The sequence below is a fragment of the Hibiscus syriacus genome, unplaced genomic scaffold, assembly GCF_006381635.1.
Source record: "Hibiscus syriacus cultivar Baekdansim isolate YM2019G1 unplaced genomic scaffold, ASM638163v2 tig00110223_pilon, whole genome shotgun sequence".
Lineage (NCBI taxonomy): Eukaryota > Viridiplantae > Streptophyta > Magnoliopsida > Malvales > Malvaceae > Hibiscus > Hibiscus syriacus.
The window spans coordinates 1,451,437-1,523,525 of record NW_024062636.1 but is presented as its reverse complement, the minus strand read 5'-3'; the positions used below and the strand labels follow the sequence as shown (position 1 = coordinate 1,523,525).

The window sequence follows — 72,089 nt, the reverse complement described above, 5'->3', positions numbered from 1 at the left end:
AGTGTAAGTTTTATACAAGATAATAAAGTTTGAAAACTTGTCTCATTATCTGAAGGTGCAAAATTGATCGGTTGCAAATGGATTTTTAAAACCAAGATGGATACAAATGATGATGTTGATATGCATAAGGCATATCTTGTACCTAAAGGATATACTCAGAAATAATACATTAATTTTGTAGAGATGTTTTCTTTGGTTTTATTGAAACACTCTTTCAAGATAATCATGATACTTGTTGTTCATGTTTAATCTTGAATTACATAAGTTGGATTTTAAAATTATATTTCTCAATGGTAACATTGATGATATGTTTTATATGGTGCAATTAGAAAATTGTGTCTGATGATACAAAGTTAATTATATGCAACTTAAGAAAATCTATTTATAATTTTAAGTATGAGTCTCATTAATTGTATAACAATTTTCACCAAGTGATTATCTCATTTGGTTTTGAGATGAATTTGATTGATAATTGTATATACTACAAGTTCAGTGAGAGTAAACCAAATGATACGCCTTATTGTTAAAGGAAATAAGTTTAGTTTTGATCAGTGCCCTAAAGATTATTTTAAAACTAAGAAAATGCAAAACAAAAGGATCTTTATGCTTCAAAATAAATAAAGAATTTAATGTATACACATGTTTATGCGCATTGAGACATATCGTATGATTTTTAGGATATTAAGTAGGTATTTAAGCAATTTTGGTATGGATAATTGGATAACAACCAAATTGATTCATATGATACATTTAAGAACAAACTTTTTTTATCTTCACATATCGGAGGTCTAGTAAGTAAGAGATCATCAGGTTTAAGAAACTCTGACTTATTCTAATGTAGATGGAAAATTTTGTCACATGAACTACTAATTATGGACTGATAAGAAACACCACTTGAGTTATTTTGTGACAACTAAGTTGTTTTCCTTTATTCCATATACAACAAAACACCTCAAATTCTAAGAACATGGACATTATATTTATGAATGTTAAAGAAAATTTATATTGATTATGTTTTTATAGAGCATATTGATATAAACTCATAATTACGCGTTTACTAAGGAATTGTCACCCAAGGTCTTTCATGAGCACACTACTCATGTAAGTGTAATATCACTTGAGGATATTCAGTTTTAGTGGGAGTTTGCTCGTTTGTTATAAACACAATTTCAGTTACTTCAATTTAAGGATATTTATTTTACTGTTATTTTCTACAGAAATAAATTTTGTTTTGGCTTATTCACACAATAGTTTTGATAAAATTTGATATCACTAATATTTAAAAGACGACCAGTTGGAAATAGACATGTGCAGTTCACATTACATGTAATTTCCATGCTACGCTCTATAATTGATTTATGCTATTTGATTGTTGTTGAACTATATTTTGATATAACAATTTATGGCAAAATGTTTTTGGACTTGAATTGAATTTATTCAAAGTTTCAAAAATAATTCAAAGTCCATTTAATTTGGAATTGAGCATAAAAATGTTTTTATGAATAATACTGTATTGTATAGATAGTACTGATATTGTATGAATAGTACCGATACTGTGTGAATAGTAATGAACAGTACCGATGCTAAAAAATTTTAGAATGCAAAATGGGTATCGATACTGCTACAATAGTATCGATACTACTACAGTAATTTCAAGCCCAACGGTCATAAAATTCAAATATTACAAAGGTAGTACCGATACTCATTGAAGGAGTACCGATATTACTTGTTCTGGACAATTTTATTTTGCAGAAAATGAATCCCCAATGGCTATATACGACTTCAAACTCATTCCAACTTATAAATACATGTTCAAAACACTTGAAGAATAAAGAGAACACCTATCCAAGTTTTCAAACACAAGAGAAGAGTTTGTCAATCTTATTTTTTCTATTCTCTTGTAAATATTGTGTTCTTGTGAGCTTAAATTTTGTAACTTTGAGAGGTTTTCTTGTTTATTTCTTTTATCCTTTTTTAAAAGGAAAGGTTCTAGTTGAGCCCTTGAAAAGCTAGGGATAAGGTTCTAGTTTAGCCCGTGAAAAACTAGGGAGTTGTAAAGGTTATCTCTTTGTCCTGTAAAAAGAAAGAACAAATTAGTGAATTTGTTGGAAAATCCTTGGTGGGGAGCTAAGGTAGTGGATGTAGACTTGGTTGAGAAGTCAAACCACTATAAATCGTTGTGCAATTTTCTATCTTTCAATCTCCTTACTCCCTAAACACAAAAACCGACTCTACCCCTCTTGGTGAACCCCTTCGATTGTCGATTCGAGCTTTCGCAAAATCTCAACAATTGTCTTTGTACACGTGACTATTAATGGGTCGAGTCATGATTGATATGACAAAGGGAACTTTAATCCTATATTGATAAAGTTTATGGATAAGTTTGTTATAGAATACTTATTGCATGATAACAAAATTTTGAGCTCATAAGGTTATACATTTATCATGAAACATATGTTGCCCGAGTGGGAGATTGTTGGATTAAAATTCATATTACGAGCACATATTTTTCATGTATATTGTTATCATAAAATATGACATAAATTAAGTGACCAATTATGTAATAAAGTCATAAGGTGCTAGAAGTATCATGGAAATAAAAGTGTAGATACTATTAAAGTTGTATTTATTATTTGATGAAAGGCAGAGTTATAAGTATATACAATAACAAATTCTTAAATCAGTTATATAAAAGGGGTTTTAGTCCCAAGAAATAGGTTATCTCTTATTTTTCTTATCCCGTCAGAGAGTTTATACTCAAGAGAACTCTATCTTCTTGGAAGATCATAACCAAAGAAAGATTCAAGGATTTCAACCTATCAATTAATCCAGGTACGCTTCTGCATTTAGTATTTTACTTTTGATGATTTCACATAATTAGTTCTAACATCTCAGAGATAAAATTTATGATAATACTTCAACATGTATTTGGTCTTGCAGAGTTATACTCTTTGTTCTTATGGCTGGTTATTTGCCTTTCAATGAGCCAAGCCTTTTGTTTTTACGGCTGATTTTAGTTGTCCTTCGTGGTTTTCATTTGGTGCAAGGAAATTGATCAATTTCAAACACTCTTACATGTATAATAGTTCCTATTTATCTTTGACTATCGGCATTCAGTAGTGGACGATGTCGATCACCAAATCTCAACATTTTAATATCAAATTCACTAATTTCTTCCTCTTCAGTTTTAGAATAACCATTTCTCTTCTCAGAACTTGCCTAAGAGAATTTCACATTCTCATTCGTTTCCTTATAGTTTGAGATTGATTGATATAGTGTTGGTGTGATAGTTTATGGTACTGATGTGATCATCCATATGTAAATAACGACGAGGTAAATAAGCTTAATTGATTTTTTTGACTGAGTTCAAGAACTTTGATTTTTTATAAAATCTAATTTTTATAAAAAGTTTGAGAATTTATTTAATATCTACATAAACAATAAGACTTCAAAAAAAAATATCAAAATATAAAAAATTACTCGAAATTTACATAATGTTATTACCTCTACGTTTGACTAAATAGTCATTTTAACTCTTTTTTTGGAACATTTTGGTCGACAACTTTTCATTTTTAGAAGGGGAAAAACCTCTATTTAGATGGAAAATGTTAGTTAGTAAGCTATTAATGTCTAAGATAAAGATTTTTTACCTTAAGCTGAAATGTTATGCGCCAAAATGTTAAAAAAATAAGGTCCAAAATGACTATTCAACTAACGTTAGGGGACTTTCCACCCTTAAAGGAAACAATTGGCTAAAATGCTTCAAATGAGTAGGGATCAAAGTGACTATTTAGTCAAACGTTATAGACAATTTGTGACATTATGCTTTAATTTTTTTAATAATTTATCATTTTATAAATTTTATTTGTTATTTTACTTATTTTTTTAAAAACATTTACGGTATTTTTTATTTAAATATATTTATAATATATTAAAAAATTGAACACTTTTTTTTGAAAAAGTCTTCAATTATCTTTCATTAATTTCTTTAATGAAATAATAATTCATTAATTTTGTTAAAAAAAGAAAATATCCAAAAATAAAATAAAGGTAAAAACATGATTAGGATATTTTCTATAGCCATTGACATAAGAAATTAACTACTTAAGATCATACAATGAACATACAAGAAAAATATAAACTCATCCAAAAACTTGAACATAGTATAGATACAAACAGATCTGATTGTATCGATAAATGAACCACAACCATATCGATCTTATCGATAATATCATACATATCATATCAAATTTATATTTTTTTTATTAATCTAAGGTAAGAATAAGGTAGTATTTGTTCAACAATAACTCTCAACCATTCGATATTAAATGTTCATACCTCTGACATTCATCTCTAACCCGAAACCTCAAAAAATAACAATAATTTCTTTACTACTAAAGTTGTTTGATTCGTGCAAATTTTTATATGTAAGAAATAATGACTTTTTAATATAAAATTAGTAATTTATGAATCATTATGACAAAAAAAACTATATTTTTAAATAAAACATATTACCTCAGTCCCAGTTGAGGTGTCTACTATTGACTTTTTTGGTCAATTTTTGAACTTTGAATTTTTATTTTTTTAAATATATTATTGATAAAAATATAAAAAATTATATTTTAAAAACCTTCAATTAAGTAGTTTTGAAATATATATTTTATATAATTGAATTGTTTAAAATATTTAAAATAAGTGTAATAAAAAATTTTAAAAAAATTAATATTTAAAAAGTCAAAAAAGAGACAATTTTAGTATGAGGGAGTGAATATAATTTAAGAGCCAATTAGTGAATAAAAGCTTAGTGGCAGTAATAGTAATGCATATTAGAAAAATTGAACAGAGTTAATCAACCATTGATTAATTAATTAATTTGTTAGTATTAGAAAACTGAATGGTCGGCAGATTAATTAAAAAAACATTAAACTTGTCAAACCACTACCCAAAGCACATGAACGGTTTAATCCCAACTTTTAAAAATTCCTCGCCAAGTGTCCCGGACACGTGTCGACATTCCCGAAGTTTACACGTGCGCAGACCAATCACGTCAAAGAAACTGATCGGCCTGACTCTGATCCACTAGTTCAGATATAGTGATATCTACCGGTTTTAGCACAGCCGTTGTTTTGTTCTCCTCGCCACGTTTCATCCCTACCAATACCACCACCTTCCTTTTACCTCTTAACCTTTTTAAAAATAAGACTAATTAAATTATAATTTTATTCCCATTCAGAAGAGAGAAGAAAGAAATTCATTTATGAAAATAAAAACGAAGTCGAGTGCTTACTTTGTTCAATTCTTGTCCAGAATCTCTTAGAAATCTCATCTCTTGAATTAGGGGTTTTGTTTACTTCTGAATAGCTGCGTGCTGTGGATTTCGGAGCCTTCGTTCTACGTTTGTTGGCAAAACTAAACTCCTTTTTCGTTTTCCTTGGAGTATTTGATTTTCAGGTGAAATTTGTCAGTTCTAGATCAGACTTCGTTTGAAGATCGTTTCTGCTTTGTTTTTTCTTTGAAACTTATGGTTTTGATTGGTTTGGTTTGATTTGGATTTCTTGCAGATATATTTGTGTGGTTTGCATACAAAATGCAGGAAATGAATCGGAATTTTATATATTTTTTAACTAAAAGTCTAAAAGTTAAATTAAAACTTATTGTGCATACAATATTTATTACTTTTATGTTATTAAGATTTGTTTTTTTTCTCAATTCTTCGGCGGATTGGTTGTTGGGGAACAAAATGGTTGCTACGATAGATTTGCGCATAAGAAATAATGAATTTGAAGTGCTAGGTTAATATATATTATTTGCTATAAGAGTTGCAGATTGAAGTAATTTTCTTTTTGTTTGGTTAGTATTCATAGCTTTCAGATTTTGAACTTGATTATGATTCCAAATTTTGAGCTGGTATAATCTGCTGAGGGGTTTTCCTGATCTGTTATAATTATTCTGTTTGTGTCAGAAAGCTAAACCAGACATACATGTCTGCCATAAACATGACAGCGGGTCAACAGATTGGATTTGTTTTTAGCGGTGGATAAGGATCTTGAAGAAATGTCTGATTTGTGCAGGTTTGATGTAGGTTTCTTAATTTTATTTTAAAAAAAAGTTTGTTCGACTTACTTTCATGATCTAGTTGTATGGTACCACTGTGTCAATAAAGCTTTTTTGTGGTATGCAATCATTTCAGCTTCTTGATTCAACTTGAGATTTTTGTTTTACTTCCAGTTGCTCAGTAGAAGTGATTTCACATGTCAATAGAGCTTATAACTTTAGTGTGGAATAGTACCCCTATTGTTATTATAGTAGTGGAGTAATTTGAAAATCGAGGGTGTGATGGATTTATCATGGAAGAGAAAGAATCTTAAGTGTTTTGAAGCTTTTTGGCCCCTTTATTTGAGGGTTTGCTGTTGCCTTTTGACTTTGTTTATGAAATGGGATTTTAGGGTTTATTTTGCTCACTGTCTTATTGGAGCAGGCTAGATTTAAGTCCTAGTTTGATATTTGATTTGTCAATAACGGAATTGGATATTTTCTGTGTTTATATGATAAGCTCATCAACAAATTTCACCCCTAAATGGTTTTATCTGTTTAATTTACGGTGCTTATCAATGATTGAACCCATGCTTGTTAGCTGGAGATTAATATAATTGTTCGAATAACAATACCTTTATGCGAATTTCATCTTGTCAGAGTGTTGTTATAGGTAAGATTTTATTCACTTCAAGGATGAGATTTTCTAATATTCATTTGTTGTATAATACCAATTTTTGGTGCAATAAAGCCATTATCTAGTTCAATGGCTAAAACCTATGGTTCTAGACAGGGGCTCGAGCAGAATGTAACTGTTTTACCAAAAAATACTTAGGAATAGGATAAATCTGATTGGCTCATAATTGGATGCCTTCACATTGCATTTTCAGACTCTCCTGGAGACTCATTGGTGACTTTAATGTTTTTGGTGCCTTACCATTTTAAGGAATATTTGCTCCACAGGGTGCATATATATAATTTCAAAATTATTGAATTTCATATTCTTCATTTTAATTTCCTTTGGTGAAGAATTACGGAATGACTAAACTTGAGCAATTCATGTTACAGTTTGTAGATAATGTTTGGGAGAAATTTGTTGTTAGTGATGATCATATAGTGCCGTGTACTGTTAATGAGTATGGTGCTCAATTCAAAGCTCATGGTGATAGTCGAAAAAAACCACAACATGAAGTGATTGAAGCTACTAGGAGTTCTGTGGATATGACTAAATATAGTATTTTGGGGGAGAAGGAAAAAGGTTTACATACTTTGACCAAAAGCAGGATGTTAGAGAAGGGTCTGTGGTCTCACAGTCCTGATGGTACGCTTTCCACTTCAGGTAATAATGAATCACTCAAAGAAGTAACAAGCCTGGCTTCTGATGATCCATGTATGTCCAACCATGGTCTAAAAACTGGAAGTGATTCAGTTGGCAGTGAGTTTTGTGCTGATGATTCTATCTTGGTTGACAAGTGTGCTACAGAGGACAATGATGCTTACTGTTTTCCACTAAATCTCATAACGGAAGCTGATGACGATCTCGGTTTTTTTAATAATCACCATGAAGACAAAGAAAACAGTGATCTTTTATATTATGGCTGGGAAGATATAGACAATTTTGATGAGGTTGACAGGATGTTCAGGTAGTTTATATAATCCCATTATTAATTATTTTTTACATGTTATGCCTTGCTATGTAGAATCCGACATGTAGCTTGAGTAGGACCTCTCCATACATCTTTGTGTGAATGTATTTAGGTTTTCAGAGTACTATTGATACTTATCCTTCCTTATTTTCTGGCAGAAGTTGTGACTCAACATTTGGGTTGGGGAGTCTCAGTAATGAAGATGATTTGTGCTGGTTTTCATCTTCACAAGTGACTGAAGGATCTCACGATGCATTTAAGGCTGATGCTAAACTGAATAGTATACCACAGCATTGTGCAAGTTCTAGACTAGACTGTGCAGTTTCTTCAACTGTTGAGTCCAGCGAGAAAAGTGTACATTCAAGTGACAATGCAGGTTCCCGTAGTATAAACGGTGATAATGCTGGTCTTTCTCACATGTCATATTTAAATGTATCCAATGAAGAATCTGAAAGTAAGGATGGGTTGACACTAATTGAGCAGGTTAGTAAAATGTTCCTTGTTTCTTAAAGTTACCTCTATATTTGATTATATATGATTTCACATTTTGTTTTAGATATCTAAATTTTGACACCTAGAACTTTTCTTTCTCCAAAAACTTTATACACACTTCTTTTTTAATATAAATGCCATGCTACAACTAATTCAGATGAAAAGTGGATTGTGGACTTTGAAGGTAAATGCCAGCTTATTATTACTATGATTTACATCCTCTTTCTAGTGCTTGTTCATAGTTGACTTAGATCTCCAATTTAGAGTTAGATAATGATCAACATGCTCCACTCATTAGCTGATTTCTGAAGAAAGTTTCCTCTCTGAAGTTTTCATTGACATATTGTTCCAAAGTTGAATGCATTGCCGAATTACAGATCAGTCCACCAAAAAAACAGTCGAAGCAACTGAGTGCATCAGGAGAAAGAAAAGATCATCATCTGGAAAATGATGGTTCCTTTTACCAATATGGTAACATCAAGCAGTCTGCAGATGTGAAGCACACATTTAATGAGTCATCCTGTCAATTCTTTTCTCCGTCAAGCCTTCAGCCACACAAACAAAACTTTGGACCTGATTCTCTGAGTTACGTACATACAAATGTTCCTCAAATGCATCTCAACTACATCAGTTCTTTAGATCAAATTTTAGAATGTCCAACTCTATTGAGTACCAAATCTGAAAATAATGGAAACCCTTCTTCAACAAATGAGTCATCTTATGCTTCAGATCAGGTGCAGTCAATAGAGAGCTCTAGTGGGCCTTCATTTGGGGCTTCTTCCACTATAATTAATGAGAAGAGGGGAAATCTACATTACCAGCAAGATACACAAGCCCCACGTAAAAGGAATGTAAAACATGCAAAAGTGGGCAGTAAGATGGCATTTTATGATCCAGTTACTGTTCAAAAGCAGTTCCACCAATCTGAACAATATGGCCATAGTGAAGTTCCGGGAGTTAGTGTACGAAAGCCGGCAGAATTAGATTCTTCAAATGATCAGCCGGGCTCTTGTATGAGTTATGTGTTGGATGAAGTCTCACTAGAAGCATCTGGTTTTTGGCAGCTTCAACAGGTCGTGGACAAGGTATAATAGATGGAAGGATTTTGTGATATACATGTTCATTTTGGTAATCAATAAACATGTCAATTGATCAAATTAAAATGCTTGCATTTTCAGTTGGATATCAGGACAAAATTGTGCATACGGGATAGTCTGTATCGATTGGCTATGAGTGCTGAACAAAGGCATAATTGCACAAATACAGAAGGTGACATCAAAGATGAAATGGATATAGCTGGTTCTTTTGTGAGAACAAACAAGTACGTGTTTGTTTCTTGAACGTGAATTTCTTTGTACATTTTACATTGCACGTCTGTTCAACTTTGACCATTGAATAGTGATACATAGGGTACATAATGAATTAATGATGGGGTAGAAATACTTGAACCATTCAATTTTTGGTTTCCTAGATTTTAGGGACTATCCAGCTAGCTTGTGTCAGTTCGTGTATTATTAAGGCACTCATAATTTTGAATTTTGAACTATAGACCTATATACTTTGACTCGGGTGTGATTGTTGGACCGACTATATACTTAATTTTTTCTAGACTTTCTCATGTGTTTGGATGATCATGTCTGGATAGGTACTTGATACAAGTATTTCAATAATGAAGTCTGATTGAATTATTATAGACATCTAGGTTAAAAATGCGGCCATGCTATTTATGAGCTTACCTATTAGAACAGAATTTAACATCAGTTTGCAATATCGAGTATGTTGATTAAGCTCTACCTGCTACCTACAATGCTCCTTTCTGCTACTAGTTTCGTGAAGAAAGAAATTAATAGAGGCGAACACAGCAGTGACCCTTTCGGGTGTTGTATACTATTAGACCTTGATTTACATCTTGAATGTGATGCTGGCTGTTCTAAACTATATACTTGTTACATCTCGTGTGTCGTGCGCATTTCTGTTTCTTTTGTTTATTCAATCCAATATTCCAATCGGTTGTTTTTCTTGTAATTCTAAATATTGAGTTTTGTTCAGGTGCACTGGATTAATGGATATGGAAACTGGCACAAACCCTATAGATAGATCCATGGCACACCTACTATTTCACAGGCCTTCAGGGTCTACTAACATTGATACCAAGTCTCGCGGCATGGTAAGCATTCCTTCATCGCTTGTCGTTCTTTACGTTAATGTTGAAGAAAATTCATGTTTCATAAGCCTCAAAGCCTTATTGAATGGCAGATTCATGGCTGAAAATGCAGTGGGGGAAGAAGAATCTGTTGCTGGTTCATATAGAAAATACCGGCAACAAGTTAACTATGACTTTGTTAACTCCCTTGTAAAACATGTAAGTTATGATGGTGTAAGATGATTGTCGTTAGACCTCAAAATCAAAGCAGTTTTCTCTCTCTTATATACAATGTATTGTAGTATGTGTTGTAAATATCTGTCCCTAATACATTAGAGTGATGGTAATGGATTTTCCTTTTCATGGTATACTAAAATTTATAATATTTTATTAAAGTCGAAAACATATTTTTAATTTATCAAACGATCTCAATAATATATCTCAATAATAAATAAAAGGGAGTAATATGATGTTTTGGATTTAAACAGTTGTACTGTAAGATGTACGTGCATTATTAACAGTTAATTTTTTTTTGATAAATCATCCAATATTATTTAAAAAATAATTTAAAATTTAAATTTTTTATATATTACAATTTTTATGGTACATTAAATGTATATTGGCTTATTAGAGGGTTTTAAAGTTGTATTTAGATTTTTTAAAACTTAAAATTTTATATACAACAATATTTATAGTCAATACTGATAGTATTTTATTTTTAATTATTTATTAAAATAAATAATTGTATTGAAATATTTAATTTGATCAAAATATTTTATAGATTAAATTTTTTCAATTACTTATTAAAATATGCAAACACTATAATATTTAATTTAAGGTTTTGTAGTGTTGTTAAGATTTATAACCTCTCATAATTCATAGGTTTTTTTTTTATAAAAAAACATGTATTTTAAAATTTTTAAAACTTGTAATAAAATTCTCTTCAAAATTTTTAAAATTATAATATATTTTTTAAAATTTGTAATAATAACCTCTCATAATTTATAATACTATTATGGTGGCAAGCGTATGCTCAATCGGATCAGAGGAATTAGATACTCGAGTACGTCCCTCAGATGACTTGACCTCAGGAACTGTTAGATCTCTATTAAAATCAGTCGTTCGGCCTCTACGGTCTCGAGCGCTACAACCTCTACAGGATGGTGCAGAAGGACGTCAACCTCTATAGTGTGGCATAATACCTATAGTCAATACGGATTTCAGAAAATATTTCATATCTGATATTAGAGTCTCATAATAGAATATTCATATTTTAAAACAAACAAGATTAAAATCATTTAGCAAAAATCTATAGTCAATATAGATTTCAGAAAATATTTCACATTCCCAAAAAACAATTTCTTCGATGCATGCCAAAACTTATTTTATAGAACAATATAAATTTGTCGTGCAACATAGTTTGAGTGTTAAACTTAAGCCCTGATATCACTAATTGCAATCCCCTAGACCCGACTTGATAGATACGGAAGACCACAATAATAATTCAATTTAACAGAAATCATAAAACTTTTAGATTAAAACATGCATCGTTAGTAAATATATAACCATGAATATGAGTTCATAATACATACTGTAATAGGAGTTTAAAATCCAAAGCAGACAAAACAATTTAATATCCCAAAATTCTCATAAATAAATATAAAATTAACAGGAAATAAATACTATAAAAACTGAAAATATATGTACGAAGTTCATAAATAAAACGAGTTACTAAACGATCATCCAAGTATTGGTCATAGTCTGAATGGTCAAAGGAATCTAAAAAGATATAAACTAGAAAAGTGAGTATTAAGCTTAGTGTGTCTTCTACAGTAAAACAGATATGGACAAATTCCCATAAATAAACCTGACATGTCATAAAGATATAATTTATAATCAGACAATAATAAACCCATTGATCATTATCAAGAGGTTATAACAGACTATTCATATAACTTTATCTTTCGTCATGGATAACAAGATGAGGACATTCTTTTTGAAGAAGATCTCAATCAAAAACAGAAATCAGAACGGGGATATAGCCTTCCAAAGAAGATCTCAAACAAAAACAAGATGAGAATATAATCTCATACAAAATCAAGACGGGATATAATCTCATGTATAATCACGAATGCTTCAGTATACATATTGAATGCGATGTAACATTATTCAAGAGTTGGACAGCACAGTTTATTAATATGCTTATAGATAGCATCACACAGAATAATAGCATAACATACTAAATGTATTGAACAGTCAATAGGACACACATATATTAAATGATCAACACTAGCTAAGCCATAAGCTTACCATGATTAGTTACATCAGGTCTTGAAAAATGGGGACATGTATCTCGAGACGAGCGTGTAGAATTAAATTGAGCAGAATGAGAGTGATCGGGGTCTACTGGAGAGCGATCCAGAGACACGAAAGCACCTTCAAAAAACAACAAAATCTGAGTTCAAAATGTCACATTTTAGTTAACATAATCAATACTTTAAGTTATAAGTGATGTAAAACAAAGCTTTCTAGACATAATTTAGTTAAAAAGATTGCAAAAACATACTCAAGGCTTCGAAAAACATAAAAATAGAGGTCTTTGAAAAATTTAACGAGTCAAAATCAACGGTTAACGGGTCGAGTCGGGTCAGGTCAACGGATTCAGGTCTAGGGGTGTAAATGAGTTGAGTTGAGCTCAAGTATTGCTGAGATCGACTCAACTCAAAAATTCTGAAATAAAGCTCGACTCGACTCGAAAACTCGCAAGCTTAAAATTTTCAAGCTCGACTCGAACATGAAATCCTAGATTGAAGCTCGTAAGCAGTTCAAAAAGACTTGGAATGAAAAAAAAAATCTTAAAATTAATTCGATTGAATCCTCAAACTCGAACCTTAAATACATGAAAATCTTACTCTATTTTAAAAAAAATCAACACATAAATTTTAATATTATTAATAATTTATTTTTTTTAAAAAAAAATCTTAATATTTTATATTTTCGAGCTGCTCACGAGCTTTTCGAGTCGAGTATCAAGTAACTCGTTTCGGCTCATTAAGAACTCGAGTCGAATCTACTCGATCCGAATATTTATCGAGCCTTGATCAATTCAATCTCGAGTAGTTCACGATCTGTCTCGTTTTATTTACAACCTTATTCAGGTCAATCGATCTAGCCAGTTTGGTCTAGAAACAAATCGGATCAGCCAGTTATGGGATTAAAACTGCCTGGAGCAATCCCACGCGCACACAGAGGCACGTGGGGGTGCGTGAGGACCCTTCGACGGAAATTCCATATTAACGTTTTGATGCATGGGGAAAAACATATCGGGGTTGGTTTGCGACAAAGAACGACGAAATTGCGTTTTCTTGCAAACCCAAAACTACCCTCCTTCGAAAACACTAACGTCAACGACGATGGAAAAATCGAGACCACCAGACGAATGGGAGCAACACGACAAACAACAGGTACCGTCGTTGCACTTTACGGCCAAAGGGACGGCAACCAAAAACAATTAAACAAAATAACGATAATGGAGGAAGTTGGGAGAAAAAGAAAGAAAGGGAAAAACGGTCGGGAGGTTACACGAACAAGGAAAAGTAGGAAAAGGAAGATAGGGTTTTTAAACAATCCATGGGCAATTTATACTACAAAGCCTTCAACTTTTGATAATTTTGATAACATCACTAAATTTTCAAAACACTCTAATTTAGTCCCCTAAAACCAAATTTAGATTTTACTCGATTAGGTCCTATAGATGCTAGATTTAAATCCAATCAAGTCCAACCAGCTTGCATATCTTCCATTAAGTATTAATTCTAAATTTCTCTTTATTTAGTTAAAACTTCTAGAGTTAATTTTAGGGTTTTATAATTGGTGATGATAGTGGTGAGTGGAGGCCACGACGGGAGATTTTGGTTGAATTCATGAGTCAAATTGATATTTTATTTAAGGTTTAGGGGTCAAAGAGACATTTCATCTAAAGTTCAAGGGTCAAATTAGTATTCTATCTAACTGTTAGGGGTCAAACTATAAATTAACATATATTTACCAACATGTCACATCGTCAAACTAAGACTTAGTGACCAAAATGTAACAATTGATAATATTAGTGATTAAAAGTTAATTATTTATTACGTAATTCTCAAAACATGATTTTTTTTTAAATCGGTGACCAGAAATGAATAAAATTAAACAAAAGTGACCATTTCTAATAGTTAACCCTTTTCTATTGTAAGTAGCCAATTAACATTGGCCATGTTTCTTCCTATCTCCCATAAAAAAGAGTTCTTTTTTTCTCATGCTAAATATAATAGGGGAAATAAATGGTAATGCCGCTTTGACCGAGATTTTTTTTAGGTTGCTTTATATTATTTATTGCATATAAAGTGATAAACTTATTTTGAAGGAAGAAGAGTGCATCAATCTGATGTTTAAAAAAGAATCAAAATGTTCGAATGACCATACCACCAAAGTACGCAGCTGCAAACAACAAATTACAGCTCTAAATCACTGCAGCAACTAAGAAAAGAAGTTTCAATCGCCAAATTGCATACAACAATTGCATCCGACACCAGCTAACTTTTATCGTCCATGCCACATCATTAAAATTCACCAATTGAACACAAGGGTCTTAAAGTGCCAAACACCGAGCTACGTGAACCAAAATAACACCCCAACCCCGAGAGAAGAATCAAGCACCAACAACCTAAATATCAACACAACGCCAATGGAACACCATTTAACTCCATCTAGCTATATGGATCCAAACCAAGATGAAAACAAACCACCACAGACCTGCTGAAACACCAACCCCAAAGCAGAAAGCAGTAAACTAGAAAATGAAACAACCAAATACCGTAAGCAGAAATAATAGGCCAAATGCTCACAAATGATCTTCACCCTTCAAATATAATGTTCACAAGCATGGACCACTCATCCCAGCTTCACTACACGAATACCATCTCGATTTAATGAATTTCTCCATAGCAAGCTCCCACGCTCCAACTAATGAGATTTTCTTATTTTTAAGAAGAAAAAAATAAAACAGGTGAGATTGCATTACATGTTTATTCTGTCATGATTCTCATACTAATTTTAAGCATAGTACTAAATTACAGTTGTAGTTGTTGTTGTGGATATTATAGATATTACAATGTAATTTATCTTTTAAAATAATTATATATTTACATTATAATATTACGGTGATCTTAAAAACTGTTAGGATGCGACGGTTGTACTGTGTCTTGGCAGCAAGAATATGATTTTAAATATTTGTTTAATACCAAAAAGCAGGAAGGAATACAAATTCCGATGGCCCCATGCAAGATCAGAAGAGCCATCGGACATGTGAAAGACCAAACCAGCATAAGCCTGACCAAAGTCGCTTCCGACCTGGAGGTGGCCATTGTCAAAGCAACAAAGCATGAAGAACACCCGGCGGAGGAAAGACACGTTTGAGAAATCCTATGTTTAACCTCCTAATCACGTGAACGCATCAGCGCCTGCTTCAAAATGCTCTCCAAACGAATCAACAAGACCCGAAACTGGACGGTGGCCCTCAAAACACTCATGCTCATCCAACGCCTCCTCTCCGAAGGAGATCCCGCCTACCAGCAAGAGATCTTCTTCTCCACGAGGCGTGGTACTCGGATCCTCAACATGTCGGATTTCCGTGACACTTCCCAATCCAATTCTTGGGATCTCTCCGCATTCGTCCGGACTTACGCACTCTACCTCGACGAGAGACTAGAATACGTATTCGAAAGCAGGCTTGGGGGGAGACGAAGCGTGTTTGGTTTGGGTATAGCGAAGACGATCATGAAAATAACGATGGAGGTGCCATTGTTGTAAGATCCGTACCAGTCGCCGAGATGAAGAACGAACATTTGTTTTCAAGGTTGCTGCATTTGCAACAGCTCCTCGACCGCTTCTTAGCCTGTCTTCCAATAGATTTGCAAATATATATAGTAGTCGTAATGTTGTTGTGTTGGAGTAGAACAGGTTCAGCAAAGTGCAACAGGGTCGTCATCGTGGCTATTCATCCAATAGTGAAAGAAAGTTTCCAGATATATTACGATATAATGGAAATATTAGGGGTTTTGATCGATCGTTTCATGGAGCTCGATATGTCTAATTCCGTTAAAATCTTTGTCGTAACTGATTTTCGTCCGGATATAAATTTTTCTTGACGGAAAAGTATGTGAATAAAATAAATGATATTTATTGAAATGTTTTGGGAGTTGCCATCAAAATTTTTGGGTTAAGTAGGTCGAATACCTAAAAATCATCTTTTAAAAGAGTTTTTAAGAAAAAACTATTTAAAAGAAAAATCGGTATGCGTGTAACCAAAAATTCATTGTTTTTAGTAATAAAAAGGGATTCGTGGTCTGTTACGTTTGAGGAAGGATTAGCACCCCCACAACGCCAAAAATTGATACCTGTTAATTATAAATTGTCTCTAATAATAGAATTTAAGAATTCAAATATAAATTTAATTTATGATCTTCTTATGCCAGATTCAATCGCATAATTCTAAAGAAAATTAAAATATTAAAATAAAATTAAAGTATATATATATATACTTAGGGTTTTATAAGTAGAGTATTTATTTATTTAGAAATATCAGAAAATGATATCTAGTTATTTTAAGACAGCTCATTTCTTTGATATTAAAAAAATAATAAGAATAAAAAATAATTTGAATAAAACTAAAACAACTATATATATATATATATTTGTTTTTATAAGTAAGATATTTATTTATTTAAAAATATCAGAATAAGACCTCTAGTTAATTTAAGACAACCTTTTCTTAATATTTAAAATTAAATAAATATTATTATTTAATTAATTTGTGAAATTAATCAAATAATATTTACAAATCTTTCATATATATATATATATATATATATATATATATATATATATATATATATATATATGACTAAAATAATAATTAAATAATAATTAAAGTACTAATTTAAACATGTTGAAAAATAAAGGACAATAAAAAAATAGAATAAAATTGCAATAAAATGATCAAAATAAAAAAGAATTAAAAGCTTATAGGATTAAAATATAAATTAAATAAAATTCGAAGACCAAATTAAAATAATCAAAAATTGCTTTTAGTGACTAAATTGCAAAGAGTACAAACTGTAGTGACTGCAGGTATAGTTTACCCATACGCGAAATTACGCATATATCCCTCATCGAAACGGCGTCGATTAGATGAGGGTATAAAAGCCCTATAACCGGCTCTAAAGGGCCAAAGCTTCTCATTTTCTTTCTTTTTTCTCTCTCTAAGAAGAGAATTTCTCTCCTATCTCTCTAAAGACATCTACCGGGGGGAGAGAGCTGGCCACTCACCGACCGTCTTGCTCCGGCGATAAGCATCGCACGGTGGCCGGAAAACTCAAAATACACCAAATCGAAGGTCGTAATTTTTAAACCCAAATCCGCCCTTCTTTTCTCCTAAAAAGCCCTAAAATTTCCTAGATCTAAGGTTTATACCTTCAGTATTTTGGTTCTCTAACGACGTTTCGAAGTCCTCCGATGATAGTAAGTCTCTTCTTCTTCTCTTGGTTGTTTTCTTTGTCGTTGGTGTTGCTTGTTGTTGGGTATTTTGCTTGCTTTCGATCCTCATTCTTGCTCTCATTTTCTTTCTTTTTGTAGGTTCTGTGGATGGCTTTTATAGCCTCGTCGATGTCCTCTTCGGACCGGTCCCAAGAGTGGATTTCGGTGAGTCACCGAACTATGTGGTGACTCACCATAGAGCTTCGACGTGGGTGGCTGTCTGGGTTTTCTGGAGGCTTCAACGGAGGCGTGGCAGCAGCTGGAACATCGACAGCGGATTGTGACAGCAAAGGCGGCGGCGCGTGGTCCCTAGGGTATCATAACCCTAGGGTTTCTTGTTTGAGAGCTCTGGACCGTTGGATATGGCTGATGGTATTGGCGGCTAGGGCTGAGATGATGGAAACCCTAGAAGGGTTCTGCTGGGCCTGGACCGGGTTGGGCCTCCAAGTCTGATATTAGGCTCCGGGATTGATGTATTTTGGGCCTGTAATATTTATTTAATAATAATATATAATAATAATAATAATAATAATAATAATAATAATAATAATAATAATAATAATAATAATAATAATAAAATCATAAATAAAAATAAATGGGTAAAAAACTAGTGTCTACAGCTGCCCTTCTTTGCTTATTCTTGTGTTAACAAGAATAGGGAAAAGACGAAAAAGACTAAGTTTTTGTCCATTTGGCTTTTCTTGATTAAGATGGAAATGTTGATGTTGTTCTATCTCCTTCTCCGATAGAATCTAGCAAAAGGTTGAATAAATTCTTCAGATTATGAACTTTTTCTTCCTCTTCAGATGAGTTCTTCAGATTATGAACTCTTGTCTGGAAATGTTCTGCTGCTCTATCTCCTTCTGCGATAAAGTCAAGCAAAATGTTGAATAAGTTCTTCCTCTTCAGATGAGTTCTTTAGATTATGAACTTCTTGCTAATATGAGTCTTTGAAATACCCTATATGGATCATTTCTGTCTAAAATGGGTTTTCAAAATGCACCAACATTCTATTTCTGGTTGAAATGGACCTTCAGCATGCCCCAACATTTTCTTCTTGTAGATGCGAGCCTTTAAAAATGCTCAAATATTCATATTGATGCGAGCCTTTGAAATGCCCCACATGGATCATTTCTGTCTAAAATGGGCCTTCAGAATGTTTCATACTTCTGCGAGCTTTCAATATGCCCCACATGGATCATTTTTAGTTAAAATGGGCTTTCAACATGCCCCTTTAGAACCATGTAATCCTTCTTGATGAATTGTTGACAATGTCACAAGAGAGCGTTACAAGTTCAATTGTCTAGACTTTCTGGCTTCTTGGACCACTTGCTTTCAAGAATGCTTCATCATTCTGGCCTTGCTTATTCTTTTTCTATAATAGAATTTTAATAGGCAACAATTTGTTTTAAGCACTTTTCTCATTTGAGACTGTCCTGTTTGAAAATGTTTTTCCTCATTTCTTTATCGAAGAATGAATTTTTTTTATAAAGTATTGCCCTTTATAGGTTTACAATAGAATCAAATGAGTTTAATGAATATCAAATAAATCAACTACACTTTTAAATCAAACAAAAATCATAGTCCTATGGCAAAATTATTGACTAATTTAAGGTGTAGGTTGATTTTGTTAAAGTAATGTCTCTCAGGTTAGTCCAGCATATATGTATCTTTGAGCTTTCTCTAACTTGAAGAAATGATTATTGTATTAATCTCATAGAGATACTTCTTGATTCCAGAATCTTAGGAATGTCTTTGGGATGTGCGATGCTTCATTAAGATCGTATCTTATGTTGTTGTTGCACCATTCGATATTCGAGCCGCCTTTTCAGATTTTCAACTCGAATCCTCCTTTGGTTTCAAGACGTTATTTAGAAATTTTACATCTTGAACCCCTCTTTTATCATTTTTCATATCATGCATTAAAGATTTTAAAAACCAATTTTTGTAAATAAAAATAAATCCTGAGAAGCGGAATGAAATCTGAAGATAGTCTCTTTTAGAAATCCATGTATAATTAGAATGGACTTTTCAGGTACGTAATGTAGACCAGGACTCATGGATCAATTCATTCTGATGCCTTCAATTTTGCCTTGCTTGAGTTGGATCTGCTTTGCTACTTGTCTTTCATCATTTCTTTTTTTGATCCCTCTAGATTGCCAATTTTTGGGTTGATTTCTATTTTCTTATATCTCCAGCATTTCTTGCGCTTCTTGTTGAATATGAATCTTTGAACTGATTGCACTTGATCAACCCTGTAGCTTGAGGCTCAATGAGTCACTCATCTTGATTCAATTTCTTTTCTTTTTTTTATTTTCTTTTTTTATTTTCTTTTTCTTTTTTCTTTTTCTTTTTTCTTTTTTCTTTTTTCTTTTTTCTTTTTTTCTTTTTTTTTCTTTTTTTTTTCTTTTTCTTCTCTTTTCTTTTTCTTTTTCTCTTTTCTTTTTCTTTTCTCTTTTTTTTTTTTCTTTTTTTTTTTTCTTTTTTTTTTTTTCTCTTTTTCTTTTTTTTTTTCTTTTTCTTTTTTTTTTTCTTTTTTCTTTTTTCTTTTTTCTTTTTCCTTTTTTCTTTTTTCTTTTTTCTTTTTCTTTTCCTGATGAATAAGTATAGGACTTCAATTGCTTTGAGAACCTCATTTTCCTATTGTATTTAAAAAAAATTCATTTATTCTTGACTGGATTGATCTTCAAGCACTTTGTATTTGACCTGTCTTGTAGTTCAAAACTCTCTTTATTACATGGAGATTTGTCTTCGTAATAAAACTTGGTTGACAATCATTATTCCTGTGAGCAGATATCTTTCACCTTACCCTCCAATGTGTAGGGTGGTTCTTGTTTAGGGTTGAATCAGAAGAAAGTCTTTTGTCATCTCATACACAGTTTTTGTAAAAAGAGGTATCCCCAGGGGGATGAATATTCAAGATTAACTTTATTTACATTAAAACAATGTAATTAATGCATAATATATTTATCTAAATCAATCTTTTTCTTCTTCTTCTTCTTCATCTTCTTGTTTCGAGTATACCACAATCACTCGAAATTATCTTCGATAAGTTGGTCCATGATGCCTCATCTCGTCTCCTCTTGCAGGAAGACTCACGGATAATTGGAAGTTTGGTTCTTTTGAGGTCTTTTGGTTTTATCAGTATGATGATTTTGTACCTGGAAGGACAAAGGTGTGACTTTTGAAGTCGTGTATATGGTGGAATGTTATAAAATAATCAACCCTACCCAAGAAGGTAAACATCTGGATTTGGTATCTCAAAAACATGTAGAGACATTACTTCATAGTCTCATATAATTGTAGTGTCAGGATTTGGTTTTTGTAAGGATCAAGTAATTGATGTTGGATGGGATATGGAAGGTATAATTTTACCACTTGCCAAAGATCTATAACTTTTGAAAAATTAAAAGAATATTTAATTTACTTGATACTTAAAAACTTCAAGATTAAAATTTGATTCCTTGCTCATAACCATAAAAGCAACACACATTTATTTATTGCAAAAAAAAGCGTGGAAAGGAACAAAAACAAGTTCAAACAAGATGTTGAAAATAGAAAGTACTACAGTGGTAGATAACAACTTCCACTTGTTTATTAGGCTTGCCCTATCATTCCTCGAATGTCCATGCTCCTGATTCAATTAAATTTTGAACCTTGCACTTTAATGCCCCACAATTCTCAGTAGTATGCCCCGTGCTTCCCTTGTGGTAGCTACATATTGCATTAACTTCATACCTTTCAGGAAATTGGGGTTCTTTTGGTTTAGACTGAACTGGAGTCACGAGATTCTATTGAACTAGTAATGGGAGCAATTCTTCATATTTCATTGGAATTTCATTGATATGAGCCTTATCTCGGATCATGCTATAAGATTTGGTCCCATGATTAGTTGAATAAGACCTCACTATATTGATCTCGGCTTCTCTCTCGATGTCAGTACTGTCGGAGCCTCTTATATTTCCATTCTTGATAGCTATTTCGATCATTTCTCTACACATGACGATGTCAGAGAAATTATTAGTCGTAGCCCCTATCATGTGATTAATATAGGGAGATTTTAAGGTATTGATGAACAAAGTAGTAAACTCCCTTTCAATCAATGGTGGATGCACTTGAGAAGAAACGTCCCTCTATCATTGTGAATATTGTCGAAAGTTCTCGTTGCACTTCATATTCATATTTTGCAACATTGTTTGATCAGGGGTCATATCAATCAAGTGCTTGTATTGACCCAAAAAGGCTTGAGCTAATTCTTTCGAAGAACGTATTTGAGTACTTTTTAGCTGATTATACCATTTGGATGCAGGTCCAGATAAATTGTCTTGAAAACAGTGGATTAACAACTTTTCATTTTCCACATATCCAGTAATGCGACGACAATAAATTGTGATATGAGATGAAGGGCATGTGGTCCCATTATACTTCTCGAAATTTGGAACCTTGAACTTTGGTGGGAGAACTATGTTGGAGACCAAACTTAGCTCTTTGGCGTCAAAACCATAAAATGACTCAGCCGTCTCTCTAGATTTTGTCACCTCTTCTATATTTTTCAATCGTTGGATGAATGTTTTTCTTCTCAATTAATTCATTTAGGTCAGGGACCTCATTATCAGTACAAAATTCATTTGGCTTCAACCCAGAAGCAGTAGGACAGTCAGTGGGGAATGAAGCTCCAGCTTGATATTGTGGATCAACAGTGAAGTGGATTGTGGGTTGGATTTCCTGATGCGCAGAAGGGTGCCCCAGAATATGAACAGATGTAACATCAAGATGATATGTGGGGTTTTCAACAAGACTTTTCCCAGTGGTCAAATGCTTCCCAAGCATTTCTTTCATCTTGTTCAGTAGATCGATCTAAGAGTTTGCGATATTAGCTTTAATTTGTACCAACTTTCTCCTCAATTCTTCTTGCATCTCTTTCTGATCTATCTCAAATTTGGCTAGCCTATCCTCATTTTCTTTAGACATTTTTCTTGTTTCGTGCAGATGCTAAGCGTTTTGGTTACAAGTAAGAACCAAGATCACTTCGGTCGAAATCCTTATTTTAATGAATGAATGTTTTAATGCATGATTTAGAAATGTATTGAGCAATAAAAATGTAAAGAAAACAAAAGAAATTAATATAAAATGTATGAACAATAAAAATGAATAAAAATGAGAAAGGAAAAATTAAAATGGTTAGTACCAATTAATGGAAAGAAAATATTCTATCTATCATGGTATATAAATCCTAACCTCATGCTTTCTAGTTCCATGTTTTGTTAGGAAAAAATTAACTTAACCGCATGATTACTAGTTCACATGTATTTTGGTCAGAAAAAAGAAAAAATCAAATAAATTAAAAGCTAGAGCTTATTTCTCCTTTGTGTACACCTACAAACAAAGTTTCAGCATTGTCTTAGATCGGAGTAAAGGTACTCGAGCTGTCTTTGTCGGAGTAAAGGTAGAGCTTTCTAGGGTTTATTATATGCACGGTATTGGTTATAGGAGTAAAGGTACTCGAGCTGTCTTTGTCGGTGCCCCCTTGGGCTTCCAAACCCTCAATCCTAGTCCATTACATACTTAAGTGGATTGAGTTCAATTCGAGATGGCACATTTCCCTATGCCTGACACGGAGAATAAATTTTCACGAAGACATAGAGCATATAAACCCTGAAAGCTACTTGCTAGGTCTGACACGGAGAATAAATTCTCACGAAGACGTCGCTTTCACTCCCACTTAAAAGGGAAAAGAGCTCGAGTATAGAGCTTATATTATGCAATGCAAGTATTGAGTGTGAGGAGAAATTTTCACACAAAAATTAATATCTAAAAAGCAATATAATTAAGATTGTAGTATGAAATATACTTTGTGAATGAAATAGTATAATGGAAGTTATATTAGAATGGAGACAAAGTAAATAATATATCAAATAGAAAATATATATATATGAATAAGAATAAGAATATATGAGATAAATTGTATATGAAAGACTATATATTTCAATGAAAATATTATAGGAGTTAATTTACGATAAGTTACTAAAATATATATGTTTATGTGATAACTTATACGAAAAATGAATTAATAGAATATAAGGAGTTATTATACAAGAACATGATATAGAACATGTCACCAAAACCTATGGGTATATGATAGATAAAACTTATGGAATAAGGGATAAGATATGTGATTTTGGGATAGAAATTATATGATTAAGAATTATATAGAAGAAAGGATTAAATGGTCATAGGAAAATGTGATAAGCTGAGTGGGATAAATACACAAGACTTTATGGACATGAAATAGCATATAAGCATAGATGATATGATGATGTATATGTATGTATATATTCGTTATGTAGAAGTGTATATGAGGTTGTTTGATATAATAGTAGAAAACATGCATTCATTGTTAGGAGTCATGGTTACGTTATATATTTTATATGCCTCACTAAGTCATCGACTTAGCGTGTGAGTGTTTCACGCGTAGGTTCCGAAAAGCAAGAAGATACATTAAGGGGAGCAAGACAGGTCAGCTCTCCTTTACAAAGTTCAGATCAGAAGAGAAATAGATGTGATTATGTATTTTGTTATGTTCAATGTAGATGGCATGTACTAATTGATATAGTTGAATATGCTCTGATAGGATTTGTAGAACCAAACGGTTTCATTTATGTAAAACAACGAATTATATTTAATGAAAGTTAAAAATTTCATGGTTTTTTTAAGAGACAAGTTTTGAAAAGTCAATGTGACACCTCAGATTCGTACTCGGTTGGATACGGGTTGGGGGTATTACATTTAATAGTATCAGAGCTAAGGTTTAGTTGATTCTAGGCTTAAACCGAAGATAAAAGAGTTTTACAAATGTGTACATTCCAACACATAATGAAAAATCTCTGATATGATAGTGTAAGAAGTATGTTGTCTTGCAAATATAATAAGAATAGTTAATATAGTAGAAATTCGATTGTGAAAAAAAGTGAGAGGTAGACCTGACGGTGATAGCCATTCACCTGCTCTGGCCAGGCAGGATGAAGAGCGGACACCTCATGAAATGCCTCATAAGATTAAAGGTTGATTTCAGAAAGTTGAAATCATATTAGAATAGTGATAAAAGATCTTCACTGTTTTGAATCGGAAAAGTGACACGGAGTAGTTTTGTTATTTAGTGGATAAGATAGAATATGGTGAACAAGTGTCACCATAAGAGCGTTAAAGATCAAAGGATGCAGTGAGAATTGGTAGAAGAGCTCAAGAATCAGTGTATCAGTGACAAGCGTATAAGATATGTATAAAGTTATAGCTTATGAGTTTGAAACGAAGGAATAATATTGTGTATAAGCAAGAGTGTGTATATAATAAGAGTTGATATTCTAGATGGAAAGAGTTAGCGTTGGATAACCGAATTATGTGATGAAAATATCTTAGAGTTATCAAGATATTGTCAGGTTAAGTGGGTTTGGATACGAGCTAAAGATTAATAAGAAGAGTTAAGAATGGGTATATCGATGATTAGTTTATAAGACAGAGAAAGTTAGAATGTTGAGTTGGGCAAAGGAAATTGCATAGTGTATAAGGAAGGATGTGAATTTGATAAGTTAAGTAAATTATTGATATGTTATTTCTGAATGGGAAAAATATATATGAATGGTTCGATAAAATTTATGTTCTGGATTGGAAGAACTGGTGTTGACTAACAGAGTTATGGGATAATAGTGTATTAAAGTTAAAGGATTAGAAGATAATGTCAGGATAAGCTAACTAAGTATGGTGTGGATTGAGATAGGATTATGTATTTTGATTATGTAAATGTAAAATAGTAAAGGAGATAAGGGAATAATACAGTATATGAATAAGAATTTGAGCTTGATAAGTGAATATATTATACTGGTTTGATTTCAACTAAAAGGATGTATGTGATTAGTTCGATTAGGGCTTATGCCCTAGGTTAAAAAGTTGTTACTAATTAGTTGTAATGGTATGTATAATAGAGTTATAAGATTTGAAGGAAAGATAAAGTTAAGTTAATCAAGTGTGATATGAATCTGGATGTGGTTGTGTATACTCATCATATGGATATGATGTAGGCAATGAGATAAGTATTTATAGGTTTGAAGGGAGCTTTAAGGAAGAAGAACAAGTACTTTAACTGATTATGAAATTATTTAAACTTGGTATCTGATTAATTAAGTGGAGGAAATACAAGTACAAGAGTTGATAAAGAAAGAGGTTCCATGAAAGAAAGTTAAATATTAAAGTTATGAAGTTGTGATAAAGAAATCAGAAATGAGTATAAAATAGTTTTGAACAGGAAGAAAAGATGTGACCTATATGATAAGAAGAATTGAAGAGTGAAGAAGGTAAGGATTCGTATGTTAGAAAGAAGTTAAAGATCGATAGAAAGTTTAAGATGATGAAAAGGGATATGTGTAGTGTGATTCGAGCAAGGATTATGCAAAGAATGAGATTTGTGTAAGTAGTGTTGACTATCAGAATTATAAAGATATGATAAAGATCGGTAATTAGAGATGAGTATAAGTGATAGAAAAAGAGTATGTGAACATGAAAGAAAAGATATGATCTGTGTATAAGGAGATTTTGATTTTTGAAGGAATAATGGAATAAAGAAATGAAAAGGGTTGAGTTTAAAGGATTAGATATGATAAAGATTATATGAAAGAAAATATTGTTTGATTTTGTAAAGTATATATTTAATCACATTTGAAGAAGATTTAAGGTTGTGCTCTGGGTCATATGGTGATGGAATAAGAATTTAGTTATTGTGGTGAGGTAACTAAAGATTAATAATGAAGCAGTTGATTCATGATTCTGAATGGGAAGGATCAAGGTTACTGGTTGTTTATATGATAAGCGACAATAAATGAATGTATAAAGGAAAAAGGTAGTTGAAGAAATAAAGGAAGGAAAGATTAAGTAAAGGAGGTAACATGAGAACATTAGAAGATATGTTCTTATTGATATGTTCAGTGAAAATTCGAGGATAAATTTTCTTAAAAGGAGGGGAGATTTGTAACAACCTAAAACAGGGCTAGTGACTAAATTGTGAATTTTGAAAGTTTTGGGTTTAATTTTGAAATAAGTTAAAAGTTCAGGGACTTTATTGGAAACATTTTATGATGGATGGTTTAGTAAAGAATGAAAGAAAGAAGGGTAAAATGGTCATTTGACAAGAAAGATTTTTATCTTTCTTTTTGTAGGCTATATAAACGTGGGAAATGAGGGAAAGTTTCCAAAGAACTCTCCATTCTTCTTCTTTCTCTTCACCGTGAGAGCCAAAGCAAAGGTAAGTTGATTTTATCTTGTTAATTCCTTGAATTTATAGGTTGAGTTTGAATAATTGGGTGTTATATAAGCTTAAGGAAAGCTTATATAAACTTAAAACAATAAGATGAGTGAATTATGATGGGATTTGTAAAATGAGTTTTAAAGATAATTTTGATATGGTTTAGATTTTAGGTTTTCGATTACAAGGTGTAGATATCTGATAATTACCTTAAAATGTATATTTATGTAGATATCGAGCACGAACAAGTTCCGGAACGATCATCAAGTTAAGATTCGATCAAAAGAAAGGAAATCATAAAAGTGGATTGGATCTTAGTGAGGCCAAGATGAGTGTATATTAGATAGCATATGATGTTTAATGAAAATAAGACTTGCGATAAGTCTATTTCCTATAGTGTTATGCATGAATTCATGAACCTGAGCATGTATTTGCTATGAGTGTCTGAGCTATATGTTATTGCATGTGTGTGACATGATTTGAATGAATGATATGAATATGTGATATACGCGTATAAGAGATTAAGTGAATGAACCTTGATGATAAACATGATAATATATATGTTTTTGTAATCCATGAAAAGTAATATGAGCTATGTGATATATGAATATGAAATCATATGAGAAGTGACATATATTACATGAATAAGAAATTAAGTGTTTACATATGTGATATGTGATTTATATGGAAGTGAACTATGTGATATGAGATATATGAAAGAGAAAGTACATATGATAGGTGAATCATATGAAATGTTCTACATGTAAGTGATCAACGTGTATATATGAAATATGTGAAATGATATAAATCATAATGCCCATGTTCTATGAAATGAGAGCTAGAGGTATAGTTGACATGCCAAGAGTCGAGGGATTTTCAGTGATCCTTCGGGACATAGTGGTCCTTCGGGATAAATATTCAGTGCCCCTAGTGGGAATTATTTGAGCTGTGGTGACAGCATTAGTGCACAACCTCAATAGACTCACATATCTTTAGTTCTCCAAAGTGTACATGGGCCAGTAAAGATATAATATAAATAAGAAGTAATATGATTGTTATATAATTGTGTAATTGGAAGTGAGTGTATTGGTTGAATGTATTGCATATGTTACATGGTTTAATGCTATAATTATGATTGTTTGATATGTTGGATATAAGGAAATAAAATGAGTTATATGATAAGTTATGAGTAATTACTTGAGAAATGTTGTGAACTCCATAAGTATAAGTATATGTAATTGGGGAGTGAATTATAGGATTATATGAATAGAATAATTAAGATTGTAGTGTGAAATATACTTTGTGAATGAAATAGTATAAGGAAGTTATATTAGATAGAGACAAAGTAAATAATATGTCAAATAGAAAATATATATAGGAATAAGAATAATAATATAGATAAATTGTATAGGAAAGACTATATATTTCAATGAAAATATCATAGGAGTTAATTTACGATAAGTTACTAAAATATATATGTTTATGTGATAACTTATACGAAAAATGAATTAATAGAATATAACGAGTTGTTATACAAGAACATGATATAGAACATGTCACCAAAACCTATAGGTATATGATTGATAGAACTTATGAAATAAGGCATAAGATACGTGATTTTGGGATAGAAATTATATGATTAAGAATTATATAGAAGAAAGGATTAAATGATCATAGGAAAATGTGATAAGCTGAGTGGAAATACACAGGACTTTATAGACATAAAATAGTATATAAGCATAGATGATATGATGATGTATATGTATGTATATATGCGTTATGTGGAAATATATATGAGGTTGTTTGATATGATAGTAGAAAACCTGCATTCATTGTTAGGAGTCATGGTTACGTTATATATTTTATATGCCTCACTAAGTCATCGACTTAGCGTGTGAATGTTTCACACGTAGGTTCCGGAAAGCGAGAAAAGACGTTAAGAGGAGCAAGACAGGTCAGCTATTTTTTACAAAGTTCAGATTAGAAAAGAAATAGATGTGATTATGTATTTTGTTATATTGAATGTAGTTGGCATGTACTAATTGATATAGTTGAATATGCTCTGATAGGATTTGTAGAACCAAACGGTTTCTTTTATGTAAAACAACGAATTTAATTTAACGAAAGTTAAAAATTTCATGGTTTTTTTAAGAGACAAGTTTTGAAAAGTCAATGTGACACATCGGATTCTTATTCGGGTCGGATACGGGTTGGGGGTGTTACATCGGTGGATGGCTTTTATAGCCTCGTCGATGTCCTCTTCGGTCCGGTCCCAAGAGTGGATTTCGGTGAGTCACCGAACTATGTGGTGAATCACCATAGAGCTTCGACGTGGGTGGCTGTCTAGGTTTTTTGGAGGCTTCGACGGAGGCGTAGCAGCAGTTGGAACGTCGGCAGCGGATGGTGACAGCAGAGGCGACGCTGCGTGGTCCTTAGGGTATCATAATCTTAGGGTTTCTTGTTGGAGAGCTCTGGACCGTTGGATCTTGCCAGATCCAACAACTGATGGTGTTGGCGACTAGGGCTGAGATGATGAAAACCCTAGAAGGGTTCTGCTGGGCCTGTACCGGGTTGGGCCTCCAAGTCTGATATTGGGCTTCGGGATTGATGTATTTTGGGCATGTAATATTTATTTAATAATAATAATATATAATAATAATAATAATAATAATAATAATAATAATAATAATAATAATAATAATATAATAATAATAAAATCATAAATAAAAATAAATGGGCAAAAAACTAGTGTGTACAATCTATAATATTTTCTGCCGTGAAAGAAGACAGTTCGACGAGCTTGAAAATTTTTATTCATAGTGCAGGAGCGTCGGCATTGCTCGATCCTCTGATTATCCCGAAATCGATAAAATCACCCAGAAAAAACTCGAGATTATCGACGAATTTATTCGCGACAAATATGCGTTGGAACAGGCTAAGGGATTCAGGGATGATTTCGGATCAGTTAAAGAAACAGAAGCGAGTGAAGAAGAAGAGGATATTAACGCCATAAAAGCGTCACCAGAACCAGAGCCTGAGAAATTAGATAATTCCAAAGATTTAGTTGTTGTGGAAACGAAGGGTGATTTGATGAACCTCGAGGACGACGCAATCTCGAGTCAAGATTACGGAGACAAATTGGCGTTGGCTTTGTTTGACGGTTCCATACTGGCCGCCGCCTCCGCCGCTCCGGCATCGGTTTCGGGATGGGAAGCTTTCAAGGATGATTCCGATTGGGAATCAGCTTTGGTTCAATCAGCAAGCTACATGAAGAAACAAAGAGCAACAGTCGGTGGTGGATTCAACCTATTGTTGCTGGACTGTATGTACCAACAAGGAAACACCATGGTGGCCATGGATTCATCCGTTGCATTTGGTTCCGTCGGAAGACCGGCGATACTAGCCTTACCGGCACCGCCGTCATCCAATCACAAAGGAATCAACGTTGTTGACCCGTTCGCTGCGTCGCTTGCGGTGGAGCCACTATCGTACGTACAAATGTCAGATATGGAGAAGCAGTGGCTTTTGGCGGTGGAGCAGTCTGTGTGGGAGCAATACAGGAGGGAAGGAATGCCGAAAGTACACAATTACCCTTACAGCCCAGTGTACTCTCCTTGGCATGGCCATGGAAGCTTTGGTTAAATCTGTCCATTTAGATTAGTTATTATAGTGGTAAAATTAAGAGTAAAGTATAGTAATGGTCACTGAACTTTTCTAAAGTTTTCATTTAAGTTTCCTAATTTTTAAAACTTGTAATATAGTCCTTCAACATTTAGTTCGTTTGTAATATGGTCCCGACGTAACGGCCGTTATCGAATTTCCTTTTTCGTTTATCACTTCTCATTTCCAGCGTAATTTTTCAGTCGGTGATGTATTGGAAATTCTAATCTAACTTTGAATTATATGAAGGTGTTGACTTCAATAAGGTCCATTGAGAGAAGACTCGACCAAGGAACTATCGGGACCATCAACGATTCAAGGTGTAATGTTAGATACAGGTCATCTCAGGTGAAACATAGATGTTCGATGAAATGCTTGTGAGAAAAAAATGGGTTAGAAATGCAGAGTTGACAAATACTACTAAGATGAACTAAGTATCATTATTGAAAGTCACCAACAAAGCTGGAATTATTTTTTATAAATTTCATATAATAATTGCTTCGTTTAATCCTTGTGGTTAAAGGTTTTCCAACAGATGATCAAATATAATGAAATTTCAAACAACTCATTCACCTCTTAGTCTTTTTCGTAACTCGAAAGGCATCATGACAGGGTCAAGTAGCTGCTCCAAATATACTACCCTGTCATGATATCTTTCGAGTTGCATGTATGCATAATTGTCTTCTAAAGCTATAATTCAATATAATTCAATTGTAAAATTTCTAAAACATGTAAAAAATCCAATTTGTTCACGATATATCAATCTCATAATCAACATGAACTTACTAAAAATAATACGAGCTCGCAGGACGCCGAAAACCACAGGTCGGATCAATACAATTCCCACTAAACTAGTACCAGCAGTCTCTCGGATTGAGCCTGGTGATTTCACTATGTCGATACTCACAATCAATTCTCTGATTTAAAGAAAAACCAAACAAGAAGATAAAAAAATAGCCTAGGACCCTCTTTCACATCTATTCTGATGGACTAAATATCTTTCATAAAGAGTACTAAAAGTTTTGATTAAGAAGAAAGAAAGAAAATTAGATGGTTTTGGTTCAAAACTAACACTGAATATCCAGATCATTGACATACAGTTCCAGAAACATAAAAATTTCAACAAAAAACACACAATGCGAGCTGAAAATGGGAAAATGCGAAAGAGGAAAAGCTTACTTCCGGATAGCCCAAAAGAGAAAATAAATACCTTCTTGCAAGTGAGGGGAGAGGCTAAGAAATAAATTCAATCGGTGTTGCGTTCCAGTAATTCTTCCTCCATTTTTTTTCTTTGAAATAAAAAGCTGAAAGATAGAGCACTGTTTGGGTTTACAATTTTACATGGCAGAAAATTGAAGAACAAAAACCAAACGAGAGTGCATGTGAGAGAAAGAGACTGAGAGGTGAATGCGCTGTTTGGGATTTCATTATATTTGATCATCAGTTGGAAAATCTTTAACCACAATGATTAAACGAAAAAATTATTATATGTCATTTATACAAAATAATCCCAGCTTTGTTGGTGACTTTCAATAATGATACTTAGTTCATCTTAGTAGTATTTGTCAACTCTGCATTTATAACCCCATTTTTTTTCTCACAAGCATTTCATCGAACATCTATGATTCACCTAAGATGACCTGTATCTAACATTACACCTTGAATCGTTGATGGTCCCGATGGTCCCGATAGTCCCTTGGTCGGGTCTTCTCTCAATGGACTCTTATTCAAGTCAACACCTCCACATAATTCAAAGTTAGATTAGAATTTCCCATGCATCCCCAACTGAAAAGTTACGCTGAAAATGAGAAGAGAAGCGAAAAAGGAAATTCGAGATCAAAAAAGAATTTGGGGTTTAGAATGAAATTGAAGATTGTGTTACAAGTTTTAAAAGTTGGGGGACCTAAATGCAAGCGCCTGAAAAGTTCAGTGATCATATTGCAAACGTACTAACGGAAGTGTAACGGCATCAAACGGTCAGTTACGTCGGGGATCATATTGCAAACGAACTAAATGTTGGAGGATTGTATTGTAAGTTTTAAAAGTTGGGGACCTAAATGAAAGCTTTAGAAAATTTCAGTGGTCATTACTATATTTTACCCTAAAATTAAATATTTTGTCATTGACAAGGGATGCAAAGCAAAGATACGAAGATGCGAACATGAAATGGAAAAAATTTACAAGGACGTAAAAGTGCATCCACAAATTATTTTTAATGATTTTTTATTCTTTTTTATGAATAAAACAAAAGCCGTACGATCTGCTAACCTATTAACTTAATATTTCCATAGGTAAACCACGTAAACACTCTTCGGAGTTTTAGGGTGCCACAACTAATAAATCACTTTCATTATGGTCACTACAGTTAACTATTATTAAAAAGATTGACATGGCACGTATACGATTATTTCAATATTATTCATCTTCTTTGTCACATTACCCTCCATTTCTTCGATTCCATCAACATCATTCATCTTCTTCATTATTGAATAGTGCTCAGATTATCGACATCGTCACCATGTCCTCTTCCCCTTCTTTCTCGCTTTCATACTAGTTTTCATGGTTACGAAAGAATAAATCAGACTTTCTAAAAGCATAAAGTGTCTCATGGACTTTACTATCTAGCATTGATTTGTAACTTGCACCAAATTTTTGGCTCACTGCCTAAAAAATGGAGTTCAGAATTTTAATGTTCAATTCTAAAAAACTTGGGTATGCAAATTTTCCTTTTTTTTTTCTTTCTATTTTCATTAACAAATTAAACTAAATTTAACATTATTCTCAAAATAATAGGCGTGGGAAGCCACATACATCCGGCCCTGTCACTGTCCCATCCTCGCTTGAAGAACTTGGTCGAGAAATATGATCCATTAATGCATCTACATCTCGACAACGTATCAGCTGTCGTTGTTTCATCGCTCGAACTAGCAAAAGAGATGACGAAGAAGCACAACCTTGTGTTTGCTTCGAGGCCTCAACTTCTTGATGAGTAAATAATGACATATGATTGCAATAGTGGGCCTTTGCCCAACAACATGCTTTTAAAGACAATTGCGGAAGCGTAGAACATTGGAGCCCTAGAGTGTTAAATTTGTCCAGGCATTCAGATCAATAAGGAAGATTCCATAATATGATTGAGTCCATTTTCTTGTCCGGGGGACCAGACAACCTGTAAATCTCAGCCGGAAGTTTTCATTGTTAAGCCGCCACATTACTTCCAGGATTGCATTTAGTTCAAGTGCAAGGATCAATAGGAATTCATATAGGAAAATCTCAGGACTTGGCTAGCAACTTTAACGTACCTGATATGTCGTGGATGTTAAAGAGTCTGATTATGATCGTTATCCCCCTATTGAGATCTCAAAGTCCATGCCTAAGATGAAAGTAAGGAAAGATTCAAAGAAAACTAGGGATGTTCAATGCTAAGGACATATATCATGCAATAATATTGAAAAGTAAGCTTGTGAATTTATTCTCAATTTCTATAGAAAATTTCACAATATTTTGATAGATGCTTGTACAGCTTCAAAATTGACAAGAATTAGATTATAGCTAATTGTGGTGTTATTATAAACTATGTTAAGAGCTATTGAAGATCTTTGGTGCTCATCTACTGTTGATTCAGTTGTATTTTGTTGTGTTTGTGGAAGCTCAAACAAAGATAAATTTAATTGCTTATTCGATTGACTGATTGAGTTAACAAAATACAACGAAATATAAGAGAATTTTCACCATAAAAATGAGAACTTTTCTCAATATATTAAGAAAATTATAATATACTATGATTAAAACCTATGACTTTATTCAAAATTACCCGATCATCATTTAATTATGTTCATAAAAAAAATTTGAAAGCTGGCAGAAACACTTATATTAATTGTAGAGGACTCACAAGTTAAAGCTCATGATGCATATCATTTCATGTTAGAAATCCATAGTTAGACTTGGGATCCCCACTTTCATTTTCCATTAATTTTGAAGGTTTTTTTCTTCACCCTGTTCTAGAGACTACAAAATGAAGAAAATTAACAAGATTTATCTGAAAATACAGCGGCAAATCACAGGAAGGAGACACAAAGATTAGGCTTACCCATCCAGTTTGTGGATACTACCATCCCATGATTGGAAGACATTTTAAATGGCATCCAAAAGACTCCAAAAGCTAACATACCCACTTAAAATATCACTTTTCGTCCACTGGCACAAATAATGATAACCATCTATCATCAAGGGCACCAAGATGTGCTATGAACACTGAGGCATCCCGGAGACTCGGACAAATAATCCACAATCCAACACCGGGTAAATAATGGTGTGATGCATAATGACAGTATAATCAGAAGACAGGGAAGGCCCCTATGTAAATTTCCATTGCAACTGAGAATATTTGATAATCGAAAATAAAAAAACAAAATAATTAATGAAATAACAGCAAGGCAAAACTTTTTATTACCTTGTCAGTCTAGGGGTGATCTTGACACGAGTCACTTGCAGCTGCAGCTCGTTGAGAAAAAGCATAACATTGAAGAGAATCAATCGAGATCATTAAAGATTCAGGCAATTGAGAAGATGAAACCTGACTTTCAAGGTTATATCCATCATAAAGGAACTCAATTTTGCCAACTGAGTTCCCTTCCACTTTGATTTCTTCCTATTGTATGTCGAGAAATAGTACACAAGCTTCCCATAATACTGCATATTATCAAAGACAATAGAGTCATCTTGGTAATTAGAAGGTTTAGACTCAGAGTTCGTTTTAGCATCAGCCCCAGATTTTGACAACAAACTAGAGCATATGTCCTCTCTCCCCTTCAATCCCATTTCAACGCCAGACTTTTCCTTGTTATCATTGTGCTTTCTACGCCACTTATAAACAAACTTAAAACGTCTCTCTCCACGCCGTACATAAACCACTTAAAACGTCTCTCTCCACGCCGTACATAAACCATCGTTTTTTTTTTTTTTGGATAATTTTGATTTTATTACCCAAAGAAGTTCAGATACAACCAATCAACCAATCGTACATCACAAAATTAAAGAACATTCTATACAAGATTGGTTAGACTATATCCCAAACATTACAAAGCTTTAAGTTAGTTCTATCAAGTCTATTAATATTAGTTCCTCTAAGTCGAATTCCAACATGGTCTTTAACTTCTTTAAACAAGCATTCAACCGTTCTAAAACGGCCTTGAAACATTCGTTGATTTCTTTCCTGCCACAATAAGTAAATTAAAGCTGTCCAAGAGATTTTCAAGATGGTGGTAAGAAGGGACCGCCCTTTCCATAAAGAACTTGCCCTTGAAACCATTTCATCCCATGTCTGGATTGAAGACTTCATCCCATTAAGATTCAAAATAGCATTCCAGAGTCTTACTGCCAGAGGACATTGCGAGAATATATGATCCCTTGTCTCTTGAGAATTGCTGCAGTTTACACAAAGATCTTCTGTGCATATTCCCATTCTAAGAAGTCGATCTCTAGTAGGCAACCTGTTAAGCATAGCCATCCAAGCTATCAAACTGAACTTTGGAATATGTAATGGGAACCAAATTAGTTTGTGCCAATGAACTTGCTGCCCTTTGAGTCGAATCAAGTTCCAAATTTCCCTAACTTGCTGAGAATCGGCAGAAATAATAGGTAGCGCTTCTGTCCGCAATTTTAAAATTCTGTTAATACTCCAACTAACGTTCGTACCAGCTTGGAATTGCCAAAAATCCTGCTCCTTAAAAACATAGCTTTTAATCCATGCTACCCACAGTGATTCATCCCCCGCGAGGATTTTTCAAATTAGGCTAATAAGGCATGCTTTATTCCAAGTTTATTTCTATGTTGTGCATTAAATTTCTGACATGCTTCCTTTCTATGTCGTGCATCAACTATTTGCACTGGTTTCTTTCTATGGCGAGCATAAACTATATCGCTTAGTTCTATCTCAGCTGGTTTCTTTCAATGCCGAGCATAAACCATCATCGTTAGTTTCAAACAACTTAAAACCCTACTACTACCAGCAGTTAAAGTATATAAGCTATTATCATTAGACAAATTTCGATATCCTAGGTGAACTATTCATTGCCCTATGCAATTGAAATGCTAATTCAGCATCATCACAATCTTCCAATTCCACCGCCTGGTTGGCCACAACCGCTTTACTAACAGCCATTCCACTTGCCTTAACCGCATCCCCGACCGTCTCTTCCACTGCACAATTAGCATCTTTCACCACGTCTTCTAACAGCTTAGCTGCCTCACCATTCCTAACTTCCGAAACTCTAGGATTCTTAGCATTTCTTTCGCGCCAAAAAATCCCTCTTTTGCAAGCAATCTTTTCAGGGACCCAACAATCAATGCAAACAGTAAATTCCGAACCACAAACAGAGTATGACCACGGCGGAACAGATTTGAAATCCAGAAAGCAAGTTTTGTGAAGGGAACGCTTACATTGAGCACAATAAAAGCAATCTTCGGACGCTTCTTTGAAGCAATAAGAGCATATCTGAGATGAGTCAACACGATGGTAACATTTTGGGCAGAGAACAATGCGCCACTCGCTGTAAAGCGTTTTAATCTGCTTTTTGGTGCTGGCGATATCAAATCGGGTTCCACATTGCTTGGCATTCGGTTAAGTTGGGGAATTCACGGGTCTTATTAAGGGGAGAGAGACCATCTGATAACGGCGTCGTGGGCTTTGCGCAATCGGAGAGGTGGCGCTTGCGGTAAGTGGGAGGGCCGTCTGATATCGTTTCCCAAGGGGATGCCATTAGGGTTCCTTTCAGGTTTTAGGGAGGAGAAGTATCTTAGGGTTCTGCCGATACCATTCCCATTCGTGTGAAATTGTAGGGATGAGATTGTCCGCACCGTTAGTTACGACATCAGATGAATTTATAAAGTTTGAAGAGGAGATATTCTTATAAATTTTTATTGGATAAAAATAAGTTTTTAACCGAAGGTAAAAGAAAGAATATCTAAAATATATAAGAAATTAAAATTTTAAGGAGGGCGACTGTTCACTCGGTCCATCGCTGTTAGGTATCCCATTTTTCACAAACCACCGTAGACCACCTATATCAACACCGATTAAGGTGGCCGTACTGATGTTTTCTAAGAAAATCTGTGTTTTGCATGCGATCAAACCAACTCGATGCGGATTTCGAGTCCCCACATTTCATGTCAAACTCCACAATGGAAGCAAATGGTGCATAACCTTCTTTGATTAAACACAGATGCATGGATTTGCCATGATAAGTTGAACAAAAAGTTTATGCATGCTTTGAGAAGAGTGAAGGATCCGATGTTCGAACTTGTAACCGAGTACAATTAACTCCCTCAAAAATCATATTATCAGCTTAAATTTTAGCTTGAAAGAAACGATGAACATCATGGAAGTTTATTTAGGATAAACAGCACAATAATGCAGGTAAAACTACGCAATCAAAGTTATCAAGCTCAACTCGTTTTTACTTGCTGAAATAAGAACAATTTAGCTACCAAGCAATAGGTCCAACACGAGTCACACTGAAAAATAAAAATCATAGACTCTAGAACACAATACGAAAAATAAAGAAACGCGAGATGCTTGCGACACAATGAGCATATTAAGATCGAGACCTGCAACCGATGGATAGATGCAGTAAGTTACCTCAGCCGCGGATGGTTCAATAGGCATGATATGCTTCATGCTTGGAGCAAGTTGAGATCGATGGTCTAATGGCTGCGCTCTTTATGTCTGCGAGTTGCGCGACGAGGAGAATGGTTTCTTGGTACTTTCGGATTTTCACTGATTGACTTAATCTGTTCCAAAGTCTCCACAACTTCTTTCATTGATGGACGGTTCTTCGGTTCAAGCACAAGGCATTTTAAAGCAAGCTGAGCTACTCGAAATGCAGCTTTGGGAGGATATTTTCCATCCAATCCTTGGTCCATTACCTTCCTTAGTTTTCTTCTCTCAGATAAATATGGTTTCACCCATTCCACCAGATTTTGTTGCCCGCTTGGACGGTTAGGATCTAGTGTTCGCAAGCCTGTTAATATTTCGAGTAAAACAACACCAAAACCGTACACATCGCTCTTTACCGATAAATGTCCTGTTGAATCAGCAAGGCAATCAAATCATGTGAAGTGCCAAGTAGCCTTCGTTCTATTGTCTAAAAGTTGCGGTAATATAGTGCAAAGCACAGAAAAATTGTCTGAAGATTACCAGTAGCTACATATTCCGGAGCCGCATAACCGTATGTTCCCATGACCCTTGTTGTCACATGTGATTTGCTAGCTGAAGGACCGAATTTGGCCAACCCGAAATCCGATATCTTGGCATTATAGGACTGCATTTTAACCAGTAGTCAAAGTAAAGTTATACCAAATACACATGAATCCAAGTTTTAAAGATGAATATTCGAGGCTTTTATGGAAACTTACACCGTCAAGTAGTATATTCGAGGCTTTGAAATCTCTGTAAATTACTTGCTTGTTTGCAGTGTGCAAGAAACATAGGCCCTTTGCTGCTCCTATTGCGATTTTAAGCCGTATATTCCATTCAAGCGATTGAACAGCACATCCCCCTGAACAAAGTTAAATCTACAGAAATAAGATATGGGAAGTGTGCACACATGAATATATGCTCAAACAAAAATTCGGATATATAAGCAACTAGTTTCTGAACTCTTACTTCCGAAAAGATGGTTTTCCAAGCTACCCTTCTGCATAAACTCATAAACCAGAAGAAGCTCTTTATCCTCCCAACAGTATCCGAGCAACTTTACGAGGTGCGGATGAGACAACCTTTCTAAGAAATTTACCTCGCACTGCACCAATAGATAAGGAAGCAAAAGCCTCAATAACTGGGAATTCCTATACATTTTACTATACAAAGAAAACCAGTAAAACAAGCACTGAACGATTCCTGAAGTGCAGGAGTGGATGTTTTGGTAGACCTACATCATAGAGAGAGATTATGAAGGTATATATTAAGTAGAAGTCAAAAGAATTTATTAAAACGACGAATCCGACATATCACGTTTGTAAAAGTCCTGGAGCTGAAGATTTTCTTTAGGGAATCACAGGAGGCGAAACTGGTTAAAACAGTCCCAATCATGTCTCATGTCATTCATTCAGATTATAGGAGTGAAATCTTACAATCTTAATTTTATGATACAAAATTAGATATATTTCAGCCTGCAAACAGCCAAACACTTTGTCCGAAAATAGCAATGCAAACTAGCAGAGCAGAATAATATAGCTTTGTATTGAAGAATGGTTCGCTTCTCAGGCCTCTTGGCTAAAATGAGCTATGAACTGTTAAGAAGTCATTTGATATGCAGTTAGCAGAGCACTTCTGCACGTCCTTAATATATATATCGTTCGTCGTCAATCTGAGGACAATGGACTATTGCAACGTAAATGTTTACTTTATGCAGAGCTGAAATCTTACATGCTTGAACAAATCTTAGGTTCAGAGAAAACAAATAGACATTAACATTTAAGTTACTTCTTTCTCAAGACTAATGAAAATTCACCTGCCATTCCTCAAATCCTTGCATGCTCTCAGAGTTGAGCTTTTTAACAGCAATGAGGGTTCCACTTCCACTCTTCCCTGGTGCTTTCTCTTCAAGCCAGCCTTTGAAGACTTTCCCGAAACCGCCTTCACCGAGTACCATGTCAGGCCTAAAATTCTTAGTTGCAGACTTCAGTTCAGCAAAACTGAAGATCCTCATATTAAAACTTGGCGAAACATGCCCATTTGGAGAAGGCTCGTCACCGCTAGAAGCCGAGAACCTGCTGTAACCGGAGATGTTACTGCCCCTAGATGCTGTGTTGCTGGTTGTTTGAGATATCACTATTGCCATCACATAATTGACATGCTCTTAGTGAATTTGTCAAACATATGGAGTTCTTAATACAGCAAAAGAAAACACAAATTACAACAGTATTGAGATGTGCTTAGCAAATGTTGGCTGTGAATTTTTCAAATACATGGAGTTGTTTTACAGCAAATGGAACACAGCAGACAACAGAATGTAATGAATAAAAAAACACAGTTCTCAACATACACAAATCAAAGGTTAAAATAACATACAAAAACAGAACCAAGAAGTGGGTTTTTGGTGATGAATACAAAAAAACAAAATGGATTTTTCTTTATAAAACCATGAAACAATCTTTGTTTTGCAAAAGAAGAACACCTGAACTGAGATGAGCACTGGTGCTTGGTGTTGGATTATCAGCTGGAGAACCCCAGCAAATTCCCATCTTCAAAATATCTCCTCTGTCTTTTTTTGTTCAAAACAAAGAAATTCCTTGCAGAAATAAATATCTTTCAACAAGTTGACAAAAAAAATTCAATTTTTTCTTCTTCTTCTCAATTTAAACACCCAAAAAAAGGTCAGTGTGATTATTTCTTTGCTTGTATCATTTGAAAATTGACTTGGATCCTGTGTTTATGTTTTCCACTAAGGGAGACTTTGGGGTTTTGTAATTCAAGCAAAATTCAGCAACTAATGGAAATTTTAATAATAAAAAATGAATTTTCCGGCAAATTACTAAATCGAACAAGTCTGTGGATGATCGAGTGTTGAAGACTACGACGTGATTATGGGTCAACTGGCGTGTCTCGTTCAAGAAGTCGGTCAAACAAAATAAATAAATATCATAATTTATTATTCTTAATCATATCTTCGTAAACGAAATTCAAAGACTTCACATTTTATTTTATTTGTTCAAATGAATCTTTAATTGTAAAGATGTCAAAGTTTATCAGCAGGCGGTTAAAGATGTTCTTACATACGCCTTTTTCTTTATTGCCCTTTTGAATTTAGGGATTTTCCCTAACTATGCTTTTAATAATCTTAAAACCCTAACCGTCTCTCTCTCTCTTTCAACCTATTTTTTTAAAATATTTTTATATCATTTTCTTCTTTCTTTTTTAATTTTATTTAGTCGACGATAATATTAATCTTAATTTTAGTTGTCAATCGTAGGTGACTATTAGTTTTTTTTTATGATTTTTATTTTCTTTTTCTTTTGGGTCTTTTTAATTTTGAGTAGAAATCTATGTCCTTGTGACACATTTTTCTTTGCTCTTGTAGCACGCGTTTTCTCTACTCTTGTGTTATGATTTTTATGAATTTTTTATATATATTTTTTTGCATATCTCTGTGGTCATTTTCGTACTTGCACAAAAATCATCACTAACATTTATTTTCTGATTGGTTTGTCGGTAGTCATGTATAGTTAGATCCCCTCTTTGGTAAAAGATTGTTTGACGGTGTAATCAGAATTGTGTAGCGAAATAGCCTGTCAATTTGTTTGGTTCCCTCATCATTCCTTTATCGCTTCGCAAAACGTCTCATTAGACAAAGACAATTAGTTTCTTTTGAGGTTATTAAGTTTTGATGTTAATCCTCATTCTCAATCGAAGATTTTATTTTTCTTGGTATCTTTATGTTTAATATTTTATTTTTGTATGAATATTTTGATACGTTATAATTTTGATTCATTATTAATGAAATCTAGTTACCATTACTAAAAAAAATAATCTGAGAGATGAAATTATGCTGGTAAATAATTTGATTTGAATTCAAATATTTTTAAACTCAATTACAATAGATAATAAGCCAATTTTAGAAAAAAAATTATTTATTTATCATGCTGACGTGGAATACTGTCATACAAAGTAAATAAATAATCATTTTCGAAGTAGAGATTAAGGGGGTGTTTGGTTCAAGGATTGTTGGATTCCCATGAGATGGGAATCCCACATTCCCTTGTTTGGTTAGCTGGGAATCTCATTCCCGGCAATGTTTTATTACCAATAGTAGATTTTTTGGGATATATTACCGGGAATGTCATTACCTCCCTTTCTTTAGGTATTATAACATTACCGGCGTTTTAGACTAAAATGCCCTTAAATTTTTATTTTTTTTTTCAAAAATATCATTCTTCTGTCATTGAATAATAAAAATTCTACGAAGGTTAAATTACAAATTTATCTTTAAATTATTTTAGATTTACAAAAAAAAAGTCTATAATTAAAATTTTATATAAAGTTCAGGGGTTAAAATTTTTTTTACCCTTTCATTAAACCTTTTTTATATTTTTAATTTTGTAAAAAAAAATTATATAAATATTATGAATTTAATTTTTTAAAGAAAATATATAAATATTTTACAATTTGCAATATTATACAAATATATAATAAGGATAATTTGGTCAAATATACATTCCAATAATGTTTTATTCCTTTAACCAAACACGGTAATCTTACATTCCTGCTAAACCAACCAAACACAAAATACAACATTCCCAGTAATCTTATTCCCTGGTAATCTTTTATTTCCACTGATAATCTTACATTCCGTGAACCAAACGCACCATAAAGGTTATATCTAATTTTGCCCATCTCATGTGAAAGAACGAATGAAATTAAGGGATATTTATTTCTACTTCATTTTTATTGAAAACTCATCTCTCCCTTTTTTATTAGCTAAATGAATTGAATCGAATTTGAGTATTGTTAAATATTATTTAATTCGAAAAATTTAAATTTAAATTTGATTTAACTCGAAAAATTTATAAATTTAAAATTATTAAACTCACTCAAACTCAAAATAAAAAGTTAAAGTTCAACTCGAGAGAACCAACTATAAGATGACACGCCGAGCAATTGCTCAGAGTAGGGGTGTAAACGAGCCGAGTCGAGCTCGAGTATTGCTGAGCTCGACTCGACTCAAAAACTTTGAAATGAAGCTCGACTCGACTCGAAAACTCGCGAGCTTAAAATTTCAAGCTCGACTCGAACTCAAAATCCTAAACTGAAGCTCGTAAGCAGCTCGAAAAGGCTGGAAATGAAAAAAAAAATATTAAACTTAACTCGATTGAAGCCTCAAACTCAAACTCGAACATAAACTTTAAATACAAAAAATCTTACTGTATTTTTTTTATAAAAAAATCAATACATAAATATTAATATTATTAATAATTTATTTCTATAAAAATAAAATCTTAATATATTATATTTTCGAGCTGCTCACGAGCTTTTCGAGTCGAATATCGAGTAGCTCGTTTCGGCTCGTTAAGAACTCGAGTCGAGCTCGAGCTCGAGTCGAGTCCATTCGATCCGAGTATTTATCGAGCTTTGATTGAGTCAATCTCGAGTAGCTCACGATCTATCTCGAGTAGCTCACGATCTATCTCGTCTTATTTACAACCCTAGCTCATAGCCCCACTTTCTACTTTTGTGATTAAAGATTCTTAACTTTTTTGAGTTTTATCAAATAATCCCTACTTTTTAATTTTATAAATGAAAGTCCATAATTTAATCACCTCTATTTGGTTTATTAACATAATATTAAAATAATTATTCATAATAATAGAATATATTTTTCTTTCTATAGAGTATGTTTCCAAAAAAATTCTCAGAGTTTATAACTAATGACGCTTATTTTTTATTTTATAAAACAGTCATTATTTTCTATCTTTATAATTGAGGCACATAATTTCATATTTTTATATAGTTTATTAATATAATATTAAATTGATTATTCAAAATAATAGAATATATTTTCGTCTTTTATGGTTTATTAATGTAATATTAAATTAATTTTTTAAATAATAGAATATATGTTCGTTCTATAAGACCTATTTTTATATTTTCGTTCGGGACTCCGAAAATGTCTGAGACAACTCTGACTCGAGCTTAAAACTTGAGCTCAAAATATTCTTAGACTTAACTCGATTAAAGCTCGAACTCAAACTCGATTCAAAGCTCAAACCTAGACATTAAGTCCATGCAAAACCTTATATTGTATTCTTTAATAAAAAATAACAAATAAATATTAATATTATTAATAATGTAATTTTTAAAAAAAATTAATATATTATTTTTTCGAGTTATTCATGAGTTTTTTGGGTCGAGTATCAAGTAACTCGTTTTGACTTGTTAAGAACTTGAGTCGAGTCCATTCGAATCGAATATTGACGGAGTTTTGAATGAATCGAACTCATGTAGCTCGCAAGTTGTTCGGTCTCATTTAAAGCCCTACTTTTTATTCCATTTTTCCTTCCTTTGACTCGCTTATAAAAAATCTAGGTTGTTTTAAACAAATCTATATTTAATTCCATATAGTTAACATTAAATTAATTTTGAAATCCAATAAAAAATAATAAAATTTTCAAAATTCATATAGTGTAAACAATTAACAAACAAAAATTTATATAAAATATAAAACACATTAAAATTATCATAACACCATAAAATACATTGATCATAGCATTCATGTTCATTGCCAAATACAAACTGCTCATCTTCATCGTGGAATGAATTAGGATCCAAATGAAACCATCTTTTGCTTATGTGCCTAAGAATCAGGATACACTGATCTATACAACAATAATCTATAAATGTGAAAGCTTCAACAGCCACTATTCAGCTGGACCTTCTTTGCACCTCACCTATCTATGGTTAACCTATCTATGGATGTTTGATCAGAGCTGCAACGCTAAATCTGGGTGAGCTGAATCGGCTCGAGTCGAACTAGGTGACCCAGGTGACTGAAATCTGATGTTCAGGTCTGGTGGAACTGAATCTGGTCTCTGTTTTGGTGACAGCCTTGAGACTGGTTTTTGATGTGGAGATGATTCTTCCCACAATGGCTGTCGATGAATCATTGATCTTGGCGTGGCCTCTGTCTCGCGCCCGGAATTAGGTGGGCAGCTCAGATTGTTTGTGCATGAATTTTCTGTCAATTTAGGGTCGTTTGAGTTTGAGTTCGAGTTTGCAGTTGCTGGATGTGCAAAGTTAGTAGCAGTCCTTGAGACGGTCTGAGATGTCTGGAAACTGAACCCAGGAGGCTTGGCAGTTCCAATGTGTTTTACCATATGAGCCGGGAGATTATACCCGTAAGCACCATTATTGTATTCATTCATGCCAGGATGAACTGGGAAGGGAGGCCTCGGCTGGACCACTCCTGCACTGCTGTTTGTCATGTTAAAACCATTATTGGGAGATCCATCGCTGGCTTCGGTCTTCGGATTCCATGATTCAGGAGATCTTTTAGCAGTCGAAAAGGTTGCAGAAGTAGTGCCAGATGCAGCTATAGGCTTACTTAAATTGCCTCCTGAGACGGACTGAACTGAAGGAACATGTTTCTCAGACAAATTATCAGCTTTGGGCTTGGCAGGTTGTTTGTCTTCTCGGGTTTCCGGGGCATAAGATTCAGTGAGAGAACATGAATTTTGATCAACGGAGCAGAGCAGTGATGATGTCTGCTGGCCTGGCGGAAGCGAGAACGAAGGTAGTTGTAAAGGTCTCTGTGCTGGAATATCATTTTCTACAACCCATCCAGGACCAAAATTTACTCCATCTGGTAAACACTTTTCTATCCTTTTGGAAGCGATTTTCCAGGCAACCGAACCAAGGTTCGCAGCAAATCGAGCTAGACTGCGTGTGTAACCATGCTCCAAGTATACCCCCACCTGCTCCAAATGAAAAACAAGATATCAAATAAACACAAGACAATCTAAGATTCCCCACACAAGCTAGTCCAGCAGAAAGGATAGAGCACAAAATATTTGCGGACATAACTTATAGCAGTGAGGAGTTTCAGCATTCTAATCGATAAAATTAAAAGACCGTCGTTTATCGATGATACGTACAGTCAGTAGCTGCTTCCGCTCTCCAGCGAAAGTATTCAACACGGATGCCTCTCTTGCAGCAGATGAATGAAATAGATTATAAGTGTTACGTCTATTCTCATCCAGCACAAAATGCCTTTTTCCGTGTTTCATCATATAACCTGCAAGAAAGACAATCCTCAAACTACTCCTCATAAAACAACACATAAGAAGGGTGTGGACTAATGAGAGCCATAAGAAAAGAAAACCAAAAAAGGAGAAGGTTGTAAGAGTTCTTGGCCTGTACCTTCATCATTTCTGTTGGATTTGTTTTCAGTGAATAAGCCTGAATAAACATCGTTGCGAGAACCATAAAATCTTCCAGATGAGTCTGCAATATTAGAATTGTCAGAAGCAAGAGGTCCTTTTCTAGTGTCATGATTGGAACATAAGGTGTTATCTGGACCAGTAGCAAGGGTGGCATCTGAAGAAAATTCTGAAGCATTATGCTCTAAGGAAGGCCGGCCCGGTGTCTTCTTGAAATTTTTGGTTGGTGGTCTACCTCTCCTTATCACCTTTGGTTCTGCTTCATTATCATCACTATCTTGCCGTAAATTATCAAAGTTCTTTTTTGCTAGCTCTTGTATCGATCGTGCCTGAAAACAAATTAAAATTTTCTGGGGGAAAAAAACAAAAAATGAACCCTTAATATAAATTACAAGCTGGTGACTGACCATACCTGTCGAAAATATATGGTATCAGGAGCATTATATTGCATCGCATTTGAACATATGAGGAAGACATCTTTCTGCAAGATAACAAAAGGAAACGTCTTTTTTAGGACATTTTTTCTTTCTTACTATCAGCCGGACAAGCTTTGTACAATATCTCCAAACATCACCAGAAAAATCAACAGATGGCCATCAAAAAGAAAACTTAAAAGAAAAAAAAAAACACGTTCATCATTTCATCCTTTTCCCTTTCCACACTCTTCGCATCGTATGAATTCAGAGAACAAAGAAATGATACCAAAAGTGGAGCAGAGAGGGTAAGAAAATGAACACCAGCAACAACTAAACACAAGAGTTTCTAGCATTTGTATAAGAAGAACCCCCTTTTTTGTCACCAAAAGAAGGCGAACATTGTAGCATATTCATTAAATGCAACCCGCTACCATTGGTTACTTAGATCTTAACACAAGGAATAGCTTAATTATTACATGAGTTGTAAAATTATTTGCCATAACATTAAGAAGAATTCGTAGAAATCTAAACTTAGAAATTTTTTTTTACAAAATAATAACTATTCAAAATAAGCAATATTTATTCATTTCCTTTTTCCGAACTAAGCCATGTGAGTGGCTCAATATTACCAAGTGAAGTTAGTGTCTTACTAACACATGTACTAAAACAAGAGGAATAAATAACACGCCTACCAAACGTAGCTTTAAGTGATTTAAAAACATGGCAATAACAGAATTTTGTTTGTTTGCCGTACAGTCGGATCAAAAAAGAAAATCTTACAGCTAGCTAGATCACATATCTAGCATAGTTGTTATGCTCATAATGAAGCTGAAAGATGTTATACTAATTGAAGATTGAAGGCAAAAGATAAAATGACAAGCATGTTAACCAACCTCAAACTGTTCTAAGATGGCATAAGCCCCACTAGCAAGTTTTTTCCTAATAGTTCCGAAATCCATCGGATGCTCGATAACCTCGTGATAGTCCGGCAGCTGCATAAAGGGAACATAAATCAAATAAGAAAGATATGGTTTAATAACAATGATGACATTTGCAGAACATACCTCTTCAGGGTCTACGGGCTCCGAAAACACGCCATAGGTATCCTTCCTGAAATCGGTTAATTTCAAAAGCAGCAGAACTGAGAAAAACTGACCATCAAAATGCTACATGTAGCGTGAGAAATCAAACCAAATTTCGCAGGAGGTTATTGAAATACTTTTGAAGCCTATCTAGGATGAAAAGTAACAGCTTTTTGTCCGGTAAAGCCGTCGAGGGTCCAGAATCCAACAGACCACCTACACATATTGATAATGATTTAATAAACAATTTAAAATTTAAAATTCCTTAAAAAAACCTGCAATTTTTTATAACAAATGGTATTGGATCTCGAGTAAACCTTGGCTGTTACGTGTGAGGTTTGCACCAGAAACAGACTTCTCTTCCTGAAAATTGTTCACAAAATATGAAAAATAATACTGCAATTAGTAATGGACAAGTCGGGGGCTTTGTTTCCTTTAGTGGCTGAGATACAACCAAGCAAAGTAGCATGGCATTCAAACTTCCAGGTCGCAGAAAAGGCAGAATACAGTTACAATAACCGAAAGAGAAAGGACAAAACCAAACTTTTAATAAACTATCACAGTCAAAATAATAATAATAATTTTCTTTTTTATCAAAATAAACATTTAAAAAAAATTAGTGGGAGAAAAAGAATCGCAAAAATTCAAGGTAGATTACAAAAGAAAAACGGGAATAAGTCAACCCACAAATTTACTCAAAATTGTGTAAAACCCCACTAACTCACAGGCCCGAAATTCAAGGAATCTTAATTCCGTAAAAAAATAATTGACGCTTTTTTTCCCTTTAAAAATCCGTTGAAATACCCAAAACTGAAATGGAAAATAGCTGAAATTAGAGAAAACGTTTTAGGTTTAATTTTTCATAAGAAACCTCAAAATTTAGCAAACCTTTCTGGAATCAGCAATTGCAGATCCATCCCCGATGGAATTGATTTTCCTCTTCTTGTGAGTCGAGCCCACGTTACTGTCCTCGAGATTCGAATCGGAGCCGAGGGATCCAGAATTGACCGGCGATTTTTGCTGCGGGGAAGGCAGCTTGAGAACCAGTTTCATCTTCTTCTCCCGTCGTTTTTTTCCGACCAATTCTTCTTCTTCTTCCTCCTCCTCATCTTGTCCTTCTTCTTCTTCGTCACTGGCGTTGTCTTGTCCGTCGTCGTCGTTATCCCCCGAGGAATGATTGGGATGGCGGCGGGTGGATCGGCGGGGAGGAGTAGCAGTGGCAGAGTCGTAATTAAGAGTGGTTGTCGGGGTGGAATAATTTCTTCTGCTGTCCTGTTGACTTTGCTGTTGTTCTTTAAGGTTCCGTTTCTGAAGATCTAGAAGAGAAGGTCTTCCTTTCTTCTTCCTCCTCTTCTTCTCCACTACCTTACCCATACTTTGTGTTTTGGTTTGGTCCTTCCTATCTCTCTCTCTATGTCTCTCTCTTTCTCTCTCTGCTTCCCACACAGAAATTAACAAAAGGTGCATGAATGCTTTGGCTTTGTTTTTCATACGGCTTTCACGACATTGGCACGTGAAGGGCACGCATAAGAGGTTGAGTCTAACACGTGTTGAGAAGGGATTTGTTGAGATGTTGAGTGGGTTCGTGTTGTAGGAAAAACATGTTCAACAACAAGTCAACAAAAACAACCGATCATCGTGTTTCGATTTTCTTTATTTTCCGCTTTCAACTTGCAATTTACAATAAGAATAAAAGATTAAATTACACTATTAGTCATCAACCTATCCCTTTTTTCTTATTTTGATCACCAAAATAATGTTTTGACAAAATCATCATTATTATTACGGCTTTTTTATTTTGATTACCGAAAGTTAAAATTAACGATGGTATTGGCGTAAATTTTCTTTATTTTCTTTATTTTGAAAGTTATTTTTTTCTTCATTAACAATCTATATATTATTTTTAGTAATTTTATTCGAACTAATAAGATAAAGACATATATTATTATTTTATTCAATTAAAATAAAGAATAAAGTATACAAATGATCCCCGACTATAAGGTATTATTTTTATTAAGTCTCTTAATTATTAAAAATTACAAAATAGTCTCTTGACTATAAATTGTTGACTATTAAAAGTTATAAAATAGTCACTTGACTATTCATATGTTCTAAACTCATTATTTTCTAGGTCACTTGAGCTAGATGTTAACATGCTGATTGAGATATGATAAAATCATATTTTAATGATGTCTACTAGCGCAACCAATTCTTTCAAGCAGCAACTCGATGACAAAATGTTTTAACCACTGGCTCGATGACATAATGTAAACGGAAATTTGGTCCATAAAATACAACTCAAACAGTTCTAGGATCTTATTTTATCATATCCTATAAACATGTTAACGTCTAGTTCAAACAACCACTAATTTTTTAACAAAGAACGACGAGTTTAGAACATATGAATAGTTGAGTGATCATTTTATAACTTTTAATAGATGAAAAATTCAACAAAATAACATCCTATAGTTGAAGAATCATTTTGTAAATTTTAATAGTTGAAAACTTAAAAAAAAAACATATCCTACTGGAAGAGGACCATTTATGTACTTTAGACTAAAATAAAAACCAAAACTTTAAGTTAGAATTCTACTAAAATAAGTATTGAAGTTAAACTGATCACTACCTCAAAATCAAAGTTGTACCAAATCATGGCATTTATCAGAGTGTTTTCCCTTCAACAAATCCTTTTGAGAGGTTCTAGATTGAAAAATATTGATAATATTTATTGCATGGTTATTTTCACTGGACACGATACGAAATTAATGCAAAATGCTATAGACCCTCATTCGACGAGGATGATGATGATAGATAAATTTATATCCTTTTAGTACTCTGCTTTTGGTATCAGTCATAGGGTCCTTTTAGTGAGTTATTTGTTGATTCTAATCTGTTAAGAGTTTCCAAAGATCAACTAAGAGCAAGTTTTTCCTTCCCCTTAGCTTTTGAGCTTTCTCTAACATTTCTCACCATACAAGAACCAATAGCAAGGATTACAAGCTGAGTTTAATGCTTTAAAAGATCTTGAGGACTCTCCTAAAGCCTATAAACTATTGAAAACAAGTTTAAATCTATGAATCCCTTAAACCCCCATAAAACTCATTTCTTGAAACTATGGTCAAACATTGTAAACGTGGGTTTGGAGTGAAGCATGGAATGGGTTGAATCCGATTCTTACCTTGGCTTGTTGTGAAATGCTAAAAACAAACTAAAGTTTTCTTTTTAACCAAGCTTGTCTAAGAAGAAGATGAAGAAGAATATGAGAGTTTGGGAGAATAAGATGAAGATGCAAAAAAGAAAAGTGAAGGAATCAGATGTGATCTCACAATCCTTAATTGGTTTTCTATTTTATTTTTGAACAATGGTATAATTATTTTCTTGGTCCCTTTGATTCTGACTGCAACTAAAAATACCCATTTTTCCACTATTGGGCTCAATCCAAGCCTAATTTAACTTGTTTTTTGGTCAAGGCTTCCTATAAATTAAATTACTTGCCTAAAGCCCATCTTGGGTTAGCCTAAACTCCTAACCCGGATCCGGGGCATTACAATTCTCCCCAATAAACAAGATTGACGCTCCTAATGAGAGATGCTAGATCGAATGAAGCTATTCTCTAACAACTCCTGAATCTGAGCCTTTAACTCCTTTAGTTCTCTCAGTGTCATACGATAGAGAGCCATAGACACCGGAGCTAAACCCGATATTATCTCAATGCCAAACTCTAACTCACGCTCGGGTGGTTAACCAAGTAATTCCTATGGGAACACATCGGAAAAATCTCCAGCTACTCAGATATCCTCGAGTATGGGTATTGAAATTCAAGTGTCGACTACGTGAGCCAAGAAGGTCTCACACCCACGGACGATCGTTGTTTGGTCTTTCAAGGCTGATAATATCCTTGACTTGCGGGATCTCTTGCTGGTCATTACTAATTTGGTCACATTGGTTGTCCTGAGCTTAAGTCGTCTACCTTTGTACCTCAAGATGTCATCGTGCTTTGTTAACCAATCCATCCCTAAAATCATATCTAACTCCCTGAAGGGTAACTCCATCAAATCTGTTGGAAATGTCTGATACTGAATTCTCACTGGACATATTTATCCACAATGACGTCTAGACCTAGGGGGCTCGATACTCGAACACCTATCTCAAGATCCTTTAGTAGGATTTCTATTTTTTTAATTAGGTCGGAGCATATATAAGAGTGGGTGAAATTGGGGTTTATCAATGTAGTAACTGGAATGGAAAAACTGTGAATGTACATGATATAGCATCTACTGTGTCACACTCCTCTCAGGCTCTCACCGCGTACTGCATGGATGTCACTCTTGGCTCTGCACCAACCATTGATCTAGCTGTTACATGACTCTGTTGTCCAAACACAATTTTACCACCCCTAGCTGGCCATCGACCTCTCTACACTAATGGTACCGATCACTAAGTCACTGTTGATGTTGTACCTTGAGCTCCTAAAAAGTCTTTGACGAAGTGGTCCATGGAGTCGTAATTGTAGTAACTCCTCGAACCCTGCTGGCACGTCCCTAGGTGCTTCTCCTCATACTTATCACAAATTAGATAAATAAAGACTCTGGTCGACTCACTGGCGTCACCCCCGGAGGCTACGTTTAGTAGTCTCCTCCTTTAATCGGACCTACCTCCACAGTCAGAACTCTGCCCAGTCATCATAGACTGTGCTGCTAGGGGTCTCGACGAACCTTGACTGTCTCTAACCCTCTTAGATAGGGATAAAGATGGCCTTGCTGGCACAGGGGCTCTTATAATCTGTCTCACAACCTCATTTATCTTCCAAGCTTGCTTATCCAGGGCCCTTTCGATCGCCTTCGACTGGTAGATCAACCGAGTGAAGACCTTGGAATGATCGACAACGAGGTGTATCAGCATGTTGTAACGAAGTCCCTCCCTGAATCTGTGACAACGGTGTTCCTTTGCTGGAATCAGCTCTGCGACATACTTGCTCAGCTTGAAAAACTCTCACTCATACTTCACCACTGAGCGATAACCCTAAGTCAAGTATAGGAACTACTCCATCAAATCATTGGTGTAGGTCTCTCTGATGTACTTCTATCTAAACTCGTCTAAAAATTGATTCCACGTCGGCCTCTCTAGCTTCATAGCCATATTAAACGTCTTCCACCAATCTATAGTGTCACCCTTGAGTAGGGCGATGAAGCAATCAAGGTTACCCTCTGGGGTAAGATGCAGTTGTTTGAGGGTACGAAGCATCTCTCTGAGCCACTGATCTACTACTATAGGATCATCATCCTCTGAACCGTAGAACTCAGTCATCTTATATCTGCAGAGCTGCTCTACTGATGACTCATAAGGTATGACCACTGGCTGAGCTGGTGCAGATGAAGATGAAGAACTAAGGAAAGACCTAGCTATCTGTCTAAGTACGGAGGTAAGGTCCTTGAAAAAGGTCGTCTCCTCAACCCCCGCATCTAGTTAGGCCTTGCTGAGAGATATCCGGGATGAACTCGTCAATGGTATCTAAGGCTAACGAGGTATGACTCTTATCTCTACTATCCTAAATATACATTGGGTCGTCTGTCATGGGTTCTATTTGAAATTAGAAAGAAATAAGGGGTCATTATCATTTCAGTTGTTATAGTACTCTTGACTCCCTAAAGGCATGTACATATGCAAACAATGATTGATTTTAACCAGCAAGTCCTAGGAATGACTAAACCTCGATGCTCTAATACTAATAAATGTAACACCTTAATCTAATTCGACTCGAAGATCCATGGATTACAATGTTACACAAGGATACCAAAATAGTGACCCAATTTTTTTCTCTTTAAAACTACTTGTAAAACAACCGATAATAATAATTCATCCATAGCAATTAAAATTGACATAAAAATAATATGAGTTTACAAAATATGAGGAGGTCCCAAAATATATCCACAATAATATAAATACTGAGTACAAATCGAGTTACGACTGAATACACGAAAGGGAACATAAATAGGACATGCCTTCTAAGAATGATTCAAGACGTACTTTGTAAGTCTCTGATAGTCTGAACCTCTACACTAGAATGTCTATGATAATAACTCCCCATGAATGACTTTCTACGTACCTGTGAATGGAAACACATTTCGAACGTTAAACTTACGAGTATAGCACCTCACTAATAAATGTACTATACTACATGCATTCACTAAATGAGATAGCTAGTGGCACATGTTTGAACATGCAAAACTACTGATTCTAACTACTAAGTAGGCATCATGGTACAGCTGAGGGTTCTGCATCTCTATAACCCTCTGAGACTGATACGGGTAACCCGATCCGATCTGGGGTATCACATTAGGGCCACTGGAGCGATCCATTGTAAAAATCTCGAAAAATTTAAAACTTTTATTAAAACATGTAACTCATAAAATGATTTATCATTATGCAGAGATAAAACAGATTTTCAGACTCATATATAAAACAAAATACAATTACATGCCCCCTAATCACATGTACCATACTCTGCAAGCAATGCCGAACGAACTCCCTTATTGATGTCGATAGATACACTGGTACGATTCTTTTAACCTGAAAAATGTGAGTAATAGAGTAAGCTTTGGGAAGCTCAATAATACAATACTACCAGTTAATGCTACATGACATGCAGATAAATGGGAAGCCATATAATTTCCTTATTGAATCAGATATATACCGGTTTTCGAAATAATCTGGGGTTCCACTAGTAGTTCATCAAGTAGGAGCCATGAAGATCTCAGTTCATAGGAAGAATTCATAGTATCACATTTTCAGGAGGTCGAATATGATGTCTAGTGTGTTACATTTAAAACCAGTGAACATATATAAATCTTTTAAAACCATAACGAAACCTTCCAACCATATTCCATTATGCATTTTCCCATAACTGTATCGATAAGGGCTTACCCTAAGCACATAAAAAAAGGGAGCCAACCAAAGGGAGCATCTTGGGGCCTATGGGCCTACCCAAGAAAGTTCTCAAGGCTACGAGGCCTACCCAAGAAAGATCTCAGGGCCGCAGGGCCTACCCAAGAATGATCTCAGGGCCACAAGGCCTACCCAAGAAAAATCCCAGGGTCGCAGGGCCTACCCAAGAATGATCTTGGGGTTGCTGAGCCTACCCAAGAGTCACATTAGATCCGTAAAGTTTTATCAGCTTGATCAAAAATGTACTTCCATATACCAGTCCTATCCAAAATCGGTATCTCAAAGATACAAGTTGTACAGTAAGCAATATTTCCATAAATTCGTAATCATCGTAATCATATACTAGTGAAAACCAATAATCAGATAACAATCATAGTCCATAAGCCATCACCAGTAAGATGGTGTATCAATAAAATAGTAAACCATAGATTTTTGTGTACCACACTTCAAAACAGATAAACCAATTAAGTAATACTTAGGGAACACATTAGAGGGTCCAAGTATTTTTCAAATACACTTAGTATTTATCAAACTGGATAACATGAAACTGATGTCTTTTGATCAGATCCCAGGAACGAGGTCCTATTGAAATGAATCGATTAATAGTCGTTCTAATCATACATTTAAATCGATACTTTAGAATCCCACTATGATTCAGGTGTATCCTGAAGGTGTTCAAGAACCTTTATACTGAATAAATTTTAGATTCAAATTTATGGAGAGTGATTCCATTACTCAACCAATCTGGGGTATCCAGAATCCTTTGCATCTAAGTTACTTGTGTGAATCAGATATGACCAGAGTGATTTGAGCTGATAAGGGAGAAACGTAGAATCAAAATATTTACCCTTTTTATTGATCAATCAGATTATCAAACAACTCCCAGAACTGATGCATGTTTACTGGTCAATTTCCTGCCCTTCTAGGGTATTCACTCTTTAATACCTAAAATTTATTGTCCATAGACCCTCTTCATAATCATCACTGAATAGATCTTAAGTGAACGAACATATATTCCAATGGTCGTTATTTCATTTTTCACGTTTCAACGATATTAGGAAATGCCAACGTACTTGATTTGTCGTTTATAACCCATAGAAATGATACACTATGTAAACTCATCAGAGTTTCCAGACTTATCCAAATCACTTACTTAATCCTCAGTCACTGAGGTTACTTAGTTCATTTAGCAATCAAGTCTATTCCAGTTACTTCAAGGTTTTCCAGAGTAATTCATACGTTTCTGAATTTCTGATACATATTGGACTTCCATTCAGTTTAATTTGGTATTCGTGATTGATTTGTCTAAACATTATCTTATTCATGCATTTACCAATATGAACATGTTCCATAAAGTATAAAGAGGTAATAATGTATTACCTTGATTTTCGTCCCATATTGATCGACCATTTAAACTCCATTCGAATACCGTCAATCTTGAAATCAATGTCCAACAATTTCTCAGATACATAACAACAGAAATTTCATCAGAAACGGAGCATAATTGTGAAAAACATATCGAATTGGTTGGTAAATTAGTGAAAAATAGCTTACCAAGTTCGAATTTGGCGAAACGGACTTCGGAATCGTACCCATGACGTCAAAAAACATAAAATATAACTTTCCAAAAATTTTGACTTTTTGGTCAAAGTCAATGGTTAACGGGGTCAAAGTCAACGAGTTGATCCAGTGAGTTGAATCAGTCGAGTTAACTCAGCGCGGGTTGACTCAGTCGGGCATGCAGGTCGGGTTAGCCCATTTCAAGTTGTCCAGAATTTCCCCACTCTCAGGGGTGGCGTGTGGGGGCGCATGCGGCGTTTAAAAAAATCCACAAAAATTCCTAAAATTATTTTAAGGGATTTTGAGACATTTACCAACCTCGATTCATAATTTTAAACGGCATAGAGCTCGATTCCGAAACATCGAAAACTTTAACTTCCTTACCCCTCGGCGAAGACGGAGACAAAAAGGACACTGATGGACTCGGAACGATACAAGGAACACGATGGTGCGAGAGGTGTCGAAAACAAAGCAACGATCGACAATGAATCTACGATTTTTCACGACGGTGGAATTTAAAATCTTTGAAACTTTGAGTTGAATTTTACGGCAAACGGTGACGATTCACGACGAGGGGTTTGAGGGGTTTTGTTCATCGATCGATAACGAACACGATGGTGGTTTTGAATCGACGAACGGTGGCCGGTCAGTGAAGAAATCGGAGCTACAAAGGGGGTCAACGGGGGAGGGAAATGGGGAAAAGAAATCTGGGAAAACCAGATTACACAGGGGAGGGAGAGTTTATAATTCAACACATAAGAAAAATAGGTAAATTCAGGAATGGTTCCCTGAATTTCTTACACTTCCTAAAATGGTCTGCCAACTTTGTGATTTTACACTTTAATCCTCAATTTCTTCCAAAATACCATTTTAATTCAATACTTTATAATTTCTAAAATTTAGCCCCTAAATTGGGGTGTGACAATTCTCCCCTCCTTAAAAGATTTTCATCCTCGAAATTCATTTATGTCACATAATTGGATAAATGAAACTTTCATCAGTTCTTTCATATCTTCAAGTAGCTTTTACAAAAGTATTGTTCCTCTTTAAATCTTTAACCAGTTGAGTATACATTTTCTTCAGAACTCTCCCTCATTCCAATAAAATAATCAGAACATATTTATCCTTGTGGAATCAATTCAGCCTTGGTTACGAGAATAGGCTCATAGAGGGATAACATATCCCAATTTCATTTCTGGAGTTAGATCAAAATTTCTCAGATGAGTAACTCTCACATGGCTCGTGAGGTACTTTACAGAATTTAGATAGACGTTACTGGTATTCCTTTATGCAAAGGTAGAGCCTTAACGGATAAAACTTAGGTTTTCTCGTTACAGATAGTGACTCAACCTTGGAGTTCTAGCTCAGAGAAGTACGATTGTAGCCTAGGGGAATGTACTGATCAGACATCTTTTAACATTCGACCGGTCGGTCTATTTGGAAAAATTTTGACTCAAACCTAAACTCTGATACCACTAAATGTAACCCCCTCAGATCGATACATGTAACCCGATCCGATATGGGGTGTCACATTAAGGCCACCAGAGCGACCCATTGTAAAAATCTCAGAAAATTTAAAACTTTTATTAAAACATGTAACTCATAAAACGATTTGTCAGTATGTAGAGATTAAATAGATTTTCAGACTCATATATAAAACAAAATACAATTACATTCCCCTAATCACATGTACCATACTCTGCAAGCAACACCGAAAGAACTCCGTTACTGATGTCGATAGATGCACTGGTACGTTTCGTTTAACCTGAAAAGGTGAGTAATAGAGTGAGCTTTGGGAAGCTCAGTAATACAATACTACCAGTTGATGCTACATGACATACAGATAAATAGGAAGCCATATAATTTTCTTATTGAATTAGATGTATACCGATTTCTGAAATAATATGGGGTTCCACTAGTAGTTCATCGAGTAGAAGCCATGAAGATCTCAATTCATAGGAAACATTCATAGTATCACATTTTTAGGAGGTCGAATATGATGTCTATTGTGTTCCATTTATAAGTAGTGAACATATATAAAACTTTTAAAACCATAACGAAACCCTCCAACCTATTCCATTATGCAGTTTCCCATAACTGCATCCATAAGGGCTTACCCTAAGCACACAACAAAAGGGAGCCAACCTAAGGGAGTATCTTGGGGCCTATGGGCCTACCCAAGAAAGTTCTCTGGGCAACGGGGCCTACACAAGAAAGATCTCAGGGCTGCAGGGCCTACCCAAGAATGATCTTAGGGCCACAAGGCCTACCCAAGAAAAATCCCAGGGCCGTAGAGCCTACACAAGAGTCACATTAGATCCGTAAAGTTTTATTAGCTTGATCAGAGTTGTACTTCCATATACCAATCCTATCCAAAATCGGTATCTCAAAGATACAAGTTGTACAGTAAGCAGTATTTCTATAAATCTGTAATCATTGTAATCATATACTAGTAAAAACCAATAATCAGATAACAGTCATAGTCAAAAAGCCATCACCAATAAGACATGCATCAATAAAATAGTAAACCATAGATTTCGGTGTACCACACTTCAAAACAGATAAACCAATTAAGTAATACATAGGGAGCACACTAGAGGGTCAAAGTATTTTTCAGAGACACTTAGTAGTTATCAAGTTGGATAACATGACACTGATGTCTTTTGATTAGATCCTAGGAACGAGGTTCTATTGAAAGGAATTGATTACTAGTCGTTCTAATCAGACATTTAAATCGATACTTTAGAATCCCACTATGATTCAGGTGTATCCGGAAGTTGTTCATGAACCTTTATACTGAATGAATTTTAGATTCAGATTTATGGAGAGTGATTCCATTACTCAACCAATCTGGTGTATCTAGAATCCTTTGCATCTGAGTTAATTGTGTGAATCATATATGACCAGAGTGATTTGAGCCAATAAGGGAGCGCATATTCAGAAGATTTACCCTTTATATTGATCGATCGGATTATCGAACAACTCCTAGAACTGATGCCTGTTGACTGGTCAATTCCCTGCCATTCTAGGGTATTTACTCTTTAATACCTAAAATTTATTGTCCATAGATCCTCTTCATAATCATCACTGAATAGATCTTAAGGGAACGTACATATATTCCCATGGTCGTTATTTCATTTTCACGTTTCAACGATATTAGGAAATGCCAACGTACTTGATTTATGGTTCATAACCCATAGGAATACTACACTATGTAAACTCATCAAAGTTTCTAAACTTATCCAAATCACTTACTTAATCCTCAATCATTGAGGTTACTTAGTTCATTTGGCAGTCAAGTCTATTTCAGTTACTTCGAGGTTTTCCATAGTAATTCAAACGTTTTTGAATTTCGGATACATATTGGACTTTCGTTCAGTTCAAGTTGGTATTATTGATTGACTTGTCTAACCAATATCCATTTCTTAGTATCGAATGCGCTCTAGAGTTGAGCTAAGCTGAGTACTCCCAGAATTATCATCGATCGAAACTCGAAGGAGACAAACAACATTCAAGTGGTATCTATGTCGTTCAGGTACTGACATAGTATAAGCGTTGGTCGACTGACTTAATTTGTTTTCCATAACTTTTTAAGGGCAATGCAACATCCATGTTTATTTGGATTCCTTAATGAATCCAAGACATTTACTTATTTTTTCTATAAGGGTATTTTGGTCATTTTGGTGCTCAATATTGTTCCTGTAATTTCATAGATTGAGAATATCCAATTCTTCCTGGGCTTGATGAAATTCGTGGGTCATTTGCATTCCAGGGGTATTTTTGTTATTTTACAAATCCAGGGTATTTCAATCATTTCCTTCATCTATCTTATTATTTAATTCAAACTTATCATCTATTTTAGTCTTTTCGAACAATTCTGACAAAAGAGCTCCCTCGATAAATTATTCTTCAAGTATTTACTCATAACTTGGAGATTTATGGATTATCAAGAATTTTCTATATAAATATGTGAACTTAACGATGGAATTAATAATTCATCGATTTAGGCATGACTTTTTGGGTACTTTTTCATTCAGGGTTAATTCGGGCTACTTTTTTCCTTTCAAGGGCAATTTTATAATTTCGTAACCATGAAATTTCGATATTAAAACTCTTAACAAGGATAATTATAATTTAGACATTTTAAGGTTAATTGTTTTCCCGGATAATCTCTGAACTTGAAATTATTCCTTATCAAACTTCTAGTATCTTCTATGCGCATCAATAGTTCCATCGGATCAATATGTCTTTTCATATTTATTATCTAACTTCCAGGGATAATTTTTGTCTTTTTACAACATAAGGGTATTTTCACAATTTTACCTAACCGAAGTATTCTCATAATTTCTCATTCAGGTACCTTTTAATGAGATAAAATATAATTTACAGATCCAAGGGCTGATTGCTTTATCACTTAATCATAGAACTTGTAATTTAATTCTAACGGTCCCTCAATTTCTTATATTAGTCATACGAGCCATATTCAGTTACCAAATTTTTACCGTATTCGGATCGAGTGTAGAAATTAATTAACTTCACAAATGAGACCAAACATTATCTTATTAATACATTTATCAATATCAACATGTTCCATAAAGCATAAAGATGTAGTAATGTATTACCTCGATTTCTATTGACCATTTAAACTCGATTCGAACGCCCTCAATCTTGAAATCAACGTCCAATAATTTCTCAGATACATAACAATAGAAATTTCATCAGAAACAAAGCTTAATTGCGAAAAACTGATCAAATCAGTTGGTAAATCAGTGAAAAAAGCTTATCGGGTTTGAATTTGGTGAAACATACTTCAAAATCGGACTCAGGACGTCAAAAACATAAAATATGACTTTTCGAAAATTTTGACTTTTTGGTCAAAGTCAAAGGGTTGACTCGGTCAAAGTCAATGAGTTAACCCAGTGAGTTGACTCAGCCGAGTTAACTCAGTGTGGGTTGACTCAATAGGGAGGCGGGTTGGGTCAGCCCATTTCAAGCTGTCCAGACTTTCCCCACTCTTAGGGGTGGCGCTTGGGGGTGCGTACGGCGTCGTAGGGCATCCAAAAAAATCCACAAAAATTCCTAAAATTATTTTAAGGGATTTTGAGACACTTACCAAGCTCGGTTCATAATTTTGAACGGCGAAGAGCTCGATTCTGAAATATCAGAAACTTTAACTTCCTCACCCCTCACGTACCGGTGACGATGGAGATAAGAAGAACACTAGTGGACTCGAAACGATGCAAGGAACATGATGGTGCGGGAGGTGTCGATAACGGAGCAACGATCGGCGATGAATCTATGATTTTCACGGTGATGGAATTTAAAAACTTTGAAACTTTGAGTTGAATTTTACGGCGAATGGTGATGATTCACGATGAGGGGTTTGAGGGGTTTTGTTCACCGGTCGACAACGAACACGATGGTGATTTCGGATCGACGAACGGTGACCAGACGATGAAGAAATTGAAGCTACAAATGGGGTCAATGGGGGAGGGAAATGGGGAAAAGAAATCTGGGAAAACGATATTACACGAGGGAGGGAAAGTTTATAATTCAACACATAAGAAAAATGGGTAAATTCATGATTGGGTCCCTGAATTTCCTACACTTCCTAAAATGGTCTGGCAACTTTGCGATTTTACACTTTAATCCTCAATTTCTTCCAAAAATGCCATTTTAATTCAATACTTTATAATTTCTAAAATTTAGCCCCTAAATTAGGGTGTGACAATCTCAGAACTCACATACCCCTCTAGCCTTTTTGAGATACCCTCGGGTATTTAGGGTGAGATCTAGAGCTATATCGGAAACGTACACTCGCCAACTTACTCCATCGAGTCTTGGGGCATCTACGCCTAGTCGGCTGCTGAGGTTCTTTGGTAGTGACTTGGATATCCACTAACTATCGTATTCTGCTAGTAAGGAACTCGGGTGTCCTAAATACTTCCAGAGCATCAAACAAGGCTAGTTTTATGTAATCCTAGTTGTTATTGTTTCTACGGTTATGATATTTATTATTGTCCTCACTTGAAGTCTTATTTTCTGTTATTCTGAGTATATGGGGTACCTCGAGCTTGATCCTTTAACCCTTGGATTAATTATCCAAATCTATTCGTGGGTATTGATATTGACCTTTTAGTATAAATACTAGACCTTTGGTATCGATACCCCCTAACCGATGTGTATTGTTTAGTTCAGGCAATATCGATACCCTAAGATGAGTATTGTTGGGGACTTATTTTATTTTGATTGTATTTTGGATTAAAACTTAGAAATTGGATTGTTAAAACATTTTGTTGTTTTTGAATTGTTTAACTATTGTTTGATGTTTGAACTGTTTTGTTTGATCTTTATGAGCTTCGTGTTAATTAATTTTTGCATTATTGACATCTTAGTTGCATTATGACCAATTTACCATTTCACATTTGATTTGAATATTGATTATGAACACTAATGGCTAACCTCTCTTTTGATTTTTGATTTTAGCAGCTTAAGCTATATTCAATTAAAATGTTTAATCAATTGGCTATGTTTTTCAAAGCCTTATTTCACTCAGTTTTTGAGTCTTTTTGATTTAACAAAAAGGGGGAGAAGTGTTAAGTGTTAAAAGTTTTTAAAGGGGAGAAGCGTTATAGTAAGGGGGAGTAATTTCAAAATTGATTTCAAAACTTATTTTCAAAGAAAATCTTAAAATCATTCAAGAGTTTTGTTATATCAAAAAGAGGGGTCGGAACGGTTTTGTGTTTAAGGAGTAAGGAGATTGAAAGATAGAAAATTGCACAGCGATTTAGAGTGGTTCGACTTTCTAAACCAAAGTCTACGTCCACTACCTTAGCTCCTCACCAAGGATTTTCCAACAAATTCACTAATTTGTTATTTCTTTTGAGGACAAAGAGATAACCTTACAACTCCCTAGTTTTTCCGGGCTAAACTAGAACATTTCCCTAGCTTTTACACAGGATTAGCTAGAACATTTCCCTTTTACAAAATGATAAAAGAAGTAAACAAGAAAACCTCTCTAAGGTAGGTGTTTACAAGATTGAGCTCATAAGAACAAAATATTTACAAGAGAAAGATGAAATAAGAATAAAAAACCCTTCTCTTGTGTTTGATTGCTTGGATAGTTGTTCTCTTACTTCTTCAAGTGTCCTTAGCTTGTATTTATAGCTTGGAATGTGTTTGATGTTGTATATAGTCGTTGGGGATGTTTTGGAGCCGTCTGGGGATGATTTTTCTACTCAAAAAGGCTGCCCATAACATGATGCATCGGTGCACTATCAAGGTGAATTGATACCCCTTCATTAAATTCAAATAAACTAGCTGTTACTAGTCGTTGCAGCCTTAATGCATGGATGCATGGCAGGATGCATCGATGCATGGTAGGGTGCATCGATGCAATAAGTGCATTCGATGTTTGAGTGCATGGATGCATTGCATGATGCATCGATGCATTAGTGCAGGTGCATGGATACACTGCAGGGATGCATGGATGCACTGCAGGGATGCATGGATGCACTTTGACACCCTTTAGCATTTTGGCTCAAATCCGATTTTAATGGACTTTGAATTATTTTTGAAACCTTTTAAAACTTTGAATAAATTCAATTAAGTCCAAAAATATTTTGTAAATTCAATTCAAGTCCAAAATCATTTTGCCTTAAATTGTTATATCAAAACACAGTTCAACAATCTCCCCCTTTTTGATATAACAAAACATTTGAAAAATTGTTTTTGGCAAAACTCTCCCTTAATAAAATGTTTAATGAAAAATATACTAATTGTTGGAAAATATATGAAAATGTTAAGCTCCCCCTTTTTCATTAAGAAATTGAATTTTTTAAACCAAGCTTATCTTTTGCATTTTAAATCACATACATAAACATTTAAATTTAGGTCAAAATTTAAAATTTATAAAATCAAAGTATTTGAAAAGTTGATATCAATTGTTAGAGAGATATCGTTTAAATTTAAAACTAATTTTGACCAAAATTTTATTATGATGAACTAAAAATTCTGAAAAATCATTTAAAACTTTAAAATATTCATCATAAAACATATTTTCAATATACATGAGATTAAAACAATGCATAATCATTTAAAATCAAAACTCATGCATGCATAAATCCAAATGAGCAACCAAAAAACCAAAAATCAAATGCATTAAGTTTAGAGGTTACCCATTCCTTTTTCATGTGTGGCTAGAGCATCTTGAATATCATCATCTTCATCACCATTGCTCTCATACACTTACAAGAGACATTCATTTCGATTTTGGTATCCAAATTGTTTTGGATCCTTGGACGTTAGTTTCAATGCCCCTTGTTTCCTTAGGAACCCATACTTGTCTAATTTTAAAATGTTTTCCTTTCTTTAAATGACATGTTCCAAATGACCATAAAAATGACAATGTGAGCATTTTTCCATTTTTAAACATAATAGGTTATTTTTAGAAATTAATTCTTTTTCTTTTGTTAAGCCTTCAAGCTTAACTCCTAACTCAAAATTTCCTTTTTCTAAATCATTTATTTTGATTTTTGAAAGCTCTAAATTATTTTTCAAAATTTCATTTTGATTTTCAAAATCAACTTTTACTTTCAGAATCAAATTATCTTTAATTTTGAGTTTTGAAATTAATTTCGTAAATTTGGAATTCATGGTCTCAAATCCCAAATACAACCTATTATAAGCATCTTGTAACTCATCAAAAGTAAATGAATTAAATTTATTTGAGTTAGAAGATACCTCGAATTCTTCTTGAGTGGTCATGAGGCATACGTTGACTACTTCATCTTCATCATTGGAATCATCTTCATCACTCCAAGATGCAACAAATGCCTTCTTCCCCTTTTTTTAGAAGAGGACATTCATACTTGACATGCCCCTTTCTTTGACAATTGAAACATATCGGGGGACTCTTCTTCTTGGTTGATTCATTTTTCACTTCCTTGGAAATCATGAATCTCTTGAGTTCCTTCAAGAGCTTGACCATCTCTTCTTCTTGTTCATTATCGTCTTCATCCACCTCATCACTTGAATCTTGATAGCTTTCATTGGTGGATTTGAAGGCAATGCCTACCTCCTTCTTCTTCTTGTTTTTCTTCTCTTCCCTTTCTTCATCTTCCTTCACCATCATCTCATGAGTGAGAAGGGAACCAATTAGCTTATCGAGAGTGAGAGACTTTAAGTTTCTTGCTTCGATAATGGTTGTCTTCTTCGATTACCACTCCCTTGGAAGAGAGTAATCATCCTCCTCACAAGCTTCTCATTAGGGATTACTTCTCCATATCCCTTGAGACCGTTGACAATCATAGAAAATCTGTAATAACCCGAATATTTATAAAATAGTATTTAATTGAAATTAGAGGTTAATTGTGAAAATTGGCAAACATTTGGGGACTAAATTGAAAGATTTTAAAACTTTGAGCTTGTTTTAGAGTTAAAGAAAATTCAGGGACTAAGCCCTGAATTTACCCAAAAAAGTTAGGTAAGTTTGGGGTTATATGTTATATACGTGTGGTTTCTGTTTCAAAAACAGAAAACCACACTCCCAAATTCTCTTCCCCCTACACCGGTTTCCGACTTAGATCCCGACGCCGTCCGAATTCCGATGTCGTTTTGAAACCACCGTTGTGTTCATCATCGAGCGAGAAACAAACCCTTCAAATTAATTGAAGCGAAACACTGCCAAACGTCGGGAATTTCCAGTCAAAGTCTCGACGTTTTATTTAGCTCGATCGCCGGGAAAATGTCAAATTCATCACCGATCGTTGCTCCGTTTACGACACCTCCTGCACCATCGTGTTACTTGTGTCGTTGCGAGTCCGCCGGTGTCAACCTTGTTCGCCGTCGACGGCGGCGCGTGAGGAGGTGGAGCAGTCAAAGATTCGGCCGAGTTAAAATTCGAGCTCTCCGCCGTTCAAAAATTTGAACCGATCGTTGTAAGTATCTCGAAATCGCTCAAAATAATTTTTGGAAATTTTTCCGTAATGTTTAGACCCCCGGAGGTGGTCTCACGCGCCACACGTGCCGTCGTAGGGAGAGTGAGCAGCTGGAAAACCAGTTTGATCAGTTTTGACCGGTTCGAACCAGTTTGACCTGACCTGACCCGACCCGACCGTTGACCCGACCCGATCGTTGACCGTTGACCGTTGACCGTGACCGTTGACCTCCTTTGACCAAAACCTAAAATGGCTTTGACCGACCATTAAACGACCGTTAATCTTTTCCGAGTATACCTATTATGATAGTTTTCGACGTCCCGAATCCGTTTCCGAAGTCCATTTCGTCAAATTCGAACCCGAAGGCCTCCTAATCGATGGTAAAATAGATTGACTTTGACTTTGACCAAGAATTTAAATTTTAGAAAAGTCATACTTTATGTTTTTCGACGTCCTGATTCCGATTCCGCAATCCGTTTGACCAAATTCAGACTTGAAATCATCTAAATTGATAGTCAAACCCTGAAAATACTTATATACTTAAGAATTTTAGCTTTGAACAATAAAGTAAGATTTGAGGCTGATAAATTATTATTGTTTGAAGGTACAAGAGATTCTCAGGATCGTTCGACAGCTCGACCCAGCTCTTCTAGATTAGTTAAACCACGTGTGCCAGTATTCACCCGTAAGACCCGTAAATTTTATGATTTTAGAGATTTATTTATGTTACCCATAAGTAATAGAGGGTTATTATAAAATAGGTTCGAAAACTGTAGCAGAGCGTGGTGAAACTAGCAATCAGTAGAACTACTATTTGAACCTATTATCGAGGTGTGTTCCCTAATTATTACTGAACTATTTTATTGGTTTTAATATGAGGTACACTGAGTTCTTTGGTTACTGTTTTATTGATGCACCAATTTAATGTGATGATTTATGGAATTTGTGACACGGTGCAATTGAACTTTTGGATTGAATTACAATAGTATAGCTCTGATCAAGCTAATAAATAGAATGGGCCTAATGTGACTCTTGGGGCCCCAAGATACATTAGGTTGGCTTCCCTTGTTGTGTGCTTAGGGTAAGCTATATGGACTTGGACTTACGAGCCTAAGGATACAAGCTCTAAAGCTTATCCTTAGGTTGGCTTTCTTTTTGATGTACCTATTGTGATTTTAAGGTAATATTGGGACATACTGAGCCTAGCTCACCTTTCGAAAATGTTTTTCCCCTTTCAGATATTGTTGGTTAGATATCTCGGTTCGAGCACTTGGAGGATCAACATATCTCTTGAAGTATATCTGATTGTAATGTTTTATCTTGCTAGTTGACTTTATTTTGGTGACATGGACCTTATTTTAGAGTATCGTATTTTAGGATGATGACACTTTTGCTATTACTATTCGGTTTATCGTGATTTTGATTTTTAAGACATGTTTTAAATTAATTTTTTTTACTTATTGGTATTATATTTATGAGTTGGGTTTTGATAGTATAATATCATGTCATTTATAATGTGATTTTACAATGATTGAATAAAGGTTTCAGAAAATGTCTTTAAGAATCATGTATGTGATCCACTAGACTTAGTTGAAACGCATAGGCCGAGTCTAGGAGGTTACATTTATTGGTATCAGAGCTTTTGGTTTTTAACCCTCGGACCGTGTATGAGTCCATATTGAAAATACGATTTTGAAATATTTTACAAAACAAGTTACAAAGGCCATGTCACAAAATTATTAAGATTTTTAAATTGTGTTCGAGACTCCAAGTGCTTATCTAACCCTAAGTTTTATCTTCTGTAGTAAACTTGATATCCATCAAAATGAGTGCTAGACGTGGTCGTCGAACTAGCCGTGGATGAGGTCGAGTGGCTAGATTTGTAGATCCGATTGATGAGATACGGGTAGATCCCCCACCTCCGATAGGTGATCCTGCACCTATGACCCCAACGAATCTGCCTCCTGCCGCTGGTATTGGCATGACTACACTGATCATAGGAGCGACCGATATTGAGTCAGAGTCTACCGGAGTTGCTTTGGATGAGAATTTTGGTAGATAATTTCTGCAGTTGATACAAGGAGCAGTCAGAGCTACTGGTGTTGTATCAGAGGTTCCTATTTCGCAGACTTTGATTGCCAATGGAGTTAGAAATTTTGGGGGACAGATTGGTGGAGCTCCTACAGAAGCTGAGGATTGGCTCCAGGATACAGAGAGACGCATGGATCAGTTGGGTTTAGACTAAACTAAGAGATATCAGGGTACTGTGGCGATGTTAGATGTCAATGCCTACACTTGGTGGGAGTCAATGACTAGTAGTGTTCCTACCGATCGTTTGACCTGAAATTTCTTTAAGGATCGCTTTCAGAGCCGTTTTCTGGGAGAGCGCTACTTAGCTCAGAGACGTCAGCAGTTTCAAGACCTGGTTCAGGGAGACAACACTGTTTCTGAGTATGAGATCGAGTTCTTGAAGTTGCTGAAGTATGGATTCAGTATGGTACCTACTGAGAGAGATCGATGTCGTAAATTTGCCCTTGGACTCAGATACGAGCTGCGTAGGCAAGTTGTAACCCATCAGGATGAGATATTTGATGTGCTGGTGGGCAGAGCCAAAGATGCTGAAGAGGTGGAGGTTTTAGCTTCTGGTAGAGAGCGTGTTGAACAGGAACGATCTAAGAAATTTTCAGGCCCGATGGAGTCATCAGCACAGTCCGGGAAAAGGACTCGTACTTTAGTCCCTCAGAGAAGCAATACACGTTTCAGGCCTGCAGCATCCTCACCGTTAGTTGGCAGTCGAGGCGGTTCCTCGTCGTATTATCATGGGTTCCTCTATGAGTTTTGTGGTAAACAACACACATGAGAGTGTCGTAAGAAGATGGGTCTTTGCTATCAGTGTGGATCTAGTGGTCATTTTCGGAGGGATTATCCTCAGCTAGCTTCGTTTGAGCAGACCGCTACTCAGACTCATGTGCGTTCTCAGACTACAGTACATACTCCAATTAGAGATCGTAGCCAAGTAAAGGTTCAGCGTCCAGGACTGACAGTAGAGCCTGACCTCAGCAAAATAGAGGGCCAACAGTTTCTGAGGCTAGACAGCCAGCTTTGGTTTATGCCACTAGACGTCGGGATGACAAAGATGAGCCTGAGGTTATTGCAGGTACATTTGCTATTTATTATATCTCATACTTTGTATTACTGGACAATGGCTCCACTCACTCCTATGTATCGAGCTCAGTATCTCGAAACCTTCAGATTCTGATCGAGAACACTGAAAATACTGTTACAGTTACGAGTCCAGTAGGACAAGCGGTATTAGTGAATAAAGTATTTCGTCGTTGTCCTCTCGAGGTTCAGGGAGAAATTTTTCTCGCTGATCTTATGGAGCTTCCTTTAGAGGAGTTCGATCTAATTCTTGGGATGGATTGGTTGAATAAACACAAGGTAAATCTGGATTGCGAATACAAGCGGGCTACTCTAAAGACTTCAGATGGTCGGACTGTTGTGTTAATTGGTGAACGACATGGCTATCTCTCCAATATAGTTTCAGCGATGGAAATTGATCGTATGATCCGGAAGGGGTATGAGACTTTCATTGCTTGTATTTTGAACACTAAATGTTGATTATCCACGATCGAAGAGATCCGTACAATTAGCGAGTTTCCTGATGTCTTTCCAGAGGAGTTACCTGGTTTACCTCCTGATAGAGAGGTAGAGTTCGAGATAGAGACTTATCCGGGATCTGCACCTATTTCTATGGCACCTTATCGCATGGCACCAAAAGAACTTAAGGAGTTGAAGGTCCAATTGCAAGAATTATTCGATCGAGGATTTATTCGGCATAGTACTTCACCATGGGGAGCTCCAGTTCTGTTCGTGAAAAAGAAGGATGGGTCGCTAAGATTATGTATTGACTATCGGAAGTTGAATCAGATGACGGTCAAGAATAAATATCCACTACCCAGGATTGATGACTTATTTGATCAGTTGCGAGGAGCTACTGTATTCTCTAAGATTGATCTTCGTTCGGGGTATTATCAATTGAAAGTTAAAGGATCTGATGTTGCAAAGATGGCCATTCGCACTAGATATGGTCATTATGAATTCTTAGTGATGCCTTTTGGTTTGATGAATGCTCCTGCAGCTTTCATGGATTTGATGAATCGCGTGTTCCGACCATATTTGGATCAATTTGTGGTGGTCTTTATTGATGATATTCTGATCTATTCTCGTACTGAGGCAGAGCATGACGAGCATTTGAAGATCATTCTGCGGACTTTGAGAGAGCATCGTCTATATGCCAAACTAAGCAAGTGTGAATTTTGGCTTCAAGAAGTGTCATTTCTGGGGCATATTATTTCTACGCGAGGTATTCAGGTCGATCCAAGCAAGATCGAGGCTATTTTGAATTGGAAACGACCCAAGAATATCTTTGAAATTCGTAGTTTCTTGGGATTGGCTGGTTATTATCGACGTTTTGTTGAGGGCTTCTCGATCATTGCTTCTCATTTGACAAAGTTGTTAAGGAAGAATGTGCCATTTGACTGGGGTGAGGCACAACAGGAGAGCTTTGAGAAATTAAAGGCGGTATTGACTCAAGCACATGTGTTGATTCAACCAGAGTCCGGGAAGGATTTTACAGTGTATAGTGATGCGTCACACTCAGGACTCGGCTGTGTTCTAATACAGGAAGGTAAGGTAGTGGCTTATGCATCCCGTCAGCTACGACCTTATGAGTGTAATTATCCTACTCATGATTTGGAGTTAGCAGCAGTGATTTTTGCCTTGAAGATTTGGAGACACTATCTTTATAGAGAGAAGTGTTACATTTTCACGGATCATAAGAGTTTAAAGTATCTTCTGACCGAGAAGGAGCTTAATTTGAGAAAACGACGCTGGCTAGAGCTTCTAAAGGATTATGATTGAGTGATTGATTATCACCCTGGTAAAGCTAATATTGTAGCGGATGCTTTGAGTCGAAAGACGGTAACAGAGTTGAGATCTTTAATGGCCAGGATGAATTTATATGACGATGGCACTCTGTTAGCAGAATTACAAGTTAAGCCGACCTTGGTTGATGAGATCAAAGCTAAGCAGCCCCTTGATAGCTCCTTGCTTTCCATCTTTGAGCAAGTAGAGCAAGGGACAAGCTCAGATTACGCCCTTGATCAGGATGAAGTTTTATGCTTCAAAGGTCAGTATTGTGTGCCTGATGATGCTGAGTTGAGGCAGACTATCCTTACGGAGGCTCATAGTAGTCCATATGCTATGCACCCCGGTGGAGATAAGATGTATCGGAATTTGAGAGAGAGGTATCATTGGGTTGGCATAAAGAAGGAAATCTCGAATTTTGTGGCGAGGTGTTTGACTTGTCAGC

At 34.9% G+C, this 72,089-nt stretch overlaps 3 protein-coding genes and 1 pseudogene across 6 annotated transcripts; 2 read left to right on the top strand and 2 right to left on the bottom strand.

The window, feature by feature from the left end:
- The first annotated feature begins 5,239 nt into the window (after positions 1–5,239).
- Positions 5,240–10,592, top strand: LOC120114371 (protein LNK1-like). 2 transcript variants are annotated; one of them, XM_039135308.1, is made up of 8 exons: positions 5,240–5,451; positions 5,963–6,078; positions 7,102–7,676; positions 7,838–8,162; positions 8,549–9,256; positions 9,350–9,492; positions 10,221–10,338; positions 10,428–10,592. In XM_039135308.1, exons 2-8 carry the CDS (start codon positions 6,055–6,057, stop codon positions 10,437–10,439), a joined length of 1,905 nt encoding a protein of 634 aa, XP_038991239.1. In that variant the 5' UTR covers positions 5,240–5,451; positions 5,963–6,054; the 3' UTR covers positions 10,440–10,592. The 2 variants fall into 2 exon arrangements, with proteins under 2 accessions (XP_038991239.1, XP_038991240.1); XM_039135309.1 differs by lacking the exon at positions 5,240–5,451 and having other exon boundaries at positions 5,965–6,071; positions 10,428–10,590.
- Positions 10,593–15,624: 5,032 nt separating this feature from the next.
- LOC120114441 lies at positions 15,625–30,823 on the top strand (annotated as a pseudogene).
- Positions 30,824–38,491: 7,668 nt separating this feature from the next.
- On the bottom strand, positions 38,492–41,122 carry LOC120114369 (probable serine/threonine-protein kinase PIX13). The gene is made up of 6 exons (XM_039135307.1): positions 41,020–41,122; positions 40,354–40,673; positions 39,507–39,642; positions 39,257–39,399; positions 39,039–39,162; positions 38,492–38,925 (listed from the first exon to the last, which is right to left on the bottom strand). Exons 1-6 carry the CDS (start codon positions 41,084–41,086, stop codon positions 38,546–38,548), a joined length of 1,170 nt encoding a protein of 389 aa, XP_038991238.1. The 5' UTR covers positions 41,087–41,122; the 3' UTR covers positions 38,492–38,545.
- A 3,962-nt stretch (positions 41,123–45,084) lies between these two features.
- On the bottom strand, positions 45,085–60,983 carry LOC120114368. Of its 3 annotated transcripts, XM_039135306.1 has the most exons (10): positions 60,978–60,983; positions 49,161–49,370; positions 48,590–48,635; positions 48,410–48,488; positions 48,255–48,300; positions 48,084–48,182; positions 47,187–47,255; positions 46,749–47,103; positions 46,490–46,629; positions 45,085–46,309 (listed from the first exon to the last, which is right to left on the bottom strand). In XM_039135306.1, the coding sequence occupies exons 2-10, from the start codon at positions 49,323–49,325 to the stop codon at positions 45,320–45,322; spliced, it is 1,989 nt and encodes a 662-aa protein (XP_038991237.1). In that variant the 5' UTR covers positions 49,326–49,370; positions 60,978–60,983; the 3' UTR covers positions 45,085–45,319. The 3 variants fall into 3 exon arrangements, with proteins under 3 accessions (XP_038991237.1, XP_038991236.1, XP_038991235.1); XM_039135305.1 differs by lacking the exon at positions 60,978–60,983 and having other exon boundaries at positions 46,755–47,103; positions 49,161–49,723; XM_039135304.1 differs by lacking the exon at positions 60,978–60,983 and having other exon boundaries at positions 45,086–46,309; positions 49,161–49,722.
- Between the last annotated feature and the right edge of the window lie 11,106 nt (positions 60,984–72,089).

Excerpts from the sequence above, each read along its gene's own strand:
- LOC120114369 (XM_039135307.1), bottom strand. The coding sequence starts at position 41,086 with ATGGGAATTTGCTGGGGTTCTCCAGCTGATAATCCAACACCAAGCACC. Across the intron at positions 39,400-39,506 it reads GGAAAACCATCTTTTCGGAA|GGGGATGTGCTGTTCAATCG; the intron begins GTAAGAGTTCAG and ends AACTTTGTTCAG. Across the intron at positions 38,926-39,038 it reads TCCGGAATATGTAGCTACTG|GACATTTATCGGTAAAGAGC; the intron begins GTAATCTTCAGA and ends CTGATTCAACAG.
- LOC120114368 (XM_039135304.1), bottom strand. The coding sequence starts at position 49,646 with ATGGGTAAGGTAGTGGAGAAGAAGAGGAGGAAGAAGAAAGGAAGACCT. Across the intron at positions 48,301-48,409 it reads ATCCTAGATAGGCTTCAAAA|GAAGGATACCTATGGCGTGT; the intron begins GTATTTCAATAA and ends AACCGATTTCAG. Across the intron at positions 48,183-48,254 it reads AGCCCGTAGACCCTGAAGAG|CTGCCGGACTATCACGAGGT; the intron begins GTATGTTCTGCA and ends CCCTTTATGCAG.
- LOC120114371 (XM_039135308.1), top strand. The coding sequence starts at position 6,055 with ATGTCTGATTTGTGCAGGTTTGAT. Across the intron at positions 6,079-7,101 it reads CTGATTTGTGCAGGTTTGAT|TTTGTAGATAATGTTTGGGA; the intron begins GTAGGTTTCTTA and ends TTCATGTTACAG. Across the intron at positions 8,163-8,548 it reads GGTTGACACTAATTGAGCAG|ATCAGTCCACCAAAAAAACA; the intron begins GTTAGTAAAATG and ends GCCGAATTACAG.